Below are 72,089 nucleotides of genomic sequence, written 5' to 3'. Positions count from 1 at the left end.
CCTTTTTGCAATAATCTGCCAGTCCCCTAAGTCTTAGCTCTGCCTATTTAACAGTAGTGGTGTCTCAGAACACACACACACACACACACACACACACACACACACACACACACACACACGATCCGTGACATATTTGGCAAGAGTAGGTCCTGAAGGTTTTTAATATTTTGGTTCTTTAACCCAGTGGAATTACTGAATGATTTATTTAATTAGGGTAGGGATGGAGTGGATCCATTTGTTTGATGCTAAACAGCCTGAGCTCGCAGTTCCCAGGGGGCATATCTCTAAATGGTCTGAAATGAGATTTGCAGTGGTTTTCTTAATGCAATTCCCAACTTCTCTCCAAATGCCTTTTGACATTTGACAACATTTCATGCCTCTTCCCCTTTCGCTTTTCATCCTTGTTTTCTCTCCCTTCTCCCACGACCTCGGTAGTCTTCTGCAATCCAGATTCTCAGACTTCGGGTTTTTCTCCCTCTGCCCCTTTCCTCTCTGTCCTATAACTAGAAGCACCTTTTGGCATAGACCCGTATCCCAGTTTCCTCTTTCCCAGGTCCAGCAGCATCTCAAGGACATCTACAAGAGGGATACCTAACTTCAGGGGTCTCTGAATGATATGTGGGAAACATCGTCTAAGAAGGTAATTTTATCCTTATTCATGCAACCAGACCCACACTCATAGAACTTGTCTTTAAGGGGAGTGTCTTGCAGATGTATAAATGAGTGTTAACATCTTTAAAAGCAAAACTGAACATTTCCCTGGCATTTGTATTCCCTCCTTCCTTCCCAACCCTTTCCTTTTCATTTTCTCATTTATTATTAAAAACATTTTTAAAGGATCTCCATGCTTCATATTTATCTACTATAATTCCTCCTTCTCGGTGTTGCAGGGATAGGGAAAGAGGATTTTTTTAAAAAACACAATAAAAAGCAATTGGGAGAAACAGGGCCAGTGGTGTTGGGGTGGGTAGTGGAATTGTGATTTTTGACTCCAGTAGACAATGATGCTGGATATATGGGGTTTGATTTCTCTCTGGCTCCTCACTTGAGATTGATGAAGTTTGGCTAGAATCAGGGAGTTGAAGAGAGGTTGACAAATGGTCTTTCACTCTTCTCTGACAGGCTGTTCCTGTGGAGTGATGGAGAATAATGAGCCTTGGGAGAGCTATGGGAGCTCTCATACTCCTTCCCGAGCCAATTTTTTAGGGAGTGAGAGAAACATGGCCTGTCCAATACTTGTTGTGGGTCAGGATATTTTTGAAGCTACGGTTGTTGATTTGCATGGGAAAATTATTATGTCTTATTATTTCTTGTCCCACTTTACCATAAGGGCTCCTCAGCTTCTTACTTCAATGGGTCTTCCATGACACACACACTTTATTAACTCTAAGAGTGGAATTTATTTTAACAGATAATTAGCATAGGTCAATATATGCTTAAAATAGAGTCAAATTAAACGCACTAGCTGTTATAAAGGACAGCTGACAAAATCCACATAGAAGCATCGACTCTTAAATAATCTGAAAGTACTACTTCTAAGAGGGGCGGGCATGGGTGAAGGGAATGGTGGACATGTTTCAGAATTTCAAACGCCAACTTTAACCAATCGTTTCCTCATTTTGTTCACCTTCTTGGGGGCTTATGCTAAAGTGAAGTGAATAGCCATAAGGCTGGCTTCAGGAGAAAGGTGGTCTAAAAGAACTGGATAATTATAAGCAAAATTGGTCTCGAATGATTGAAAATTGATGAGAATGTGCTTGTCTCCTGATTTGGCATCCTGAGTTAGACTCAGGAATACTGAACATGGATCCCAAAGGCTTTGGTCTTTTTTGATATCCTATTGGATAATCATAAGCAGGCTAGAAAAATAGGAAACTAGAATTTTTTCTCTTTGAACTGACAAATCTGACCAGTGGGCTGCATTCTCTATATCTGAAAAATCTTGGTTTTGATTGAAAAAGTTAATTTTACAAAGCAATTTTCTTTTTTTAAATTAAATTTCATTTTTTTTTTGACACAGGGTCTCACTTTGTTGCCCAGGCTGGAGTGCAATGGTACAGTCTTGGCTCACTGTAGCCTTGACCTCCCCAGATTCAGGTGATCTTCCCACCTCAGCCTCCTGAGTAGCTGGGGCTATAGGTGCACGCCACTACGCACAGCTGATTTTTGTGGTTTTTACTACTCATAGGGTTTCTCTGTGTTGCCCAGTCTATTCTCAAACTCCTGATCTCAAGAGATCTGCCTGCCTTGGCCTCCTAAAGTGTCATGAACCACCATGCCCAGCCTACAAAGCAATGTTCTAGGAAAAACTACAGTTACTCTTTGATTATGTAATTGCTGGAGAAGAAAAGCATGGCATTTCTAAAATGATGAACTATATTACTTATATTTTAATATCTCATAAAGTTTGCAATAGACATTTCAAACATAAACATGTATAAAAATTTTTATAAAGTATAAAATCAAAAACATTTTACAATTATTTTATTATAAAATTATTATAGAATCAAAAACATTATAAATTTAAACAACTTTTTAAAAAATTTATTTTGGGATTGCCCATGGAGTGATGGAGAATAATGAGCCTTGGGAGAGCTATGGCAGCTCTCATACTCCTTCCTGGGCCAACTTTTTTAGGAAATGGGAGAAATATACCCTGTTCAATGTTTATTGTGGGTCAGGATATTTTTGAAGCTATAGTTGTTGATTTGCTTCAAACTTTAAAAAAATTATTATAAAATTATGGGATGTAAAAAAATTTATTATAAAACTTTGAAATTTTCAAACTTTCAGAAAAGCAGAGAGATGAGATTAATGGCACTCACAGGCAAGCATAGAACATAGATTGTAAACATTTTGCTATATTTGTGTCATGACTATTTTGTGCTTGTGTTTGAAAGTATATTAAAGAAAATGATATTTTACCCCTAAATTCTTTAGTACAGATTTCTAAAAAAATAAGAACATTTTCCTGTATAGTTACAAAATCATCTTTTCAAACAAAATAAAAAATGGCTTTTTTATATCATTTATTACCCAGTCCACATTCAGATTTCCTCAATTATTATGAAATGTCCTTTTATTTTTTGAGACAAAGTCTTGCTCTTTCACACAGCCTGAAGTGCAGTGAAACAATCATAGCTCATTGCAGCCTCAAACTCCTGGGCTCAAGTGATCTTCCTGCCTCAGCTTCCTGAGTAGCTAGGACTAGAGGTGCACACCACCATGCCCAGCTAATTTATTGTTTTTGTAGAGATGGAGGTCTTACTACGTTGCCCAGGCTGGTCTCAAACTCCTGGCCTCAAGTGATCCTTCCAGCTTGGTCTCCCTGAAATATCTTTTGTGGCTGGTTTGTTCAAATTAGTTTCTTCTAATCAAGGGATACACATTGCATTTGATTATTTAGCTCAAGACTGTTTTAACCTGGAAAATACCCATACTCTTTGTTTATGTATTTATTTAGTGAAATTGACTTGTTGAAAAACTAGTCAGTTGTCCTGTAGAATATTTCCCCTTCTGGAATTTTCTGGTTGCTTTTTATGGTGTCATTTAACTTTTCACTCTGTTTTTTCCTGGTTAACTGGAAGTTAGTTCTAAAGGCTTTTAGGCCTGCTATATCAAAATACCAAAAACTGGATGACTTATAAAGAACAGAAATTTATTCCTCACAGTCCTAGAGGCTAGCAAGTTTATAATCAAGGAGCATGTGGTTTTGATATCTGGTTAGGACCAACTTTCTGGTTCATAGATTGGCCTTCTTGCTGGGCCCTCACATAGTGGGAGAGACTAGCTAGCTCTCTGGGGCCTCTTTTATAAGGGCACTAATTCCAATCATGAAGCCTCTGTCCTTATGATCTAATGACCCCCTAAAGGCCCCACCTTTTAATACCAGCACCTTTGGGGTTAGGATGTCAACATATTAATTTGGGGAAGACATACACGTTCAGCCCATTGCAAGGTTTAGTTAGATTCAGGTTCGACTTCTTTTTTTAAAGACTATTTCATAGGCAATAATGTGTATTCACATCCCATCATTAGTGATGGTGAGATGATCGCAAGGTTAGGGTGATCACTGCCTATCTCCTCTGCTATATTCCCCCTTGGGTCAAGCCAGTAGTCTGTGACGTGAACTTTGTACCATGTGTATATTCAGTTATATTCTGTATCAATAGTTACTTGATTGTTTTAGCATTTATTAATGATCCTTGCTTGAGTTGATTATTTCATTAGGGGTTTCAAAATGGTGAATTTCTAATTCTCTAATTCTATCTACATGTTTTAGCTGGCATTTTTCTATAAGCAGACCATTTTCTTCACAACTGGGTTATTTGGCTATCCTGAAACATAATTCCTTCCGGGAAGACAGAACATATGTTTATTTCTGTCTTTTAAAAATTACTGGTGTTTGGAGTGAAGATTAGGTGAGCTAACTACCTCCACAGGTGACAAATGAATTTTGTTTTGTCTCACTTTTGCTTTTTTGAATATCACTGTGGCTGCTTGGATTTTTATATTTAATTTGAATGGATTAGGGAATAAATGAGAAGATAGGTTTTATCTGTTTCTGTAGTTTTTATGTGGCTGTGTGAACTTACTTTTAAAAATTCCCAGAAATATTTTAATTCCCCTTTAAAGATATAAACTATGTCATACTATAAAGCAAAAGAAAAAACAATCATGTGAAGAGTAAATAGTACCGTTTAAACGAATTGTGGTTAAGCTTAGTTTGTACCTAATTAGTTTTTTATTTTCTTTCTACTTTTATCTGCTTCAGAGCCTCTTCAGTGGTTTAGATCTTCTATGTGTCAAATTATTCTAATCTCTTAAAAAGTTTAAGAGCTAAAATACAACACAATGACTACAAGAATGCCTTTGTCCTTTTCTGGGTAGGTACACCTAAGGCAACTTCTTTTTCTCTTCTTTGTTCTCTTCTTCTTTCTTATTCTTAAATCATCTTCAATATTGGACAGATGACAGCACTATGCCTGCCTCAAGATGTTTCTGACTTTTTCTTTTTCTTTTTTCTTTTTTTTTTTTTTGAGATGGAGTCTTGCTCTGTCACCCAGGCTAGAGTGCAGTGGCACAATCTTGGCTCACTACAACTTCTGCCTCCTGGGTTCCAGTGATTCTCCCAACTCAGCCTCCTGAGTAGCTGGGGTTACAGGCATGCACCACCACGCCTAGCTAATTTTTTGTAATTTTACTAGAGACGGGGTTTCACCATGTCGGCCAGGCTGGTCTTGAACTCCTGACCTCAAGGGATCTGCCTGCCTTGGCCTCCCAAAGTGCTGGGATTACACGTGTGAGCCACTGCACCCGGCCGTTTCTGACTTTTTCTAAAGTCTTCTTTCTCTGGAGATGACATTATATAATAGCACTGTTCAATAGAAGTTTCTTTGATGATGGAACTGTTCTATAATCTGCATTGTCCCAGCCACTAGCCATATGTGACTACTGTAACACTTGAAATGTGGCTAGAGCAACTGAAGAACTGAATTTTGCATTTTACTTAATTTTAATTAATTAAAATAGAAATGCAAATAACCATAAGTGGTTAGTAGCTACCATACTGGACAGCAAAGATCTATAATTCAGCATTTAAAATCGATTTTGTTTTGTTTTCAAAAATGGAGTCAGACTGTTACAACCCAAAAGAACTGTAGGTTAAATTAAGGTAAATCCCCAAATACTACATACACATTTGGGAAATCCAAACCAGATTTTTTCATGTGATAACCACACCCTCTTTTGACTTTAGCCTTGGAGGTAATGGAGTATGGCAGAAAAAACCCTGTATCAGCAGCTGGAAGACTCACCTTCTTTTCCTAGCTCTGCCATATATTGACCAAAAGAGTCAAAGTCCATTCAGATGGTTGAAGGGCCTTGGAATTTTGTTTTTGGTTTTCACATACAAGTTGGAGGGCAGATGCGTTAGCCTCCTGAAATACCCAGAAACCACTTGTTTCCTCATCTAAAAATCAGGTATGACAGGATCATTTAATTATCCTGGAAATCAGATGAAGCACTGCATATGAAAGCACTTTGTAACATCGATAGCACTGGGAAATGTAAAGACCTTTTACTGAAATATAAAGGTGTATGGTCAACTGAATATATCTCAGATAGTTAGGATTTGACTGTATATATTGAATATAACCTGTAGTGGGCCCCTTGGTAAACAGCTTACAGTTTTGTTGCAAGTTTTAGCCAAGAGAAAATTTATTTGTTGACTAGTCATGCCCTTTATTGGCCACATGATGAGCAGCCAAGATATTAACACACAGTGCACCTTGCAGAATTCAAGAATGTCTCAGTGTCTTGTGAACTAGGAAGCTGAAATGCAGTGGTATGCAGAAGGCTGGCTCAGTAGGAGCCTTGGGAGTGTCCTCCAGATAGATGTTTGTGCAGGTTGTGTTTGATTCCAGTTGGCCATGAAAAGCTGGTTGCTCTAAAGAATGAGAATATACTTGGTTTTGCATTTACTAGAACTATCTGGGGAACAAATCTTGGGGTGGAAGAAAGAAGGGAGGGAGGGAAAGCTGTGCTTCAATACCTAGGGCTTCTTTCCTGGAATGGATCTGAGAATCTGGGATTGGGTGGCTAATATCTCATCTCTAGAAGGGAGAAAGAACTGGGTGGTGATGGCTTTGTATTTTCTATTGGAGTTCACTAGAGAATAGGTGAATGGAATGGGCTGCTATGATCCAGACATTAGGGAGGACAGGTTTGTGATACATTAGAAAACTTGAATGAGCCCTTCTATGATTCTCTCTTCCCTCTTTCTGCTTCCCGTTCTTAATCACCATCCGCAGGTTGTGGAATTAGCAAATCGATTATGTGAGCAATAGCAAACTTACAGGAGCCCTTGGCTCCATCTATCTCCCTGTTTGTGTCAGTTCCTTCTGGATGCTTTTAGTCTGTGGTCTTCATTCACTCTTTTTATGGGGAAGTAAAAGGAGTGGGACAGATTATGAGAACAGCTGGGTCCTCCCAGTTGCTGGGGTGGTTATTTTAAGCTTTGTTTAATGTGTCCAGAGACCCAGATGGCATTTTTAACTAAGCTGCTTTATTAAATCTTGTGATAAAGCATAGTGATGTTTATTGAAAAGGCAGACACGCATCAGCAACATTATGCGTGAAACTTGCTCTAAGAATTTTCTATAAAACATCTGTTCTCTTTGAGCCTTTTGTGAACTCTGGAAGTTTGCTAGTTTCTATACAGACTTGAGGACAAGAAGTTGGAACCCACTTTTGGAGATGTCCAAGCATAGGTATTGGAATCATTAATCCTAACCCTCTCAGTTTTAAGGCCCCGGATACCCTTCTGTTAGACAACAGTAACATGAGCAAGCACTGTAATAACCTTTAAACAAGATTATTTGGAAATAATGGACAAGAAAAATTAGTATACATTGTTTGGGGATTTTAAAATTAAAGATAAAAAGCTAGGGCTTCAATGACCTGTGCCAGCCTATAGCCTTAAGAGTCAATTTGCAAACACTCAAGATTTGGCCAATATGCCTCTACTACTTCTACTTAACACAGTCAAAGGGAAATTTTTAGATTCTTTCATCTGATTTGACTCTCTTAGTTACGAATAAGAGGACATCTAGAATATATATGTGACTTGTTAAAATGAAAATCCACCTTCTCTGAGTCTTCAAATATCTTTCATATCTTACATGTTTTAGTCACATCAACTTTTGAAGTCATGTCCGTAGTTGTATGAAAAGAAAAATTTCAGGAACATTCAACCTCAAAAGTTCTTTTTCTTAGTCTGAAGTCGTAGAAGCATTTGACTTTTACTTTCTCTTTTTAAGTTTGTACTAGTAGGTATTTTGTATAAATATAATATTTAATTATTGCCTTTGTATTCTTTTTCTCTAGTAAACATCCTGGTTTTTAGCTATCAATATGTAGTTTTACATTTAGGGATTTCTAATGGAAAGAGAAAGGAATCTGAAATCAGAGGACGAGAGTTTATTCTACTTGACCAAACACATACACAATACTGGAAGGAGAGTTTTACAACAAATATTTAATATCTATGACATGTAAAACGTTTTTTGAAATCAAGAAAATTCAAACAATTCAATACAAATATCATCAATAATAAGACATGAACAGGTGGCCAACCTTATTAATAACCAGAGAAATATAAATTAAAACAATCCATCAACTTGTAAAAAAGATGAAATTACCCAGAGTTGGTGTAGGTGATGGAAAATTGTCATGTTTGTATACTGTTCATAGAAGTTAAATTGACATAACTTTTTGGTCAGGCAATTTGGAAGTATATATCTAAATTAATAGAGTAGTTTTCTAATAACCTGGGAATCTCTTAATCTAAGAATCTTTGCTGTAGATTTTTCTAGAACAAATGTACAAACATCTGTGTACAAGGGTACTCACTGCAGCATTTTGCTAAGGAAAAACTCAGAAAAAATCTATATGTTCAACAGAGAACAGGTACATAATTTATGACACAACTGCACAATATACACCACTAAAATAAAGGATATAAATTTATATGTAGTATGAAAAAGATGTGAATGATAGCTTGTTGGTGAAAAACAGCAATGACTGGAATATTGTGTGTAACGTAATCCTGCTTTTCTGTATATAATGTAGGCATAGAAAATAGGATTGAAAGGACATACTCTAGTCAACAGTGTATATAGCTTGGGTGGAGGGGGTGTATAATGGGGAAGGAGAGTCCCTTTTCCTATCTATTCCATATACATCTCTGGATTTAAAAGATCATACATGCATATGCATTACCTTCAAAATTAAAATGATAAAGACAAAAGGAGAAGCTTTGGATTTGAATCATGATACTACTGTTTGCAACTTCTATGACCGTGGGGAAGTCGCCTAGCCTCCTGGGGTTTATTTCCTCATTTATAAAAATAGGGAAAGTAATAATACTTGTCTACATATCTTCTAGGGTTGTTGGGAGGATTGAATGTGATAATGGGTTACAGCATTATGAATTATTTATTCATATAACACAATTATTATAAAAATATTTTGCTCTGATTAAAATAAAAGAAGGACGAGATCGTGTGTGTGTTTTCAGTCCCAGTAGCTTTACTAACCAGAAAGCGCCTGCTGATGTGGTGATCACAGTTGCTTTGGTGCAGCTTCCTCTTGACTTTTGGCAATTCTCCACGCTGCTAGCTAAGGCTGAGGTGGCGACTGTGGAAGGTGTGATCTCCTCCCCCTCCCAGCACACATTTGTGTGCATACTCACGCTCATGCACACACAAACACACACATGCACACTGTATCACAGTACATGAGGTGGCAGCAGCTGCTCCGGCATAGACTTTCACACAACATAAAGGGCTTTTTTGGTGTGGTCTGTGCATTATTTCCTGTTAAGCATGAGCTGAGTCAGTGCCATGCTTTTCCATCTGAAATCTTTCTGAGGCTCAGGCTGTGTTAAGAGCAAACCCTCTCCCCTCCATGCCCACCCCATGGCCCTCTACTGAAGCCAGATCATAATCTGCTCATTTCATGAGGATTTTCAAACCGAATGGACTGGGCCATGTGAGAGATCACTGAAAGGAACAGACCAAGCAGAGGCTAAGAGACTCCACGCTAATCTGCTGAGTCATCTGAAAATGCACAGCTGTGGCAGTTCACGGTGCTTTAAAGTACTTTGGCAGGATGTTTGTTCAGGGGGCCTGTTCCTGCAGCCCTGCTGAATGTTTGGTTAGGAGGCATGATCATTTTTTGGACAGGATCTCCCAAATGTAAGGTGATAGATGCTAATGTGGAATATAATACAGAAGATACAGCTTGGATGTCATAAATAACAATAAATTGTTTAATCTTGCTGAGTTGTAAATCTATGATTGCCAGAGGTCTTTAGTTCACTGGAACACAGTATGGGGGCAGGGGCACTTAGCAAATAGGCAGTTATTATTTTCCAACCAGACAGAAACTGGTCTGATGAAATTTATCTAAAAAGGCATACACATGTATTTTAATTAATTGTGACAATTACTCAGAGAAAACACATGGCCCTAAAGAGGCTGAGGGTTTTTTTGTTCTACCTATAAATGTATATGTATATTCACCTATATTCTACCTATGTATAAGTAAGAGAATGAGTTTTTGTTTTGGGGATATATATTTATACGTATCTATACAGACAGATATACACATACTTAATTTCTGTGTACCTATTAAGGTGCGGTGACAGATGGAAAGTATTTTTAAGCATTTAGATAGCTTATTCTATAGCATATGTGTGCATATAGCCCCCCCATAAAGCTTTGTCTCTTTTCTGGATATATTTAACAAGAGGCTAGAACAGAGTCCAAAATGTCAGAAATATTTGAACATTCCATAGAAATGAAGGAGGTGTTTCCAAATGACCTATGTTTCTATGGCAATAAATAGAACTTGTGCTGCGTTGGATGGGTCAGGAGTAAGGAATATAAACAGTGTAAGTATGGCTATTCCAGGCAGAAATCTACCTTGTAAGAACAGCTTTGTGCAGTGAGCTCGACAACATTGATCAGTTAGCAGTCCGGTTCAGTACAACATTGATCAGGTAGCAAGACGGATCGGCAGTGCCAGTCGGAGACACAGATGGGGACAATCAAAGAACATGCAGGTCAGGACAAGGATGCAGACATGTACCTGTCACTACCATGGACTTCAGCAGCTTCTTAGTGAGCAGGTTTATGATCAAAGAAGAAAGACATCGTTGATATGTAAGCATGTTACAATTAATTTGCTGTTTAGATACTAGCAAACTACATCCAGTTTTTAGTTTTTAGGTTTTTTTTTCTTTTTTCTTTTTTGAAACAGGTTCTTGTTCTGTCATCCAGGCTGGAGTGCAGTCGTTATCCAAGCTCACTGCCGCCTTAAACTCCTGGGATCCGTGGATCCTCCCACCTCAGCCTCCAAAGAAGCTGGGACTACAGGTGCACACCACCATGGCCAGCTAATATTTCTTATTTTTTGTAGAGATGAGGCCTTGCTGTATTGCCCAGGCTGCTCTTGAGCTCCTGGCAGAGTAGATATTTCCATGTTTATACAGATGATGGTGTAGATATTTCCATGTTTATACAGATGAGTGTGTAGATATTTCCATGTTTTTAAAGATGGAGGTGTAGATATTTCCATGTTTATAGAGATAGCGGTGTAGATATTTCCATGTTTATAGAGACAGAGGTGTAGATATTTCCACGTTTATACAGATAGCGGTGTAGTTATTTCCATGTTTATACAGATCGCAGTGTAGATATTTCCATGTTTTTAAAGAGAGCGGTGCAGATGTTTCCATTTTTATAAGGTAGCGGTGTAGATATTTCCATGTTTATACAGATGGCGGTGTAGATATTTCCATGTTTATTGAGATAGCGGTGTAGACATTTCCATGTTTATACAGATAGTGGTGAAGATATTTCCATGTTTATAGAGATAGCGGTGTAGATATTTCCATATTCATACATATAGCAGTGTAGATATTTTCATGTTTATACAGATAGCGGTGTAGGTATTTCCATGTTTATACACATACCGATGTAGATATTTCCATGTTAATACAGATGGCTGTGTAGATATTTCCATGTTTATAGAGATGGCTGTATAGATATTTCCATGTTTATACAGATGGCAGTGTAGATATTTCCATGTTTATGCAGACGGTGGTGTTGATATTTCCGTGTTTACAGAGATAGCGGTGTAGTTATTTCCATCTTTTCACAGATTGCGGTGTAGGTATTTCCATCTTTACACAGATAGTGGTGTAGGTATTTCCCAGTTTACACAGATAGCTGTGCAGATATTTCCATGTTTACACAGATAGCATTGTAGATATTTCCATGTTTACACAGACAGCGTTGTAGATATTTCCATGTTTATACAGATAGCGGTGTAGTTATTTCCATGATTATTCAGATAGCGGTGTAGATTTTTCCATGTTTATACAGATAGCGCTGTAGATATTTCCATATTTATAGAGATAGCGGTGGAGATATTTCCATGTTTATACAGATAGTGATATAGATATTTCCATGTTTATACAGATAGCCATGTAGATATTTCCATGTGTATAGAGATGGCAGTCTTGATATTTCCATGTTTATAGAGATGGTGGTGTAGATATTTCCATGTTATACAGATGGCTGTGTAGATATTTCCATGTGTATAGATATGGCTGTCTAGATATTTCCATGTTTATTGAGATGGTGGTGTAGATATTTACATGTTTATACAGATGACTGTGTAGATATTTGCATGTTCATATGGATGTCGGTGTAGATATTTCCATGATAATAGAGATAGCGGTGTAGATATTTCCATGTTGTTAGATATAGCGGTGTAGATATTTCCATGTTTATACAAATAGCGGTGTAGATATTTCCATGTTTACCGAGATAGCGGTGTAGATATTTCCATCTTTGCACAGATTGCGTTGTAGGTATTTCCATCTTTACACAGATAGCGGTGTAGATATTTCCAAGTTTACACAGATAGCTGTGTAGACCTTTCCACGTTTGCACAGATAGCGTTGAAAATATTTCCATGTTTATGCAGATAGCGGTGTAGATATTTCCACGTTTATTCAGATAGCGGTGTAGATAATTCCACGTTTATACAGATAGCGGTGTAGATATTTCCACGATTATACAGATAGTGGTGTCGATATTTCAATCTTTATAGAGATAGCGGTGTATATATTTCCATGTTTACACAGATAGCGGTGTAGATATTTCCATGTTTACACAGATAGCGTTGTAGATATTTCCATGTTTATACAGATAGCGGTGTAGATATTTCCATGTTTATACAGACGGCGGTGTAGATTTTTCCATGTTATAGAGATAGCGATGCAGGTATTTCCATGTTTATAGTGATAGCGGTGCAGATATTTCCATGTTTATACAGGTAGCTGTGTAGATATTTCCATGTTTATATGGATAGCGGTGTTGATATTTCCATGTTTATGGGGATAGTGGTGTAGATGCTTGCATGTTTATACAGATAGCGGTGTAGGTATTTCCATTTTTATACAGTTAGCGGTGTAGATATTTCCATGTTCATAGACATGGCTGTGTAGGTATTTCCATCTTTATACAGATGGCAGTGTAGATATTTCCATGTTAATGCAGAAGGCAGTGTAGATATTTCCATGTTTATAGAGATGTTGGTGTAGATATTTTCATGTTTATAGAGATATCGGTTTAGATATTTCCATGTTTATACCGATAGCGGTGTAGACATTTCCATGTTTATAGAGATAGCGGTGTAGATATTTCCATATTTATACAGATAGCAGTGTAGATATTTCCATGTATATACAGATAGCGGTGTAGATATGTCCATGCTTCTGCAGATATCTGTGTAGATATTTCCATGTTTATAGAGATGGCGGTGTAGGTATTTCCATGTTTATAGAGATAGTGGCTTAGATATTTCCATGTTTATACAGACAGTGGTGTCCATATTGCCACGTTTATACTGATAGCGGAGTTGATATTTCTATATTTATACAGATAGTGGTTTATATATTTCCATGTTTATACCGCTCACGGTATAGATATTTCCATCTTTATACAGATGGCAGTGTATATGTTTCCATGTTTATACAGAAAGCGGTGTAGATATTTCCACTTTTATACAGATGGTGGTGTAGTTAGTTCCATGTTTATGGAGATGGCGGTGTAGATATTTTCATGTTCATAGAGATGGCGGTGTAGATATTTCCATGTTTATGGAGATTGCGGAGTAGATATTTCCATGTTTTAGAGATAGCTGTGTAGGTATTTCCATGTTTATAGAGATAGCAGTGTAGGTATTTCCATGTTTATACAGATGGCTGTGTAGATATTTCCATGTGTATACAGACGGCAGTGTATATATTTCCATGTTTATACAGATGGTGGTGTAGATATTTCCATGTTTGTAGAGATAGTGGTGTAGATATTTCCATATTTATACTGATAGCGGTTTAGATATTTCCATGTTTATACAGATCCTGTTGTACATATTTCCATGTTTATACAGATAGCGGTGTAGATATTTCCAAGTTTACACAGATAGCTGTGTAGATATTTACATGTTTACAGAGATACTGTTGTAGATTTTCCATGTTTACAAAGATAGCGGTGTAGATATAACCATGTTTATACAGATAGCCCGGTAGATATTTCCATGTTTATACAGATAGCGGTGTAGATATTTCCAAGTTTACACAAATGGCGGTTTAGATATTTGCATGTTTATAGAGATGGCGGTGTTGATATTTCCATGTTTATACAAATGGCGGTTTAGATATTTCCATGTTTATACAGATAGTGGTGTGGCTATTTCCATGTTAATACAGATAACGGTGTAGCTATTTCCATACTTATACAGATGGCGGTGTAGATATTTTCATGTTTATACAGAAGGTGGGGTAGATATTTCCATGTTTATACAGATCACTCTGTAGGTATTTCCATGTTTATACAGATGACTGTGTAGGTATTTCCATGTTTATACAGATGGCGGTGTAGATATTTCCATGTTTATGCAGATAGCGCTGTAGATATTTCCAAGTTTATACAGATAGTGGTGTAGATATTTCCAGGTTTGTACAGATAGTGGTGTAGATATTTCCATGTTTATACAGATAGCAGTGTAGATATTTCCATCTTTATACAGATGACCATGTAGATATTTCCATGTTTATACAAATGACTGTGCAGTTATTTCCACGTTTGTACAGATGGCGGTGTAGATATTTCCATGTTTATACAGATGCTGGTGTAGATATTTCCATGTTTATAGAGATGACTGTGTAGGTATTTACAGGGTTATACAGATGGCGGTGTAGGTATTTCCATCTTTATAGAGATAGCCATGTAGATATTTCCATGTTTATACATATAGAAGTGCAGAAATTTCCATGTTTATAGAGATAGCGGTGTAGATATTTCCATATTTATACAGATAGCTGGGTAGATATTTCCATGTATATACAGATAGATGTGTAGATGTTTCCATGTTTATACAGATAGCAGTGCAGTTATTTCCATGTTTATACAGATCGCGGTGTAGATATTTCCATGTTTATTCAGATAGCTGTGTAGATATTTCCATGTTTATATAAGTAGCGGTGTAGACATTTCCATGTTTATACAGATAGCGGTGTTGGTATTTCCATGTTTATTCAGATAGCGGTGTAGATATTTCCATGTTTATCCAGCTCGCGGTGTACATATTTACATCTTTATACAGATGGCAGTGCAGATGTTTCCATGTTTATACAGATGGTGCTGTAGATACTTCCATGTTTATGAAGATGTCAGTGTAGATATTTACATGTTTATAGAGATGGCGGTGTAGATGTTTCCATGTTTATAGAGATAGTGGTGTAGATAATTCCATGTTTATACAGATAACGGTGAAGGTAATTCCATGTTTATAAAGATAGCGGTGTAGTTATTTCCATGTTGGTACAGAAGCGGTGTAGATATTTACATGTGTATACAGATGGCAGTGTAGATATTTCCAAGTTTATAGGGATGGTGGTGTAGATATTTCCATGTTTACAGACGACTGTGTAGATATTTCCAGGTTTATACAGATCACTGTGTAAATATATCCATGTTTTTACTGATGGTGGTGTAGATACTTCCATGTTTATAGAGACAACGGTGTAGATATTTCCATGTTTATACAGATGGCGGTGTAGATATTTCCGTGTTTATACAGATACCGGTGTAGATATTTCCATATTTATACAGATGGCATTGTAGAGATTTCCATGTTAACCCAGATAGCAGTGTAGATTTTTCCATGTTTATACAGATGACTGTGTGCATATTTCCAAGTTTTTACAAATGGCGGTGTAGATATTTCCATGTTTATAGAGATGGCAGTGTGGATATTTCCATGATTATACAAATGGTGGTGTTGATATTTCCATGTTTATAGAGATGGCGGTGTAGATATTTCCATGTTTATACAGATGGTGTAGATATTTAGATGTTTATGCAGATGGCGGTGTAGATATTTCGAAATTTAGAGAGATAGCGGTGTAGATATTTCCATATTTATACAGAAAGCGGTGTAGATATTTCCATGTTTATACAGATGACGGTGTAGATATTTCCAGGTTTATGCAGATGGCGGTGTAGATATTTCCATGTTTATAGAGATAGCGATGTAGTTATTTCTATGTTTTTACAGATAGCGATGTAGATATTTCCATATTTATAGAGATAGTGGGGTAGTTATTTCCATATTTATACATATAGCATTGTAGATATTTCCATGTTTATGCAGATAACGGTGTAGATATTTCCATGTTTATACAGATAGTGGTGTAGATATTTCCATGTTTATAGAGATAGCGGTGTAGATATTTCCATGTTTATAGAGATAGCGGTGTAGGAAATTCCATGTTTATAGAGATAGCGTTGTAGTTATTTCCATGTTGATACAGATGGCTGTGTAGATATTTCCATGTGTATACAGATTGCAGTGTAGTTATTTCCAAGTGTACACAGATGGCAGTGTAGTTATTTCCAAGTTTATACAGATGGTGGTGTAGATATTTCCATGTTTATACAGATGACTCTGTAGATATTTCCATGTTCTTACAGATGGCGGTGTAGTTATTTCGATGTTTATAGAGACAGCGGTGTAGATATTTCCATGTTTATACAGATAGCGGTGTAGATATTTCCATATTTATACAGAAAGCGGTGTAGATATTTCCATGTTTATACAGATGACGATGTAGATATTTCCACGTTTTTCAGATGGCGGTGCAGATATTTCCATGTTTAAAGAGATAGCATTGCAGTTATTTCTATGTTTATACAGATAGCGGTGTAGATATTTCCATGTTTATACAGATAGCGGTGTTATTTCCATGTTTATACAGATAGCGGTGTAGATATTTCCATGTTTACACAGACAGGAGGGGAGATATATCCATGTTAATACAGATAGCGGTGTAGATATTTCCAGGTTTATACAGATGGCGATGTAGATATTTCCATGTTTATAGAGATAGCGGGGTAGATATTTCCATGTTAATACAGATGGCAGTGTAGATGTTTCCATGTGTATACACATGGCAGTGTAGATATTTCCATGTTTCTACAGATGGAGGTGTAGATATTTGCATGTTTATACAGATTACTGTGTAAATATTGCCATGTTTTTACATATGGCGGTGCAGATACTTCCATGTTTATACAGATGGCGGTTTGGCTATTTCCATGTTTATACAGATAACGGTGTAGCTATTTCCATATTTATAGAGATGGCTGTGTAGATATTTCCATGTTTATACAGATGGCGGTGTAGATAATTCCATGTTTATATAGATGACGGTGAAGATATTTCCATGTTTATACACATGGCGGTGTAGATATTTCCATGTTTTTACAGGTAGCGGTGTAAATATTTCCATGTTTATACAGATAGTGGTGTAGATATTTCCATGTTTTCACAGACAGCGGTGTAGATATTTCCATCTTTGCACAGATTGCGTTGTAGAAATTTTCATCTTTACACACGTAGCGGTGTAGTTATTTCCATGTTTATAGAGATTGCGGTGTAGATATTTCCACATTTACACAGATAACGGTGTAGCTATTTGCATATTTATAGAGATGCCTGTGTAGATGTTTCCATGTTTATACAGATGGCGTTGTAGACATTTCCATGTTTATACAGATAGTGGGGTAGATATTTCCATGTTTATACAGATGACTGTGTAGATATTTCCATGTTTATACACATAGCGGTGTAGGTATTTCCATGATTATACAGATAGCGGTGTAGATATTTCCATGTTTATACAGATAGCGGTGTAGATATTTCCATATTTAAAGAGATAGCGGTGGAGATATTTCCATGTTTATACAGATTGTGATATAGATATTTCCATGTTTATACAGATAGCCATGTAGATATTTCCATGTTTATAGAGATGGCAATCTTGATATTTCCATGTTTATAGAGATGGTGGTGTAGATATTTCCATGTTTATACAGATGACTGTGTAGATATTTGCATGTTTATACAGATGGCGGTGTAGATATTTCCATCTTTATAGAGATAGCGGTGTAGATAATTCCATGTTTATAGAGATAACGGTGTAGATATTTCCATGTTTATACAGATAGTGATGTAGTTATTTCCATGTTACCACATATAGCAGTGCAGATATTTCCATGTTTACACAGATAGCGTTGCAGATATTTCCATGTTTACAGATGTCTGTGTAGATTTTTCCATGTTTATGCAGACGGCGGGGTAGATATTTCCATGGTTGTGCCGATGGCGGTGTAGATATTTCCAAGTTTATAGACATGGTGGTATAGATGTTTCCATGTTTATAGAGATGGCGGTGTAGGTATTTCCATGTTTATAGAGATGGCGGTGTAGTTATTTCCATGTTTATAGTGATAGTGGTGTAGATATATCCATGTTGAAGCAGATAGCGGTGTAGATATTTCCATGTTCATGTGGATAGCGTTGTTGATATTTCCATGGTTATAGGGATAGTGGTGTAGATGTTTCCATATTTATACAGATAGCGGTTTAGGTATTTCCATATTTATACAGATGGCAGTATAGATATTTCCATGTTTATACAGATGGTGGTGTAGATACTTCCAGTTTTATAGAGATAGAGGTGTAGATATTTCCATTTTTATACAGATAGCGGTGTAGACTTTTCCATGTTTATACAGATAGCGGTGTAGATATTTCCATATTTATACAGATAGCGGTATAGTTATTTCCATGTTTATACAGATAGCGGTGTAGACATTTCCATGTTTATGCAGATAGCGGTGTAGATATTTCCATGTCTACAGAGATGGCGGTGTAGGTATTTCCATGTTTATAGATATAGTGTTGTAGATATATCCATGTTTATACTGATAGTGGTGTAGGTATTTCCATGTTTATACAGATAGCTGTGTTGGTATTTCCATGTTTCTACAGATAGCGGTGTAGATATTTCCATGTTTATACAGATAGCGCTGTACATATTTCCATATTTATACAGAAAGCGGTGTAGTTATTTCCATGTTTATACAGATCATGGTGTACATACTTCCACGTTTACACAAATAGCGTTGTAGATATTTCCATGTTTATTCAGATAGCGATGTAGATATTTCCATGTTTATACAGATCGCGGTGTAGATATTTCTCTCTACAGATGGCAGTGTAGACATTTGCATGTTTATAGAGATGGCGGTGTAGGGATTTCCATGATTATATAGATGGCGGTGTAGATATTTCCTTGTTTATGTAAATGGCGGGGAAGATATCTCCATGTTTATAGAGATGGCGGTGTATATATTTCCATGTTTATGCAGACAGCGGTGTTGGTATTTCCATGTTTATACAGATAGCGGTGTAGATATTTCCATGTTTATACACATAGCGGTTCAGATATTTCCATGTTTATACAGACAGCGGTGGAGATGTTTCCATGTTTATACAGATAGCGATGTACATATTTCCATGTTTATAGAGATAGTGGTATAGATATTTCCATATTTATAGAGATAGCGGTGTAGATATTTCCATGCTTATGCAGATAGAGGTGTACATATTTCCATATTTACACAGGTCATGGTGTAGATATTTCCATGTTTATACAGATAGCATTGCAGATATTTCCATGTTTATACAAATAGCGGTGTAGATATTTCCATGTTTATAAAGATCGTGGTGTAGGTATTTTCATCTTTCTACAGACGACAGTGTAGATATTTCCATGTTTATACAGACAGCGGTTTAGAAATTTTCATGTTTATATAGATGGCGGTGTAGATAATTCCTAGTTTATGTAGATGGCAGTGTAAATATTTCCATGTTTACAGAGATGGCGGTGTACATATTTCCATGTTTATAGAGATAGCGGTGTAGATATTTCAATGTATATAGAGATAGCGCTGTAGATATTTCAACGTTTATAGAGATAGTGGTGTAGATATTTCCATGTTTATACAGATAGAGGTGTACATATTTCCATGTTTACATAAATGGCTGTGTAGATAGTTCCATGTTTATGGAGATGGAGGTGTAGATATTTTCATGTTTATAGAGATGGCGGTGTAGATATTTCCATGTTTATAGAGAAGGTGATGTAGATATTTCCATGTTTATACAGATGACTGTGTAGCTATTTCCATGTTTATACAGATGGCGGTGTAGATATTTCCAAGTTTATACAGATGGTGTTGTAGATATTTCCATGTTTATACAGATGACTGTGTAGATATTTCCAATTTTTACAGACGGCACTGTAGATATTTCCATGTTTATACAAATAGCGGTGTAGATATTTCCATGTTTATATAGATGGCAGTGTAGATATTTCCTTGTTTATGTAGATGGCGCTGTAGATATTTCCATGTTTGTTGAGATGGCGGTGTATATATTTCCACGTTTACAGAGATAGCTGTGTAGTTGTTTCCATGTTTATACAGATGGTGGTGTAGATATTTCCATGTTAATGGAGATAGCGGTGTAGATATTTCCATATTTACACAGATGGCAGTGTGGATATTTCCATGTTTATTCAGATAGTGGTGTAGATATTTCCATGTTTATACAGATAGCAGTGTAGATATTTACATGTTTATACAGATAGCGGTGTAGGACTTTCCATGTTCATACAGATCGTGGTGTAGAAGTTTCCATGATTATACAGATAGCGCTGTATATATTTCCATGTGTATACAGATAGCGGTGTAGGTATTTCCATGTTTACAGAGATAGCGTTGTAGATATTTCCATCTTTGCACAGCTAGCGGTGTAGATATTTCCATGTTTACAGATATGGGTGTAGATATTTCCATGTTTATACAGATAATGGTGTAGATATTTCAACGTTTATACAGATCGCAGTGTAGATAACTCCATCTTTCTACAGATGGCAGTGTAGTTATTTCCATGTTTATACAGATGGCGGTGTAGATATTTCCATGTTTATATGGATGGCAGTGTAGATATTTCCTTGTTTATTTAGATGGCGTTGTAGACATATCCATGTTTGTAGAGATGGCTGTGTATATATTTCCATGTTTATAGAGACAGCGGAGTAGATATTTCCATGTCTATAGAGTTAGCGGTTTAGGTATTTCCATGTTTATAGAGATAGCTTTGTAGATATTTCCATGTTTATACAGATAGCAGTGTAGATATTTCCAAGTATATACAGATAGCGGTGTTGGTATTTCCATGTTTATACTGATAGCGGTATAAATCTTTCCATGTTTATACAGCTCGCGTTGTAGATATTTACATCTTTATACAGATGGCAGTGTAGATATTTCCATGTTTATACAGATGGCTTTGTAGATAGTCCCATGTTTATGGAGATGGCAGTGTAGATATTTTCATGTTTATAGTGATGGAGGTGCAGATATTTCCATTTTCATACAGATCGCGGTGTAGAAGTTTCCATGTTTATACAGATAGCGGTGTAGATATTTCCACGTTTATAGAGATAGCGGTGTTGTTATTTCCATGTTTAAACACATAGCGGTGTAAATATTTCCATGTTTATAGAGCTAGCCATGTAGATATTTCCACTTTTATACAGATGGTGGTGTGGATATTTCCATGTTAATACAGATGGCAGTGTATTTATTTCCATGTTTATACAGATAGTGGTGTAGTAATTTCTCTGTTGATAGAGATAGCTGTGGAAATATTTTCATGTTTATACACATAGCGGTGTAGATATTTCCATGTTTATGGGGATAGCGGTGTAGATATTTCCCTGTTTATACAGACAGCGGTGTAGATATTTACATGTTTATACAGATTGCTGTGCAGATGTTTCCACGTTTATAAAGAGGGCTGAGCAGGTATTTCCATGTTTATACAGATGGCAGTGTAGATATTTCCATGTTATGAAGATGACTGTGTAGATATTTCCATGTTTATACAGATGTTGGTGTAGATATTTCCCTGATTATAGAAATAGCGGTGTAGATATTTCCAGGTTTATAGAGATAGCGGTGTAAATATTTCCATATTTATACAGATAGCGATGTAGATATTTCCATGTTTATACAGATAGCGATGTAGATATTTGCATCTTAATACAGTGAGTGCTATACATATTTCCATGTTTATAGAGATGGCAGTGTAGATATTTCCATGTTTATACAGCTGACTGTGTAGATATTTGCATGTTTATACACATGGCACTATAGCTATATCCATGTTTATAGAGATAGCAGTGTATATATTTCCATGTTTATACAGATAGCGGTGTAGATATTTCCATGTTTATAGAGATAGCAGTGTAGATATTTCCATATTTATACAGATAGCGGTGTAGATATTTCCATGTTTATACAGATAGCAGTGTAGGTATTTCCATGTTTACAGAGATAGTGGAGTAGATATTTCCATCTTTGCACAGATTGCGGTGTAGTTATTTCCATGTTTACACAGATAGCGGTGTAGATATTTCCATGTTTATACAGATGGCAGTGTAGATATTTTCATGTTTATACAGATGGTGATGTAGGTGTTTCCATGTTTATACAGATGACTGTTTAGATATTTCCATGTTTATACAGATGGCGCTGCAGATATTTCCATGTTTATAGAGATAGCGGTGTAGATATTTCCATGTTTATAAAGATAGCGGTGTAGATATTTCCATGTATATAAAGATGACTGTGTGGATATTTCCATGTTTATACAGATGGCAGTGTAGATATTTCCATGTTTATAGAGAGAGAGCTGTAGATATTTCCATCTTTATAGAGATAGCGGTGTAGATATTTCCATGTATTTAGAGATAGCGGTGTAAATATTTCCATATTTATACAGATAGCGGTGTAGATATTTCCACGATTATACAGATAGTGGTGTAGATATTTCAATCTTTATAGAGATAGCGGTGTATATATTTCCATGTTTACACAGATAGCGTTGTAGATATTTCCATGTTTACACAGATAGCGTTGTAGATATTTCCATGTTTATACAGATAGCGGTGTAGATATTTCCATGTTTATACAGACGGCGGTGTAGATTTTTCCATGTTATAGAGATAGAGATGTAGGTATTTCCATGTTTATAGTGATAGCGGTGCAGATATTTCCATATTTATACAGGTAGCGTTGTAGATATTTCCATGTTTATATGGTTAGCGGTGTTGATATTTCCATGTTTATGGGGATAGTGGTGTAGATGCTTCCATGTTTATGCAGATAGCGGTGTAGGTATTTCCATTTTTATACAGTTAGCCGTGAAGATATTTCCATGTTCATAGACATGGCTGTGTAGATAATTCCATGTTTATACAGATGGCAGTGTAGGTATTTCCATGTTTATGCAGAAGACGGTGTAGATATTTCCATGTTTATAGAGATGTTGGTGTAGATATTTTCATGTTTATAGACATATCGGTTTAGATATTTCCGTGTTTATACCAATAGCGGTGTAGACATTTCCATGTTTATAGAGATAGCGGTGTAGCTAATTCCATATTTATACAGATAACGGTGTAGATATTTCCATGTTTATACTGATAGCGGTGTATATATGTCCATGCTTCTGCAGATATCGGTGTAGATATTTCCATGTTTATATAGATGGCGGTGTAGGTATTTCCATGTTTATAGAGATAGTGGTTTAGATATTTCCATGTATATACAGACAGCGGTGTAGATATTGCCACGTTTATACTGATAGCGGAGTTAATATTTCTATATTTATACAGATAGTGGTCTATATATTTCCATGTTTATACCGCTCACGGTGTAGATATTTCCATCTTTATACGGATGGCAGTGTAGATGTTTCCATGTTTATACAGAAAGCGGTGTAGATATTTCCACTTTTATACAGATGGTGGTGTAGTTAGTTCCATGATTATGGAGATGGTGGTGTAGACATTTTCATGTTCATAGAGATGGCGGTGTAGATATTTCCATGTTTATTGAGATTGCGGAGTAGATATTTCCATGTTTTTAGAGATAGCTGTGTAGGTTTTTCCATGTTTATAGAGATAGCAGTGTAGATATTTCCATGTTTATACAGATGGCTGTGTAGATATTTCCATGTTTATACAGATAGCGGTGTAGATATTTCCAAGTTTACACAGATAGCTGTGTAGATATTTACATGTTTACAGAGATACTGTTGTAGATTTTCCATGTTTATACAGATAGCGGTGTAGATATTTGCATGTTTATACAGATAGCGGTGTCGATATTTGCATGTTTATACAGACAGCCGTGGAGATATTTCCATCTTTATGCAGATAGCGATGTAGACATTTCCATGTTTATACAGATACCGGTGTAGATATTTCCATGGTTATAGAGATAGCGGTGTTGATATTTCCATGTTTATACAGATGGCTGTGTAGATATTTCCAAGTGTATACAGATGGCTGTGTAGATATTTTCATGTTTATACAGATGCTGATGTAGATATTTCCATGTTTATACAGATGACTGTGAGGATATTTGCATGTTTATACAGATGGCAGTGCAGATATTTCCATGTTTATAGAGATAGCGGTGTAGATGTTTCCATGTTAATACAGATAGCAGTGTAGATATTTCCATGTTTGTAGAGATAGCGGTGTAGATATTTCCAAATTTATACGGATAGTGTTGTAGATATTTCCATGTTTATACAGATGGCGGTGTAGATATTTCCAAGTTTACACAGATAGGTGTGTAGATATTTCCATGATTACACAATTAGCGTTGTAGATATATCCATGTTTATACAGATAACAGTGTAGGTATTTCCATGTTTATACAGAGAGCGGTGTAGATTTTTCCATGTATATAGAGATAGCGGTGTAAATATTTCCATATTTATATAGATAGCGGTGTAGTTATTTCCATATTTACACAGATAGCGTTGTAAATATTTCCATATTCATACAGATAGCGGTGTAGATATTTCCATGTTTATACAGATAGTGGCGGAGATGTTTCGAAGTTAATAGAGATAGCGGTGAAGATATTTCCATGTTTATACAGATAGCGGTGTAGATATTTCCATGTTTGTAGAGATAGCGGTGTAGATACTTCCATGTTTATACAGACGGAATTGAAGATATTTCCATGTGTATACAGATGGCATTGTAGATTTTTCCATGTTCATAGAGATGGTTGTGTAGATATTTCAATGTTTATACAGATGACTGTGTGTATATTTGCATGTTCATACAGATGGCAGTGTAGTTATTTCCATGTTTATAGAGATAGCGGTGTAGATATTTCCTTATTTATAGAGATAGCGGTGTAGATATTTCCATGTTTAAAGAGATAGCGGTGTAGATATTTCCATATTTATACAGATAGCTGAGAAGATATCTCCATGTTTATTCAGATAGCAGTGTAGATATTTCCATGTTTATACAGATGTCGGTGTAGATATTTCCATGTTTAGACAGATAGCGTTGTAGATATTTCCAAGTTTATGCAGATAGCAGTGTAGATATATCCATGTTTACAGAGATACCACTGTAAATATTTCCATCTTTGCACAGACAGCGGTGTAGATATATCCATCTTTACACAGAGAGCGGTGTAGATATTTCCATGTTTACGCAGATAGCGTTGTAGGTTTTTGCATGTTGATACAGTTAGTGGTGTAGATATTACCACGTTTATACAGATAGCGGTGTAGATATTTCCACATTTATACAGATAGCGGTGGAGATATTTCCACGATTTTTCACTTATTGATGTAGATATTTCCAGGTTTATGCAAATAGCGTTGTAGACATTTCCACGTTTATACAGATAGCCGTGTAGATATTTCTATGTTTATGCAGATGGTGGTGTAGATATTTCCTAGTTTATAGAGATGGCGGTTTAGATATTTCCATGTTTATAGAGCTGGCTGTGTAGATATTTCCATGTTTATAAAGTTAGCGGTGTAGATATTTCCATGTTTATACAGATAGCGGTGCAGATATTTCCATGTTTTTAAGTATAGCGGTGTTGATATTTCCATGTTTATAGTGATAGTGGTGTAGATATTTCTATGTTTATACAGATAGCGGTGTAGGTATTTCCATGTTTATGTGGATAGCGGTGTAGATATTTCCATATTTATACAGATAGAAGTGTATATATTTCCATGTTTATACAGATAGCGTTGTAGATATTTCTATGTTTACACAGATAGCGTTGTAAATATTTCCATGTTTACACAGATAGCGTTGCAGTTATTTCCATGTTTATAGTGATAGCGGTGTAGATATTTCCATGTTTTTACGGATAGTGGTGTTGATATTTCCAAGTTTATAAGGATAGCGGTGTAGATATTTCCATGTTTATACAGACAGCGGTGTAGGTATTTCCATGTTTATACAGATAGCGGTGTAGATATTTCCTTTTTTATAGAGACGGCTGTGTAGATATTTCCATGTTTATTCAAATGGCAATGTAGATATTTCCATGTTTATATAGATGTTGGTGTCGATATTTCCGTGTTTACAGAGATAGCGGTGTAGATATTTCAATCTTTGCACAGATTGCGGTGTAGATATTTCCATGTTTCCAGAGATTGCGCTGTAGATATTTCAATCTTTGCACAGATTGCGGTGTAGATATTTCCATCTTTACACATATAGCGGTGTAGATATTTCCAAGTTTACAAAGATAGCTGTGTAGATATTTCCATGTTTACAAAGATAGTGTTGTAGGTGTTTACAAAGATAGCGTTGTAGATATTTCCATGTTTACAAAGATAGTATTGTAGATATTTCCATGTTTACACAGACAGCGGTGTAGGTATTTCCATGTTTATACTGATAGCGGTGTACATATTTCCATCTTTATAAAGATATCGTTGTAGATATTTCCATGTTTATACAGATAGCGATGTAGATATTTCCATGATTCTACAGATAGAGGTGTAGATATTTCCACGTTTACAAAGATAGCGGTGTAGATATTTCCATCTTTATACAGATGGCTGTGTAGATATTTCCATGGGTATAGATATGGCTGTCTGGATATTTCCATGTTTATTGAGTTGTTGTTGTAGATATTTACATGTTTATACAGATGACTGCGTAGATATTTGCATGTTTATACAGATGGCGGGGTAGTTATTTCCATGTTTATACAGATATCCCTGTAGATATTTCCATGTTTATACAGATGGCGGTGTAGATATTTCCTAGTATATACAAATGGCGGTTTAGATATTTGCATGTTTATACAGATGGCGGTGTTGATATTTCCATGTTTATACAAATGGTGGTTTAGATATTTCCATGTTTATACAGATAGTGGTGTGGCTATTTCCATGTTTATACAGATAACGGTGTAGCTATTTCCATACTTAAACAGATGGCGGTGTAGATATTTTCATGTTTATACAGATGGTGGGGTAGATATTTCCATGTTTATACAGATGACTGTGTAGGTATTTCCATGTTCATACAGATGGCGGTGTAGATATTTCCATGTTTATGCAGATAGTGCTGTAGATATTTCCAAGTTTTTACAGATAGTGGTGTAGATATTTCCAAGTTTGTACAGATAGTGGTGTAGATATATCCATGTTTATACAGATAGCAGTGTAGATACTTCCATCTTTATACAGATGACCATGTAGATATTTCCATGTTTATACAAATGACTGTGCAGTTATTTCCACGTTTATACAGATGGCAGTGTAGATATTTCCATGTTTATACAGATGCTGGTGTAGATATTTCCATGTTTATAGAGATGAGTGTGTAGGTATTTACAGGCTTATACAGATGGCGGTGTAGATATTTCCATCTTTATAGAGATAGCCATGTAGATATTTCCATGTTTATACAGATAGCGGTGTAGAAATTTCCATGTTTATAGAGATAGCGGTGTAGATATTTCCATATTTATAAAGATAGCTGGGTAGATATTTCCATGTATATGCAGATAGCTGTGTAGATATTTCCATGTTTATACAGATAGCAATGCAGTTATTTCCATGTTTATACTGATCGCGGTGTAGTTATTTCCATGTTTATTCAGATAGCGGTGTAGATATTTCCATGTTTATATAGGTAGCGGTGTAGATATTTCCATGTTGATACAGATTGCGGTGTTGGTATTTCCATGTTTATTCAGATAGCGGTGTAGATATTTCCATGTTTATCCAGTTGGCGGTGTAGATATTTACATCTTTATACAGATGGCAGTGCAGATATTTCCATGTTTATACAGATGGTGATGTAGATACTTCTTTGTTTATGGAGATGTCAGTGTATATATTTACATGTTTATAGAGATGGCGGTGTAGATGTTTCCATGTTTATAGAGATAGTGGTGTAGATAATTCCATGTTTATAGAGATAGCGGTGTAGGTAATTCCATGTTTATAGAGATTGCGTTGTAGGTAATTCCATGTTTATAAAGATAGCGGTGTAATTATTTCCATTCTGGTACAGATGGCTGTGTAGATATTTACATGTGTATACTTGTGGCAGTGTAGGTATTTCCATGTGTACACAGATGGCAGTGTAGATATTTCCAAGTTTATACAGATGGTGGTGTACATATTTCCACGTTTACAGACGACTGTGTAGATATTTCCATGTTTATACAGATCACTGTGTAGATATTTCCACGTTTTTACTGATGGTGGTGTAGATATTTCCATGTTTATAGAGACAACTGTGTAGATATTTCCATGTTTATACAGATGGCGGTGTAGATATTTCCGTGTTTATACAGATACCGGTGTAGATATTTCCATATTTATACAGATGGCAGTGTAGAGATTTCCATCTTTACACAGATAGCAGTGTAGCTTTTTCCATGTTTATACAGATGACTGTGTACATATTTCCAAGTTTTTACAAATGGCGGTGTAGATATTTCCATGTTTATAGAGATGGCAATGTGGATATTTCCATGATTGTACAAATGGCGGTGTTGATATTTCCATGTGTATAGAGATGGCGGTGTAGATATTTCCATGTTTATACAGATGTTGTAGATATTTAGTTGTTTATGCAGATGGCGGTGTAGATATTTTGAAATTTAGAGAGATAGCGGTGTAGATATTTCCATATTTATACAGAAAGCGGTGTAGATATTTCCATGTTTATACAGATGAGGTGTAGATATTTCTAGGTTTATGCAGATGGCGGTGTAGATATTTCCATGTTTATAGTGATAGCGATGTAGTTATTTTTATGTTTTTACAGATAGCGATGTAGATATTTCCATATTTATAGAGATAGCGTCGTAGTTATTTCCATATTTATTTCATATAGCATAGTAGATATTTCCATGTTTATGCAGATAATGGTGTAGATATTTCCATGTTTACAGATAGTGGTGTAGATATTTCCATGTTTATAGAGATATCGTTGTAGATATTTCAATGTTTATAGTGATAGCGGTGTAGGTAATTCCATGTTTATAGAGATAGCGGTGTAGTTATATCCATGTTGATACAGATGGCTGTGTAGATATTTCCATGTGTATGCAGATTGCAGTGTAGTTATTTCCATGTGTACACAGATAGCTGTGTACGTATTTCCATGTTTATACAGATAGCTGTGTTGCTATTTCCATGTTTATACAGATAGCTGTGTAGATATTTCCATGTTTATACAGCTCGCGGTGTATATATTTACATCTTTATACAGATGGCAGTGTAGATGTTTCCATGTTTATGCAGATGGCGGTGTAGATAGTTCCATGTTTATGGAGATGGCAGTGTAGATATTTTCATGTTTATAGAGATGGCGGTGTAGTTATTTCGATGTTTATAGAGACAGCGTTGTAGATATTTCCATGTTTATACAGATAGCGGTGTAGATATTTCCATATTTATACAGAAAGCGGTGTAGATATTTCCATGTTTATACAGATGTCGATGTAGATATTTCCATGTTTCTCAGATGGTGGTGCAGATATTTCCATGTTTAAAGAGATAGCAGTGCAGTTAATTCTATGTTTATACAGATAGCGATGTAGATATTTCCATGTTTATACAGATAGCGGTGTTATTTCCAGGTTTATACAGATAGCGGCGTAGATATTTCCATGTTTATAGAGATAGCGGGGTAGATATTTCCATGTTAATACAGATGGCAGTGTAGATCTTTCCATGTGTATACACATGGCAGTTTAGATATTTCCATGTTTATACAGATGGAGGTGTAGATATTTCCATGTTTATACAGATGACTGTGTAAATATTTCCATGTTTTTACAGATGGCGGTGTAGGTATTTCCATGTTTATACAGATGGCGGTTTGGCTATTTCCATGTTTATGCAGATAATGGTGTAGCTATTTCCATATTTATAGAGATGGCAGTGTAGATATTTCCATGTTTATACAGATGGCGGTGTAGATAATTCCATGTTTATATAGATGACGGTGTAGATATTTCCATGTTTATACACATGACGGTGTTGATATTTCCATGTTTTTACAGATAGCTGTGTAAATATTTTCATGTTTATACAGATAGTTGTGTAGATATTTCCATGTTTACACAGACAGCGGTGTAGATATTTCCATCTTTGCACAGATTGCGGTGTAGAAATTTTCATCTTTACACACGTAGCGGTGTAGTTATTTCCATGTTTATAGAGATTGCGGTGTAGATATTTCCACATTTACACAGATAACGGTGTAGCTATTTGCAATTTTATAGAGATGCCTGTGTAGATGTTTCCATGTTTATACAGATGACGTTGTAGACATTTCCATGTTTATACAGATAGTGGGGTCGATATTTCCATGTTTATACAGATGACTGTGTAGATATTTCCATGTTTATACAGATGGCGGTGTACAAATTTCTATGATTATACAGATAGCGGTGTAGATATTTCCATGTATATACAGATAGCGCTGTAGATATTTCCATGTTTATACCGATAGCGGTGGAGATATTTACATGTTTATGCAAATGGCGGTGTAGAAGTTTCCATGTTTATACATTTAGAGGTGTAGGTATTTCCATGTTTATAGAGATAGCGGTGTAGATATTTCAATGTTTATACAGATGGCTGTGTAGTTATTTCCATGTGTATACAGATGGCACTGTAGATAATTCCATGTGTATACAGATGTCACTGTAGTTATTTCCATGTTTATACAGATTTAGGTGTGGATGTTTCCATGTTTATACACATGACTGTGTAGATATTTCCATGTTTATAGAGATGGCGGTGTAGATATTTCTGTGTTTATACACATAGCGGTGTGGATATTTCCATGATTATACAGACTCCGGTTTAGCTATTTCCGTGTTTATAGAGATAGCGGTGTAGATATTTCCATGTTCATTCTGATGGAGGTGTGGATATTTCCATGTTAATACAGATGACTGTGTACATATTTCCATGTTTTTACAGATGGCCGTGTAGATATTTCCATGTTTATGCAGACGGCAGTGTGGATATTTCCATGATTATACAGATGGCTGTGCTGATATTTCCATGTTTGTACAGCTTGCGGTGTAGATATTTCCATGTTTATACAGATTGCGCTATGGCAATTTCAAAGTTTATACAGATAACGGTGTGGCTGTTTCCATACTTATAGAGATGGCTGAGTAGATAATTCCATGTTTATACAGATGGTGGTGTAGATATTTCCATGTTTGTACAGATGGTGGGGTAGATATTTCCATGTTTATACAGATGACTGTGTAGGTATTTCCATGTTTATACAGATGGCGGTGTAGATATTTCCATGTTTATACTGATGGCTGTGTAGATATTTCCATGTTTATACAGATAGAGGTGTAGATATTTCCATGTTTATACAGATAGCGGTGGAAATATTTCCATGTTTATACAGATGGCGGTATAGATATTTCCATGTTTATACAGATAGCAGTATAGGTATTTCCATGTTTACAGAGATAGCGGTGTAGATAATTCCATGTTTATACAGATGGCTGTTTAGATATTTCCATGTGTATACAGATGGCAGTGTAGGTATTTCCATGTTTATACAGATGGAAGTGTGGAGGTTTCCATGTTTATACACATGAATGTGTAGATATTTCCATGTGTATACAGATGGCAGTGTAGATATTTCCATGTTTAAACAGATGGAAGTGCGGAGGTTTCCATGTTTACAAACATGACTGTGTAGATATTTCCATTTTTATACAGATGGCAGTGTAGATATTTCCTTGTTTATACAGATTGCGGTGTGGCTACTTCCATGATTATACAGATAGCGGTGTAGCTATTTCCATGTTTATAGAGATAGCAGTGTAGATATTTCCATGTTCATATTGATGGATGTGTAGATATTTCCATGTTTATACAGATGACTGCGTACATATTTCCATGTTTTTACAGATGGCGGTGTAGATATTTCCATGTTTATACAGACAGCAGTGTGGATATTTCCATGATTATAGAGGTGGTGATGTTGATGTAAACATGTATATAAAGATGGCGGTGTAGATATTTCCATGTTTATAGAGATGGTGGTGTAGATATTTTGGTGTTTATGCAGATGGCGGTGTAGATATTTCCAAATTTATAGAGATAGCGGTGTAGATATTTCCATGTTTATACAGAAATCTGTGTAAATATTTCCATGTTTATACAGATGACTGTGTAGATATTTCCACGTTTATACAGATGGCGGTGTAGATATTTCCATGTTTATAGAGATAGCGGTGTAGTTATTTCTATGTTTATACAGATAGCGATGTAGATATTTCCATGCTTATAGAGATACCGGTGTAGTTATTTCCACATTTATACATATAGCGGTGTAGATATTTCCATGTTTATAAACATTGCGGTGTAGATATTTCCATGTTTATACAGATAGCAGTGTAGATATTTCCATGTTTATACAGATGGCTGTATAGATGTTTCCATGTGTATACACATGGCAGTGTAGATATTTCCATGTTTATACAGGTGCAAGTGTAGATATTTCCATGTTTATTCCGATGACTGTGTAGATATTTCCATGTTTTTACAGATGGTGGTGTAGATATTTCCATGTTCATACAGATAGCGGTGTGTCTATTTCCATGTTTATACAGATAGCGGTGTAGCTATTTCCATGTTTAAAGAGATGGCTGTGTATATATTTCCATGTTTATACAGATGGCATTGTAGATATTTCCATGTTTATACTGATGGTGAGGTAGATATTTCCATCTTAATACAGATGACTGTGTACTTATTTCCATGTTTAAACAGATGGCGGTGTAGATATTTCCATGTTTATAGAGATAGCCGTGTAGATATTTCCATGTTTATACAGATACCGGTGTAGACATTTCCATGTTTATAGAGACAGCCGTGTAGATATTTCCATATTTATAAAGATATCGCTGTAGATATTTCCATGTTTATACAGATTGCCGTGCAGATATTTCCATGTTTATACAGATAGTGGTGTAGATATTTCCATGTTTATACAGATAGCGGTGTAGATATTTCCATGTTTACACAGGTCGCGGTGTAGATATATCCATGTTTACACAGATCGCGGTGTAGATATTTCCATCTTTCTACAGATGGCAGTGTAGATATTTCTAGGTTCATACAGATGGCGGTGAAGTTATTTCAATGTTTATACAGATGGCGGTGTAGTTATTTCCTTGTTTATGTAGATGGCGGTGTAGATATTTCCATGAATATACAGTTAGCGGTGTAGATATTTTCCTATTTATACAGATGGTGATGTAGATATTTCCATGTATATAAAGATAGCGGTGAAGATAGTTCCATTTTTATACAGATAGCGGTGGAGAGGTTTCCATGTTTATACAGATTGCGATGTAGATATTTCCGCGTTTATATAGATAGTGGTGTAGATACTTGCATGTTTATACAGATAGCATTGCAGGTATTTCCATGTTTATTTAGATAGCAGTGTAGATATTTCCAAGTTTATACAGACAGTGGTGTAGATATTTCCAGGTTTATACAGATAGCTGTGTAGGTATTTCCATCTTTATACAGATGACGGTGTAGATATTTCCATGTTTATACAAATGACTTTGTAGATATTTCCACGTTTACACGGATGGCGGTGTAGATATTTCCATGTTTATACAGATAGCAGTGTAGTTCTTTCTATGTTTATACAGATAGCGGTGTAGATATCTCCATGGTTGTAGAGATAGTGGTGTAGTTATTTCCATATTTATACATATAGAGGTGTAGATATTTCCATGATTATACAGACAGCGGTGTAGATATTTCCATGTTTATACAGATTTCGGTGTGGCTATTTCCATTTTTATACAGATAGCGGTTTAGCTATTTCCATGTTTATAGAGATGGCTGTGTAGATATTTCCATGTTTATACATATGGCAGTGTAGATATCTCCATTATTATACAAATGCTGGTGTAGGTATTTCCATGTTTATAGAGATGACTGTGTAGGTATTTCCAGGTTTATACAGATGGCGGTGTAGATATTTCCATGTTTACATAGATGGCAATGTAGATATTTCCTTGTTTATAGAGATAGCCTGTGAGGTATTTCCATGTTTATACAGATAGCTGTGTACGTATTTCCATGTTTATACAGATAGCGGTGTTGCTATTTCCATGTTTACACAGATAGCTGTGTAAATATTTCCATGTTTATACAGATGGCGGTGTAGATATTTCCATGTTTATGGAGATGGCAGTGTAGATATCTTCATGTTTATAGAGATGGCGGTGTAGTTATTTCCATGTTTGTAGAGATAGCGGTGTTGGTATTTCCATGTTTATAGAGATACCAGTGTAGATATTACCATGTTTATTGAGATAACGGTGCAGGTATTTCCATGTTTATAGAGATAGTGGTGTAGATATTTCCATGTTTGTTCACATGGCTGTGTAGATATTTCCATGTGTATACAGATGGCAGTGTAGGTATTTCCAAGTTTATACAGACGGTAGTGTAGATTCTTCCATGTTTATACAGATGACTTTGCAGATATTTCCATGCTTTTACAGATGGCGGTGTAGATATTTCCATGTTTATAGAGATAGCGTTGTAGATATTTCCAAGTTTATATAGACGGCGATATAGATATTTTCTTGTTTATGTAGATGGTGTTGTGGATATTTCCATGTTTACAGGGATGGCGGTGTATATATTTCCATTTTTATAGAGCAAGCGGTGTAGATATTTCCATGTTTATAGAGATAGCGGTGTAGATATTTCCATGTTTATACAGCTCGCAGTGTAGATATTTACATCTTTATACAGTTGGCAGTGTAGATATTTCCATGTGTATACAGATGGCGGTGTAGATAGTTCCATGTTTATGGAGATGGCAGTGTAGATATTTACATGTTTATAGAGATGGTGGTGTAGATATTTCCATGTTTATAGAGATAGCCGTGTAGATATTTCCATGTTTATACAGATAGCGATGTAGATATTTCCATATTTATACAGATAGCGCTGTAGATATTTCCATTTTTATACTGATGGCGGTGTAGATATTTCCATGTTTTTACAGATAACGGTGGAGATATTTCCATGTTTATACAGACAGCAGTGGAGATATTTCCATGTTTATACACATAGCGGTGTACATATTTCCATGTTTATAGAGACAGCGGTGTAGGTATTTCCATGTTTATGCCGATAGCGGTGCAGATATTTCCATGTTTATACAGATGCCTATGCAGAGATTTCCATATATATACAGAGGGCTGTGTAGATATTTCTATGTTTATACAGATGGCAGTGTAGATATTTCCATTTTCCTACACATGACTGTGTAGGTATTTCCATGTTTATACAGATGGCTTTGTAGATATTTCCATGTTTATAGAGATAGCGGTGTAAATATTTCCATGTTTATAGAGATGGCAGTGTAGTTGTTTCCATGTGTATACACATGGCAGTGTAGATATTTCCATGTTTATACAGATGGAGTTGTAGATATTTCCATTTTTATACAGATGACTGTGCAGATATATCCATGTTTTTCCATATGGCGGTTTAGATATTTCCATGTTTATACAGATAGCGATGTGGCTATTTCCATGTTTATACAGATAGCGGTGTGGCTATTTCCATGTTTATACAGATAGCGATGTGGCTATTTCCATGTTTATACATATAACTGTGTAGCTATTTCCATATTCATGGAGATGGCTGTGTAGATGTTTCCATGTTTATACAGATGGCGGTGTAGGTATTTCCATGTTTATACCGATGGTGGGGTAGATATTTCCATGTTTATACAGATGACTGTGTAGGTATTTCCATGTTTATGCAGATGGCAGTGTAGATATTTCCATGTTTATACAGATAGCGGTGTAGGTATTTCCAGGTTTTACACATATCGGTGTAGGTATTTCCATGTTTATAGAGATAGCCGTGTAGATATTTCCATGTTTATACAGATGGCGGTGTAGATATTTCCATGTGTATACAGATGGCAGTGTAGATATTTCCATGTTTGTACAGATGGAGGTGAAGATGTTTCGATGTTTATACACATGACTGTGTAGATACTTCCATGTTTATATAGATGGCGGTGTAGATATTACCTTGTTTATGTATATGGCAGTGTAGATATTTCCATGTTTATAGCGATGGCGGTGTAGATATTTCCACGTTTATAGAGATTGCGGTGTAGATATTTCCATGTTTTTAGAGATAGCGGTGTATATATTTCCATGTTTATAGAGATAGCGGAGTAGATATTTCCATGTTTATATAGATAGCGGTGTAGATATTTCCATGTTTGGAGAGATAGCGGTGTAGACATTTCCATGTTTATACAGATGGCTGTGTAGATGTTTCCATGTGTATACACATGGCAGTGTACATATTTCCATGTTTATACAGGTGGAGGTGTAGATATTTCCATGTTTATACAGATGACTGTGTAGAAATATCCATGTTTTTACAGATGGTGCTGTAGATATTTCCATGTTTATACAGATAGTGGTGTGGCTATTTCCATGTTTATGCAGATAGCGGTGTAGCTATTTCCGTGTTTATAGAGATGGCTGTGTAAATATTTGCATGTTTATACACATGGCAGGGTAGATATTTCCATGTTTATACTGATGGTGGGGTAGATATTTCCATGTTAATAAAGATGACTGTGTACTTTTTCTATGTTTATTCAGATGGCGGTGTAGATATTTCCATGTTTATAGAGATAGCCGTGTAGATATTTCCATGTTTATACAGATAGCGGTGTAGATATTTCCATATTTATACAGATAGCGCTGTAGATATTTCCATGTTTATACAGAAGGCGGTGTAGATATTTCCATGTTTATACAGATGGCGGTGTAGATATTTCCCTGTTTATACAGATAGCGATGTAGATATTTCCATGTTTATAGAGATAGCGGTGTAGATATATCCATGTTCATAGAGATAGCAGTGAGGATATTTCCATGTTTATACAAATGGCAGTGTAGATATTTCCATTTTTATAGAGATAGCGGTTAAGGTATTTCATATTTATACAGATAGCGGTGTAGATATTTCCATGTTTATACAGATTGCGGTGTAGATATTTCCATGTTTATTCAGATGACTGTGTAGATATTTCCATGTTTTTACAGATGGCAGTGTAGATATTTCAATGTTTATAGAGATGGCGCTGTAGATATTTCCGTGTTTATACAGATAACGGCGGAGATACTTCCATGTTTATACACACAGCGGTGTATATATTTCCATGTTTACAGAGACAGCGGTGTAGGTATTTCCATGTTTATACAGATAGCGGTGTAGATATTTCCATTTTGCTACACATGACTGTGTAGGTATTTCCTTGTTTATACAGATGGCTTTGTAGATATTTCCATGTTTATAGAGATAGCGATGCAGATATTTCCATGTTTATACCTGTAGCGATGTATATATTTCCATGTTTATACAGATCGTGGTGTAGATATTTCCATGTTTATGTAGATACCGGTGTAGATATTTCCATGTTTATACAGACCACAGTGTAGATATTTCCATGTTTATAGAGATAGCAGTATAGATATTTCCATGTTTGTACACATGGCGGTTTTGATGTTTCCATCTATACACAGATTGCCGTGTAGGTATTTTCATGTGTATACAGATGGCATTGTAGATATTTCCATGTATATACAGACGGTGGTGTAGATATTTCCATGTTTACACAGATGACTGTATAGGTATTTCCATGTTTATACAGATGGCGGTGTAGATATTTCCACGTTTATAGAGATAGCGGTGTAGATATTTCCATGTTTATACAGATAAGGGTGTAGAAGTTTCCATGTTTATACAGATAGCGGTGTAAATATTTCCATGTTTATACAGATCACGGTGTAGATATTTCCATGTTTACAGAGGTAGCGGTGTAGATATTTCAATGTTTAGACAGATAGAGGTTTAGATATTTCCATGTTTATACAGATAGCAGTGCAGGTATTTCCTTGTTTATACAGATGGCAGTGTAGATATTTCCATGTTTATACAGATGGCGGTGTAGATACTTCCATGTTTATGGAGATGGCAGTGTAGATATTTTCATGTTTATAGAGATTGCGGTGTAGATATTTCCATGTTTATAGAGATAGCAGTGTAGATGTTTACATGTTCATACAGATGGCTGTGTAGATATTTCCAGGTGTATACAGATGGCATTGTAGATATTTCCATGTTTATACAGTTGACTGTATAGGTATTTCCATGTTTTTACAGATGGCAGTGCAGATATTTCCATATTTATAGAGATAGCGGAGTAGATATTTCCATGTTTGTACAGATGGCGGTGTTGATATTTCTATTTATACACAGATGGCCGTGTAGATATTTCCATGTTTATACAGATGGCGGCGTAGATATTTCCATGGGCATGCAGATGGCGGTGTAGATATTTCCATGTTTATACAGATAGCGGTGTAGATATTTCCATGTTTTCACAGATGGTGGTGTAGTTATTTCCGTGTTTATACACATGGCGGAGTAGATACTTCCATCTATATGGAGATGGCAGTGTAGATATTTTCATGTTTATAGAGATGGCGGTGTAGATATTTCCATATTTATAGAGATAGCCGTGTAGATATTTCCATCTTTTTACAGATGGCAGTGTAGGTATTTCCATGTTTATACAGATGGCGGTGTAGATATTTCCATATTTATACAGATGTCTGTGTAGATATTTCCATGTGTATACAGATGGTATTGTAGGTATTTACATGTTTATACAGATGTTGGTGTAGATATTTCCATGTTTATTCAGATGACTGTGTAGATATTTCCATGTTTTTACAGATGGCAGTGAAGATATTTCAATGTTTATAGAGTTGGCGCTGTAGATATTTCCATGTTTATACAGATCGCGGTGTAGATATTTCCATGTTTATACAGATTACGGTGTAGATATTTCCATGTTTTTACAGATATTGTTGTAGGTATTTCCATGTTTACACAGATTGCGGTGTATATATTTCCATGTTTATTCAGATGACTGTGTAGATATTTCCATGTTTTTACAGATGGCAGTGTAGATATTTCAATGTTTATAGAGATGGCGCTGTAGATATTTCCATGTTTATACAGATATCGGTGGAGATATTTCCATGTTTATACAGACAGCAGTGGAGATATTTCCATGTTTATACACATAGCGGTGTACATATTTCCATGTTTATAGAGACAGCGGTGTAGGTGTTTCCATGTTTATACAGATAGCGGTGTAGATATTTCCATGTTTATACAGCCCGCAGTGTAGATATTTCCATGGTTATAGAGATAGCAGTGTAGATATTTCCAAGTTTGTACATATGGCGGTGTTGGTGTTTCCAACTATACACAGATTGCCGTGTAGGTATTTCCATGTGTATACAGATGGCATTGTAGGTATTTCCATGTTTATACAGATGGTGGTGTAGATATTTCCATGTATACACAGATGACTGTATAGGTATTTCCATGTTTATACAGATGGCGGTGTTGATATTTCCATGTTTATAGAGATAGCGGGGTAGTTATTTCCATATTTATACAGATAACGGTGTAGAAATTTCCATGTTTATACAGATAGCGGTGTAAATATTTCCATGTTTATACAGATCACGGTGTACATATTTCCTTGTTTATACAAATAGCGGTGTTGATATTTCCATGTTTATAGAGATAGCAGTGTAGGTATTTCCATGTTTATAGACATAGCGGTGTAGATATTTCCATGTTTATATAGATGGCGTTGTAGATATTTCCATGTTTATACCGATAGCGGTGTTGGTATTTCCACGTTTACACAGATAGCGATGTAGATATTTCCATGTTTTTACAGCTCGCGGTGCAGATATTTATATCTTTATACAGATGGCATTGTAGATATTTCCTTATTCACACTGATGGCGGGGTAGATGTTTCCATGTTTATACAGATGGCGGAGTATTTAGTTCCATGTTTATGGAGATGGCAGTGTAGATATTTTCATGTTTATAGAGATGGCGGTGTAGATATTTCCATGTTTACAGAGATAGCAGTGTAGATGTTTACATGTTTATACAGATGACTGTGTAGATGTTTACATGTGTATACAGATGGCATTGTAGATATTTCCATGTTTATACAGATGATTGTATAGGTATTTCCATGTTTTTACAGACGGCAGTGCAGATATTTCCATATTTATAGAGATAGCGGAGTAGATATTTCAATGTTTGTACAGATGGCGGTGCTGATATTTCTATCTATACACAGATGGCCGTGTAGATATATCCATGTTTATACAGATGGCGGCGTAGATATTTCCATGGGCATGCAGATGGCGGTGTAGATATTTCCATGTTTATACAGATAGCGGTGTAGGTATTCCCATGTTTTCACAGATGGTGGTGTAGATATTTCCGTGTTTATACACATGGCGGAGTAGATACTTCCATCTTTATGGAGTTGGCAGTGTAGATATTTTCATGTTTATAGAGATGGCGGTGAAGACATTTCCATATTTATTGAGATAGCGGTGTAGATATTTCCATTTTTCTACAGATGGCAGTGTAGGTATTTCCATGTTTATACAGATGGCGGTGTAGATATTTCCATATTTATACAGATGTCTGTGTAGATATTTCCATGTGTATACAGATGGTATTGTAGGTATTTCCATATTTATATAGATGGTGGTGTAGATATTTCCATGTTTATTCAGATGACTGTGTAGATATTTCCATGTTTTTACAGATGGCAGTGTAGATATTTCAATGTTTACAGAGATGTCACTGTAGATATTTCCATGATTATACAGATCGCGGTGTAGATATTTCCATGTTTATACAGATTACGGTGCAGATATTTCCATGTTTTTACAGATATTGGTGTAGATATTTCCATGTTTCCACAGATTGCGGTGTATATATTTCCAAGTTTATTCAGATGACTGTGTAGATATTTCCATGATTATACAGATGGCAGTGTAGATATTTCCTTATTCACACAGATGGCGGTGTAGAATTTTCCATGTATATACAGATGGCGTTGTAGTTCCATGTTTATGGAGATTACAGTGTAGATATTTTCATGTTTATAGAGATGGCGGAGTAGATATTTCCATGTTTATATAGATAGCAGTGTAGATATTTACATGTGTATACAGATGGCTGTGTAGATATTTCCTTGTTTATTCAGATGACTGTGTAGATATTTCCATGTTTTTACAGATGGCAGTCTAGATATTTCAATGTTTATAGAGATGGCGCTGTAGATATTTCCATGTTTATACAGATGGCAGTGCAGATATTTCCATGTCTATACAGATGGCTGTGTAGATATTTCCATGTGTATACAGATGTCATTGTAGATATTTCCATGTTTATAGAGATGACTGTATAGTTATTTCCATGTTTTTACAGATGGCAGTGTAGATATTTCAATGTTTATAGAGATGGCGCTGTAGTTATTTCCATGTTTATACAGATAACGTTGGATATTTTTCCATGTTTATACAGACAGCAGTGGAGATATTTCCATGTTTATACACATAGCGGTGTACATATTTCCATGTTTATAGAGACAGCGGTGTAGGTATTTCCATGTTTATACAGATAGCGGTGGATATATTTCCAAGTTTATACAGATGCCTATGCAGATATCTCCATATTTATACAGAGGGCTTTGTAGGTATTTCTATGTTTATACAGATGGCAGTGTAGATATTTCCATGTTCCTACACATGACTGTGTAGGTATTTCCATGTTTATACAGATGGCTGTGTAGATATCTTCATGTTTTTACAGATGGCGGTGTAGATATTTCCATGTTTATACAGATAGCTGTGTCGCTATTTCTATGTTTATACAGATAGCAGTGCAGCTATTTCCATGTTTATAGAGATATCTGTGTATATATTTCCATGTTTATACAGATAGCGGTGTAGATACTTCCATGTTTACACAGATGGCGGTGTAGATATTTCCATGTTTATACAGATTGTGGTGTATATATTTCCATGTTTATACAGAAAGCGGTGTAGATATTTCCATGTTTATACAGATAGTGGTGTAGATATTTCCATGTTTACAGAGATAGAGGTGTAGATATTTCCATATTTGCACAGATTGCGGTGTAGATATTTCCATCCTCACACAGATTGCTGTGTACATATTTCCATGTTTACACAGACAGCTGTGTAGATATTTCCATGTTTCTACAGATAGTGTTGAAGATTTTCCATGTTTATAGTGATTGCGGTGTAGATCTTTCCACGTTTATAAAGATAGCGGTGTAGATATTTCCATGTTTATACAGATAGCGGTGGAGATATTTCCATGTTTATAGAGATAGCACTGTAGATATTTGCATGTTTATACTGATAGCGGTGTAGATATTTCCATGTTTATACAGAGAGCGGTGTAGATATTTCCATGTTTATACAGATAGCGGTGTAGATATTTCCATGTTTATAGAGACAGCGGTGGAGATATTTCCATGTTTATACAGATGGCGGTGGAGATATTTCCATGTTTATAGAGATGGTGGTGTAGATATTTCCAAGTTTATGCAGAGAGCGGTGTAGATATTTCCATGTTTATAGAAATTGCGGTGTAGATATTTCTATGTTTATACAGATAGCGGTGGAGATATTTCCATGTTTATACACATAGTGCTATAGATTTGTGCATGTTTATGCAGATAGCGGAGTAGATATTTCCATGTTTATACAGATAGCGGTGTAGATATTTCCATGTTGATACAGATAACGGGGTAGATATTTCCATGTTTATAAAGATAGAGGTGTAGATATTTCCATGTTTATACAGATAGTCGTGTAGATATTTCCATGTTTATGCAATTGACTGTGTAGTTATTTCCATGTTTATACAGATGGCGGTGTAGATATTTCCATGTCTCTAGAGATAGCGAAGTAGATATTTCCACGTTTATACAGCTAGTGGTGTAGATATTTCCATGTTTATAGAGATAGCGTTGTAGACATTTCCATATTTTTACAGATAGCATTGTAGATACTTCCATGTTTATACAGATTGCGGTGTAGATATTTCCATGTTTATACAGATTGCGGTGTGGGTATTTCCATGTTTATGGAAATAGCGGTGTAGATATTTCCATGTTTATACAGATGGCTGTGTAGATATTTCCATGTGTATACAGAAGAAGGTGTAGATATTTCCATGTTTATACACATGGAGATGTAGATATTTCCATGTTTTTACAGATGACTGTGTAGATATTTAAATGTTTTTACAGACGGCGGTGTAGATATTTCCATGTTTATACAGATAGCGGTGTGGCTATTTCCAGGTTTATACAGATAGCTCTGTAGATATTTCCATGTTTATACAGATGGCTGTGTAGACATTTCCATGTTTATACTGATGGCTGTGTAGATATTTCCATGTTTATACAGATGGCATTGTAGATATTTCCATGTGTATACAGATAGTGGTGTAGATTTTTCCATGTTTATACAGATGACTCTGTAGGTACTTCCATGTTTATACAGTTGGCGGTGTAGATATTTCCAAGTTTATAGAGATAGCCATGTAGATATTTCCAGGTTTATACAGATAGCAGTGCAGATATTTCCATGTTTATACAGATAGCGGTGTAGATATTTCCATGTTTATGCAGATAGCAGTGCAGATATTTCCGTGTTTATACAGATAGCGTTGTAGATATTTGCATGTTTACAGAGATAGCTGTGGAGATATTTCCATAATTGCACATATTGCGGGGTAGATATTTCCCTCTTTACACAGATAGCGGTGTACATATTTCCATGGTTACACAGATAGCTGTGAAGGTATTCCCATGTTTACACAGATAGTTTTGTAGATATTTCCATGTTTATACAGATAGCGACGTAGATATTTCCATGTTTATACAGATAGCGGTGTAGATATTTCCATGTTTATACAGACAGCGGTGGGTATATTTCCATGTTTATACACAAGTGTGTGTAGATATTTCCAAGTTTATAAAGATAGCGGTGTAGATATTTCCATGTTTACACAGATATTGTTGTAGATATTTCCATGTTTATACAGATAGCGTTGTAGATATTTCAATATTTATAGAGATAGCGGTGTAGATATTTCCATGTTTATACAGATAGCGGTGTAGATATTTCAATGTTTATACAGATAACGGTGTTGGTATTTCCATGTTTATACAGATAGCGTTGTAGATATTTCCATCTTTATACAAATGGCAGTGTAGATATTTCCATGTTTATACAGATAGTGGTGTCAATATTTCCATTTTTATACAGATGGCGGTGTAGATAGTTCCATGTTTCTGGAGATGGCGGTGTAGATATTTTCATGTTTATAGACATGTCGGTGTAGATATTTCCATGTTTATACAGATAGCGGTGTAGAAATTTCAATGTTTATAAAGATAGCGTTGGAGATATTTCCATGTTTATACAGATAGCGGTGGGTATATTTCCATGTTTATACACAAGGCGGTGTTGATATTTCCAAGTTTATAAAGATAGCGGTGTAGATATTTCCATGTTTACAGATATCGGTGTACATATTTCCATGTTTGTACAGATGGCTGTGTAGATATTTGCATGTATATAGAGATGGCAGTGTAGATATTTCCATGTTTATACAGATGGAGTTGTAGATATTTCCAAGTTTATACAGATGACTGTGTAAGTATCTTCATGTTTTTACAGATGGCGGTGTAGATATTTCCATGTTTATACAGATAGCGGTCTCGCTATTTCTATGTTTATACATTTAGCAGTGTAGCTATTTCCATGTTTATAGAGATAGCTGTGTAGATATTTCCATGTTTATACAGATAGCGGTGTAGATATTTCTATGTTTATACAGATAGCAATGTAGATATTTGAATGTTTATACAGATAGCGGTCTAGATATTTCCATGTTTATACAGATAATGGTGTAGATGTTTCCATGTTTGTACAGATAGCGGTGTAGATAATTCCATGCTTATACAGATAGCGGTGGAGATATTTTCAAGTTTATACAGATAGCGGTGGACATATTTTCATGTTTATAGAGATGGCAGTGTAGATATTTCCAGGTTTATACAGATAGCGGTGTCGATATTTCCGTGTTTATACAGATAGCGGTGCAGGTATTTCCATGTTTGTAGAGACAGCGGTATAGATATTTCCATGTTTTTAAAGATGGGGGTGAAGATATTTCCATGTTTATACTGATGCCTGTGTAGATATTTCCATGTTTTTTACAGATGACGGTGTAAATATTTCCATGTTACGCAGATAGCGGTGTGGATATTTCCATGTTTATACACATAGCGATGTAGATATTTCCATGTTTATACAGATGGCTGTGTAGTTATTTCCATGTTTATACAGATTGCAGTGTAGATATTTCCATGTTTATACAGATAGTGGGGTAGATATTTCCATGTTTATACAGATGAATGTGTAGTTATTTCTATGTTTATACAAATGGCGGTGTAGATATTTCCATGTTTAGAGAGATATCCATGAAGATATTTCCATGTTTATACAGACAGCGGTGTAGACATTTCCATGTTTATAGAGATAGCAGTGTAGATATTTCCATAGATATACAGATAGCGGTGTAGATATTTCCATGTTTATTCAGATAGCGGTGAAGATGTTTCCATGTTTGTACAGATAGCGGTGCATATATATCCACGTTTATACAGATCGTGGTGTATATATTTCCATGTTTATACAAATAGCGGTGTAGATATTTCCATGTTTATACAGATAGCGGTATAGATATTTCCATATTTACAGAGATAGAGGTGTAGATATTTCCATATTTGCACAGATTGCGGAGTACATATTTCCACGTTTATACAGATAGCGGTTTAGATATTTTCATGTTTATACAGATAGCGGTGTAGATATTTCCATGTTTATACAGATAGCGGTGTAGATATTTCCATGTTTATACAGATAGCGGTCTAGATAATTCCATGTTTATACAGATAGTGGTGGAGATATTTTCAGGTTTATACAGATAGCGTTGGACATATTTTCATGTTTATAGAGATGGCAGTGCAGATATTTCCAAGTTTATACAGATAGCGGTGTAGATACTTCCATGTCAGTAGAGATAGCGGTGGAGATATTTTAAAGTTTATACAGATAGAGGTGGACATATTTTCATGTTTATAGAGATGGCAGTGTAGATATTTCCATGTTTGTACAGATGGCGGTGTTGATGTTTCCATCCCTACACAGATTGCTGTGTAGGTATTTCCATGTGTATACAGATGGCATTGTAGATATTTCCATGTTTATACAGATGGCGGTGCAGATATTTCCATGGATATGTAGATGGCGGTGCAGATATTTCCATGTTTATACAGATAGCGGTGTAGTTATTTCCATGTTTATACAGTTAGCGGTGTAGATATTCCCATGTATATACAGATGGCTGTGTAGATATTTCCCTGTTTATACAGATGGCTGTGTAGATATTTGCATGTTTATGCAGATGACTTTGTAGGTATTTCCATGTTTACACAGATGGCGGTGTAGGTACTTCCATGTTTATAGAGATAGCTGTGTAGATATTTCCATGTTTATACACATAGCGGTGTAGATATTTCCATGTTTATACAGACAGCAGTGGAGATATTTCCATGTTTATATACATAGCTGTGTACATATTTCCATGTTTATAGAGACAGCGGTGTAGGTATTTCCATGTTTATACAGATAGCGGTGCAGATATTTCCATGTTCATACAGATGCCTATGCAGATATTTCCATATTTATACAGAGGGCTCTGTAGATATTTCCATGTTTATACAGATGGCAGTGTAGATATTTCCATGTTCCTACACATGACTGTGTAGGTATTTCCATGTTTATACAGATGGCTTTGTAGATATTTCCATGTTTATAGAGATAGCGGTGCAGATATTTCCATGTTTATACAGATAGCGGTGTAAATATTTCCATGTTTATACAGATCATGGTGTAGATATTTCCATGTGTATACAGATACCGGTGTATATATTTCCATGTTTATACAGACCGCAGTGTAGATATTTCCATGTTTATAGAGATAGCGGTGTAGATATTTCCATGTTTGTACAGGTGGTGGTGTAGATATTTCCATGTTTATACAGATGACTGTATAGGTATTTCCATGTTTTTACAGATGGCATTGTAGATATTTCCATGTTTATAGAGATAGCAGTGTAGATATTTCCATGTTTATACAGATGGCGGTGTAGATATTTCCATATTTATACAGATAGCAGTGTAAATATTTCCATGTTTATACAGATCACGGTGTAAATATTTCCATGTTTCTACAGACCGCGGTGTAGATATTTCCATGTTTATACAGATACCGGTGCAGATATTTCCATGTTTGTACAGATGGCGGTGTTGATATTTCCATCTATACACAGATGACCGTGTAGATATTTCCATGTTTATACAGATAGCGGTGAAGTTATTTCCATGTATATACACATGGCTGTGTAGATATTTCCATGTTTATACACATGGCGGTGTAGATATTTCCATGTTCATAGAGATAGCGGTGTTGATTTTTCCATGTTTATAGAGATAGCGGTGGGGATATTTCAATGTTTATACAGATAGGGGTGTAGATATTTCCATGTTTATAGAGATGGCAGTGTAGATATTTCCATGTTTATACAGATCATGGTGTAGATGTTTCGATGTTTATACAGATCATGGTGGACATATTTCCATGTTTATACAGATCGCGGTGTTGATATTACCATGTTTATAGGGATAGCGGTGCAAATATTTCCACATTTATACAGATAGCTGTGTGGTTATTAGCATGTTTATACAGATAGCGGTGTAGATATTTCCATCTATAAACAGATGTCTGTGTATATATTTCCATGTTTAAACAGATGGCGGTGTAGATATTTCCTTGTATATACAAATAGCGGTGTAGTTATTTCCATGTTTATACAGATAGCGGTGAAGATATTTCCATGTATATACAGATGGCTGTGTAGATATTTACATGTTTATACAGATGGCTGTGTAGATATTTCCATGTTTATACAGATGACTTTGTAGGTATTTCCATGTTTATACAGATTGCGGTGTAGGTATTTCCATGTTTACAGAGATAGCTGTGTAGATATTTCCATGTTTATACAGATAGCGGTGTAGATATTTCCATGTTTATACAGATCGCGGTGTAGACATTTCCATGTTTATACAGATCGCGGTGTAGATATTTCCTTGTTTATACATATCGTAGTGTAGATATTTCCATGTTTATACAGATAGCGGTGTAGATATTTCCATGTTTATACAGATAGCGCTGTAAATATTTCCATGTTTATACAGATGGCGTTGTAGATATTTCCATGTTTATAGAGATCGCGGTGTACATATTTCCATGTTTATAGAGATAGCGTTGTAGATATATCCATGTTCATAGAGATAGCAGTGAGGATATTTCCATGTTTATGGAGATAGCAGTGTAGATATTTCCATTGTTATAGAGATAGCGGTTTAGTTATTTCATATTTATACAGATAGCGGTGTAGATATTTCCATGTTTATACAGATTGCGGTGTAGATATTTCCATGTTTATACACATGACTGTGTTGGTATTTCCATGTTTATACAGATGGCTTTGAAGATATTACCATGTTTATAGAGATAGCGGTGCAGATATTTCCATGTTTACAGATAGCGGTGTAAATATTTCCATGTTTATAGAGATAGCGCTGTAGATATTTCCATGTTTGTACAGATGGCGGTGTTGATGTTTCCATCTATACACAGATTGCCGTGTAGGTATTTCCATGTGTATACAGATGGCATTGTAGATATTTCCATGTTTATACAGATGGTGGTGTAGATATTTCCATGTTTATAGAGATAACTGTATAGGTATTTCCATGTTTTTACAGATGGCATTGTAGGCATTTCAATGTTTATAGAGATGGCGCTGTAGATATTTCCATGTTTATACAGATAACGGTGGAGATATTTCCATGTTTATACAGACCACTTTGTAGATATTTCCATGTTTATAGAGACAGCAGTGTAGATATTTCCTTGTTTGTACAGATGGCGATGTTTATGTTTCCATCTATACACAGATTGCCGTGTAGGTATTTCCATGTGTATACACATGGCATTGTATATATTTCCATGTTTACACAGATGACTGTATAGGTATTTCCATGTTTATACAGATGGGGGTGTAGATATTTCCATGTTTATAGAGATAGCGGTGTAGATATTTCCATATTTATACAGATAACAATGTAGAAATTTCCATGTTTATACAGATAGCGGTGTAAATATTTCCATGTTTATACAGATCACGGTGTAGATATTTAAATGTTTATAGATATAGCGGTGTAGATATTTCCATGTTTATACAGATAGCGGTGTAGATATTACATGTTTATACAGAAAGCGGTGCAGATATTTACATGTTTGTACAGATGGCGGTGTTGATATTTCCATCTATACACAGATGACCGTGTAGATATTTCCATGTTTATACAGATGGCGGCGCAGATATTTCTATGGATATGTAGATGGCGGTGTAGATATTTCCATGTATATAGAGATAGCGGTGTAGTTATTTCCATGTTTATAGAGAGCGGTGTAGATACTTCCATGTATGTACACATGGCTGTGTAGATATTTCCATGTTTATACAGATGGCGGTGTAGATATTTCCATGTTTATACAGATAACTTTGTAAGTATTTCCGTGTTTATACAGATGGCGGTGTAGATATTTCGATGTTTATAGAGATAGCAGTGAAGATATTTCCATGTTTATACAGATAGCGGTGTAGTTATTTCCATGTTTATACAGATAACTTTGTAAGTATTTCCATGTTTACACAGATGGAGGTGTAGATATTTCGATGTATTTAGAGATAGCAGTGGAGATATTTCCATGTTTATACAGATCGCGGTGTAGATATTTCCATGTTTATACTGATCGCGGTGTAGATATTTCCATGTTTATAGAGACGGCGGTGTAGGTATTTCCATGTTCATAGAGATAGCAGTGTTGACTTTTCCATGTTTATAGAGATAGCGGTGGGGATATTTCCATGTTTATACAGATAGGGGTGTAGATATTTCCATGTTTATAGAGATGGCGGTGTAGATATTTCCATGTTTCTACAGATCATGGTGTAGATGTTTCCATGTTTATACAGATCATGGTGGAGATATTTCCATGTTTATACAGATCGCGGTGTTGATATTACCATGTTTATAGGGATAGCGGTGCAAATATTTCCACATTTATACAGATAGCCGTGCAGTTATTAGCATGTTTATACAGATAGCGGTGTAGATATTTCCATCTATAAACAGATGTCTGTGTATATATTTCCATGTTTAAACAGATGGCGGTGTAGATATTTCCTTGTATATACAAATAGTGGTGTAGTTATTTCCATGTTTATACAGATAGCGGTGAAGATATTTCCATGTATATACAGATGGCTGTGTAGATATTTACATGTTTATACAGATGGCTGTGTAGATATTTCCATGTTTATACAGATGACTTTGTAGGTATTTCCATGTTTATACAGATTGCGGTGTAGATATTTCCATGTTTATAGAGATAGCTGTGTAGATATTTCCATGTTTATTCAGATAGCGGTGTAGATATTTCCATGTTTATACAGATCGCGGTGTAGACATTTCCATGTTTATACAGATCGCGGTGTAGATATTTCCTTGTTTATACATATCGCAGTGTAGATATTTCCATGTTTATACAGATAGCGGTGTAGATATTTCCATGTTTATACAGATAGCGCTGTAGATATTTCCATGTTTATACAGATGGCGTTGTAGATATTTCCATGTTTATAGAGATACCGCTGGAGATATTTCCATGTTTATACAGATAGCGACGTAGATATTTCCATGTTTATACAGATAGCGGTGTAGATATTTCCATGTTTATACAGACAGCGGTGGGTATATTTCTATGTTTATACACAAGTGTGTGTAGATATTTCCAAGTTTATAAAGATATCGGTGTAGATATTTCCATGTTTACACAGATATTGTTGTAGATATTTCCATGTTTATACAGATAGCGTTGTAGATATTTCATTATTTATAGAGATAGCGGTGTAGATATTTCCATGTTTATACAGATAGCGGTGTAGATTTTTCAATGTTTATACAGATAACGGTGTTGGTATTTCCATGTTTATACAGATAGCGTTGTAGATATTTCCATCTTTATACACATGGCAGTGTAGATATTTCCATGTTTATACAGATAGTGGTGTCAATATTTCTATGTTTATACAGATGGCGGTGTAGATAGTTCCATGTTTCTGGAGATGGCGGTGTAGATATTTTTATGTTTATAGACATGTCGGTGTAGATATTTCCGTGTTTATACAGATAGCGGTGTAGAAATTTCAATGTTTATAAAGATAGCGTTGGAGATATTTCCATGTTTATACAGAGAGTGGTGGGTATATTTCCGTGTTTATACACAAGGCGGTGTTGATATTTCCAAGTTTATAAAGATAGTGTTGTAGATATTTCCATGTTTACAGATATCGGTGTACATATTTCCATGTTTGTACAGATGGCTGTGTATATATTTCCATGTATATAGAGATGGCAGTGTAGATATTTCCATGTTTATACAGATGGAGTTGTAGATATTTCCAAGTTTATACAGATGACTGTAAATATCTTCATGTTTTTACAGATGGCGGTGTAGATATTTCCATGTTTATACAGATAGCGGTCTCGCTATTTCTATGTTTATACAGATAGCAGTGTAGCTATTTCCATGTTTATAGAGATAGCTGTGTAGATATTTCCATGTTTATACAGATAGCGGTGTAGATATTTACATGTTTATACAGATGGCAGTGTAGATATTTCCATGTTTATACAGATAGTGTTGTAGATGTTTCCATGTTTATACAGATGACTGTGTAGGTATTTCCAAGTTTATACAGATGGCGTTGTAGATATTTCTATGTTTATAGAGATAGCCATGTAGATATTTCCATGTTTTTTAAGATAGCGGTGTAGGCATTTCCATGTTTATAGAGATAGCGTTGTAGTTATTTCAATATTTATAGAGATAGCAGAGTAGATATTTCCAAGTTTATACAGATAGCGGGGTAGATATTTCCATGTATTTACAGATAGCGGTGTAGACATTTCCATGTTTTTACAGATCGTGGTGTATATATTTCCATATTTATACAGATAGCGGTGTAGATATTTCCATGTTTATGCACATAACGGTGTAGTTATTTCCATGTTTACAGAGATAGCGGTGTAGATATTTTGATATTTGCACAGATTGCGGTGTACATGTTTTCATCTTTCACAGAAAGCGGTATACATATTTCCATGTTAACACAGAGAGCTGTGTAGCTATTTCCATGTTTACACAGATATTGTTGTAGATATTTCCATGTTTATACACATAGCGGTGTAGATATTTCCATGTTTATAAAGATAGCGGTGTAGATTTTCCATGCTTGTACAGATAGCGGTGTAGGTATTTCCATGTGTTTAGAGATGGCTGTGTAGATATTTCCATGTTAATACAGATGGCAGTGTAGATATTTCCATGTTTATACAGATAGTGGTGTAGATATCTCCATGTTTATGCAGGTAGAGGTGTAGATATTTCCATGTTTATGAAGATCTCGGTGCAGATATTTCTATCTTTCTACAGATGAGAGTGTAGATGTTTCTGTGTTTATAGAGATGGCGGTGTAGATATTTCATGTTTATACAGATGGCGGTGAAGTTATTTCCATGTTTATGCTGATGGTGGTGTAGATATTTCCATGTTTATAGAGATGGCGTTTAAGATATTTCTAAGTTTATAGAGATAGCGATGTAGATAATTCCATGTTTATGCATATAGCGGTGTAGCTATTTACATGTTTATACAGAGAGCAGTGTAGATATTTCCATGTTTATACAGATAGCGGTGTAGATATTTCCACGTTTACAGAGATAGCGGTGTAGATATTTCCATATTTGTGCATATTGCGGTGAAGATATTTCCATCTTTACACAGATAGCGGTGTACATATTTCCATGTTTACACAGATAACTCTGAAGATATTCCCATGTTTACACAGATAGTGTTGTAGATATTTCCACGTTTATACAGGTAGCGGTGTAGATATTTCCATGTTTATACAGATAGCGGTGTAGATATTTCCATGTTTATAGAGATAGCAATGGAGATATTTCCATGTTTATACAGACAGCGGTGGGTATATTTCCATGTTTATACACAAGTGTGTGTAGATATTTCCAAGTTTATAAAGATAGCAGTGTAGATATTTCCATGTTTATACAGATAGCGGTGTTCATATTTCCATGTTTATACAGATGGCTGTGTAGATATTTCCATGTGTATACAGATGGCAGTGTAGATATTTCCATGTTTATACAGATGGAGGTGTAGATATTTCCAAGTTTATACAGATGACTGTGTAGATATCTTCATGTTGTTACAGATGGCGGTGTAGATATTTCCATGTTTATACACATAGCGGTGTCGCTATTTCTATGTTTATACAGATAGCAGTGTAGCTATTTCCATGTTTATAGAGATAGCCGTGTAGATATTTCCATGTTTATACAGATAGCGGTGTAGGTATTTCCAAGTTTATACAGATGGCAGTGTAGATATTTCCATGTTTATACAGACAGTGTTATAGGTGTTTCCATGTTTATACAGATGACTGTGTAGGTATTTCCATGTTTATACAGATGGCGGTGTAGATATTTCCATGTTTATAGAGATAGCCATGTAGATATTTCCATGTTTATAGAGATAGCATTGGAGATATTTCCATGTTTATACAGATAGCGGTGGGTATATTTCCATGTTTATACACAAGGCGGTGTAGATATTTCCAAGTTTATAAGGATAGCGGTGTAGATATTTCCATGTTTATACAGATAGCGGTGTACATATTTCCATGTTTATACAGATGGCTTTGTAGATATTTCCATGTGTATACAGATGTCAGTGTAGATATTTCCATGTTTATACAGATGGAGGTGTAGATATTTACAAGTTTATACAGATGGCTGTGTAGATATCTTCATGTTTTTACAGATGGCGGTGTAGATATTTCCATGTTTATACAGATAGCGGTGTCGCTATTTCTATGTTTATACAGATAGCAGTGCAGCTATTTCCATGTTTATAGAGATATCTGTGTATATATTTCCATGTTTATACAGATAGCGGTGTAGATACTTCCATGTTTATACAGATGGCGGTGTAGATATTTCCATGTTTATACAGATTGTGGTGTATATATTTCCATGTTTATACAGAAAGCGGTGTAGATATTTCCATGTTTATACAGATAGTGGTGTAGATATTTCCATGTTTACAGAGATGGAGGTGTAGATATTTCCATATTTGCACAGATTGCGGTGTAGATATTTCCATCCTCACACAGATTGCTGTGTACATATTTCCATGTTTACACAGACAGCTGTGTAGATATTTCCATGTTTCTACATATAGTGTTGAAGATTTTCCATGTTTATAGTGATTGCGGTGTAGATCTTTCCATGTTTATAAAGATAGCGGTGTAGATATTTCCATGTTTATACAGATAGCGGTGGAGATATTTCCATGTTTATAGAGATAGCACTGTAGATATTTGCATGTTTATACAGATAGCGGTGTAGATATTTCCATGTTTATACAGATAGCGGTGTAGATATTTCCATGTTTATACAGATAGCGGTGTAGATATTTCCATGTTTATACAGAGAGCGGTGGAGATATTTCCATGTTTATACAGATGGCGGTGGAGATATTTCCATGTTTATAGAGATGGTGGTGTAGATATTTCCAAGTTTATGCAGATAGCGGTGTAGATATTTCCATGTTTATAGAAATTGCGGTGTAGATATTTCTATGTTTATACAGATAGCGGTGGAGATATTTCCATGTTTATACACATAGCGCTATAGATTTGTGCATGTTTATGCAGATAGCGGAGTAGATATTTCCATGTTTATACAGATAGCGGTGTAGATATTTCCATGTTGATACAGATAACGGGGTAGATATTTCCATGTTTATAAAGATAGAGGTGTAGATATTTCCATGTTTATACAGATAGCGGTGTAGATATATCCATGTTTATGCAATTGACTGTGTAGTTATTTCCATGTTTATACAGATGGCGGTGTAGATATTTCCATGTCTCTAGAGATAGCGATGTAGATATTTCCACGTTTATACAGCTAGTGGTGTAGATATTTCCATGTTTATAGAGATAGCGTTGTAGATATTTCCATATTTTTACAGATAGCAGTGTAGATACTTCCATGTTTATACAGATTGCGGTGTAGATATTTCCATGTTTATACAGATTGCGGTGTGGGTATTTCCATGTTTATGGAGATAGCGGTGTAGATATTTCCATGTTTATACAGATGGCTGTGTAGATATTTCCATGTGTATACAGAAGACGGTGTAGATATTTCCATGTTTATACACATGGAGATGTAGATATTTCCATGTTTTTACAGATGACTGTGTAGATATTTAAATGTTTTTACAGACGGCGGTGTAGATATTTCCATGTTTATAGAGATAGCGGTGTTGCTATTTCCAGGTTTATACAGATAGCTCTGTAGATATTTCCATGTTTATACAGATGGCAGTGTAGACATTTCCATGTTTACACAGATGGCTGTGTAGATATTTCCATGTTTATACAGATGGCATTGTAGATATTTCCATGTGTATACAGATAGTGGTGTAGATTTTTCCATGTTTATACAGATGACTCTGTAGGTACTTCCATGTTTATACAGTTGGCGGTGTAGATATTTCCAAGTTTATAGAGATAGCCATGTAGATATTTCCAGGTTTATACAGATAGCAGTGCAGATATTTCCATGTTTATACAGATAGCGGTGTAGATATTTCCATGTTTATGCAGATAGCAGTGCAGATATTTCCGTGTTTATACAGATAGCGGTGTAGATATTTGCATGTTTACAGAGATAGCTGTGGAGATATTTCCATAATTGCACATATTGCGGGGTAGATATTTCCCTCTTTACACAGATAGCGGTGTACATATTTCCATGTTTACACAGATAGCTGTGAAGGTATTCCCATGTATACACAGATAGTTTTGTAGATATTTCCATGTTTATACAGGTAGCGATGTAGATATTTCCATGTTTACAAAGATAACGGTGTAGATATTTCCATGTTTATAGAGATACCGCTGGAGATATTTCCATGTTTATACAGATAGCGACGTAGATATTTCCATGTTTATACAGATAGCGGTGTAGATATTTCCATGTTTATACAGACAGCGGTGGGTATATTTCCATGTTTATACACAAGTGTGTGTAGATATTTCTAAGTTTATAAAGATAGCAGTGTAGATATTTCCATGTTTACACAGATATTGTTGTAGATATTTCCATGTTTATACAGATAGCGTTGTAGATATTTCAATATTTATAGAGATAGCGGGATAGATATTTCCATGTTTATACAGATAGCGGTGTAGATATTTCAATGTTTATACAGATAACGGTGTTGGTATTTCCATGTTTATACAGATAGCGTTGTAGATATTTCCATCTTTATACACATGGCAGTGTAGATATTTCCATGTTTATACAGATAGTGGTGTCAATATTTCCATGTTTATACAGATGGCGGTGTAGATAGTTCCATGTTTCTGGAGATGGCGGTGTGGATATTTTCATGTTTATAGACATGTCGGTGTAGATATTTCCATGTTTATACAGATAGCGGTGTAGAAATTTCAATGTTTATAAAGATAGCGTTGGAGATATTTCCATGTTTATACAGATAGCGGTGGGTATATTTCCATCTTTATACACAAGGCGGTGTTGATATTTCCAAGTTTATAAAGATAGCGGTGTAGATATTTCCATGTTTACAGATATCGGTGTACATATTTCCATGTTTGTACAGATGGCTGTGTAGATATTTCCATGTATATAGAGATGGCAGTGTAGATATTTCCATGTTTATACAGATGGAGTTGTAGATATTTCCAAGTTTATACAGATGACTGTGTAAATATCTTCATGTTTTTAAAGATGGCGGTGTAGATATTTCCATGTTTATACAGATAGCGGTCTCGCTATTTCTATGTTTATACAGATAGCAGTGTAGCTATTTCCATGTTTATAGAGATAGCTGTGTAGATATTTCCATGTTTATACAGATAGCGGTGTAGATATTTCTATGTTTATACAGATAGCAATGTAGATATTTGAATGTTTATACAGATAGCGGTCTAGATATTTCCATGTTTATACAGATAATGGTGTAGATGTTTCCATGTTTGTACAGATAGCGGTGTAGATAATTCCATGCTTATACAGATAGCGGTGGAGATATTTTCAAGTTTATACAGATAGCGGTGGACATATTTTCATGTTTATAGAGATGGCAGTGTAGATATTTCCAGGTTTATACAGATAGCGGTGTCGATATTTCCGTGTTTATACAGATAGCGGTGCAGGTATTTCCATGTTTGTAGAGACAGCGGTATAGATATTTCCATGTTTTTAAAGATGGGGGTGAAGATATTTCCATGTTTATACTGATGCCTGTGTAGATATTTCCATGTTTTTTACAGATGACGGTGTAAATATTTCCATGTTACGCAGATAGCGGTGTGGATATTTCCATGTTTATACACATAGCGATGTAGATATTTCCATGTTTATACAGATGGCTGTGTAGTTATTTCCATGTTTATACAGACTGCAGTGTAGATATTTCCATGTTTATACAGATAGTGGGGTAGATATTTCCATGTTTATACAGATGAATGTGTAGGTATTTCCATGTTTATACAAATGGCGGTGTAGATATTTCCATGTTTAGAGAGATATCCATGAAGATATTTCCATGTTTATACAGACAGCGGTGTAGACATTTCCATGTTTATAGAGATAGCAGTGTAGATATTTCCATAGATATACAGATAGCGGTGTAGATATTTCCATGTTTATTCAGATAGCGGTGAAGATGTTTCCATGTTTGTACAGATAGCGGTGCATATATATCCACGTTTATACAGATCGTGGTGTATATATTTCCATGTTTATACAAATAGCGGTGTAGATATTTCCATGTTTATACAGATAGCGGTATAGATATTTCCATATTTACAGAGATAGAGGTGTAGATATTTCCATATTTGCACAGATTGCAGAGTACATATTTCCACGTTTATACAGATAGCGGTTTAGATATTTTCATGTTTATACAGATAGCGGTGTAGATATTTCCATGTTTATACAGATAGCGGTGTAGATATTTCCATGTTTATACAGATAGCGGTCTAGATAATTCCATGTTTATACAGATAGCGGTGGAGATATTTTCAGGTTTATACAGATAGCGTTGGACATATTTTCATGTTTATAGAGATGGCAGTGCAGATATTTCCAAGTTTATACAGATAGCGGTGTAGATACTTCCATTTTAATAGAGATAGCGGTGGAGATATTTTAGAGTTTATACAGATAGAGGTGGACATATTTTCATGTTTGTAGAGATGGCAGTGTAGATATTTCCATGTTTGTACAGATGGCGGTGTTGATGTTTCCATCCCTACACAGATTGCTGTGTAGGCATTTCCATGTGTATACAGATGGCATTGTAGATATTTCCATGTTTATACAGATGGCGGTGCAGATATTTCCATGGATATGTAGATGGCGGTGCAGATATTTCCATGTTTATACAGATAGCGGTGTAGTTATTTCCATGTTTATACAGTTAGCGGTGTAGATATTTCCATGTATATACAGATGGCTGTGTAGATATTTCCCTGTTTATACAGATGGCTGTGTAGATATTTGCATGTTTATGCAGATGACTTTGTAGGTATTTCCATGTTTACACAGATGGCGGTGTAGGTATTTCCATGTTTATAGAGATAGCTGTGTAGATATTTCCATGTTTATACACATAGCGGTGTAGATATTTCCATGTTTATACAGACAGCAGTGGAGATATTTCCATGTTTATATACATAGCTGTGTACATATTTCCATGTTTATAGAGACAGCGGTGTAGGTATTTCCATGTTTATACAGATAGCGGTGCAGATATTTCCATGTTCATACAGATGCCTATGCAGATATTTCCATATTTATACAGAGGGCTCTGTAGATATTTCCATGTTTATACAGATGGCAGTGTAGATATTTCCATGTTCCTACACATGACTGTGTAGGTATTTCCATGTTTATACAGACGGCTTTGTAGATATTTCCATGTTTATAGAGATAGCGGTGCAGATATTTCCATGTTTATACAGATAGCGGTGTAAATATTTCCATGTTTATACAGATCGTGGTGTAGATATTTCCATGTGTATACAGATACCGGTGTATATATTTCCATGTTTATACAGACCGCAGTGTAGATATTTCCATGTTTATAGAGATAGCGCTGTAGATATTTCCATGTTTGTACAGGTGGTGGTGTAGATATTTCCATGTTTATACAGATGACTGTATAGGTATTTCCATGTTTTTACAGATGGCATTGTAGATATTTCCATGTTTATAGAGATAGCAGTATAGATATATCCATGTTTATACAGATGGCGGTGTAAATATTTCCATGTTTATATAGATCGTGGTGTAGATATTTCCATGTTTATACAGATACCGGTGTAGATATTTACATATTTATACAGACCGCAGTGTAGGTATTTCCATGTTTATAGAGATAGCGCTGTAGATATTTCCATGTTTGTACAGATGGCGGTGTTGATGTTTCCATCTATACACAGATTACCGTGTAGGTATTTCCATGTGTATACAGATGGCATTGTAGATATTTCCATGTTTATACAGATGGTGGTGTAGATATTTCCATGTTTATTCAGATGAATGTGTAGATATTTCCATGTTTTTACAGATGGCAGTGTAGATATTTCAATGTTTATAGAGATGGCGCTGTAGATATTTCCATGTTTATACAGATAACAGTGGAGATATTTCCATGTTTATACAGACCACTTTGTAGATATTTCCATGTTTATAGAGACAGCAGTGTAGATATTTCCTTGTTTGTACAGATGGCGGTGTTTATGTTTCCATCTATACACAGATTGCCGTGTAGGTATTTCCATGTGTATACACATGGCATTGTATATATTTCCATGTTTACACAGATGGCTGTATAGGTATTTCCATGTTTATACAGATGGGGGTGTAGATATTTCCATGTTTATAGAGATAGCGGTGTAGATATTTCCATATTTATACAGATAACAATGTAGAAATTTCCATGTTTATACAGATAGCGGTGTAAATATTTCCATGTTTATACAGATCACGGTGTAGATATTTAAATGTTTATAGATATAGCGGTGTAGATATTTCCATGTTTATACAGATAGCGGTGTAGATATTACATGTTTATACAGACCGCGGTGCAGATATTTACATGTTTGTACAGATGGCGGTGTTGATATTTCCATCTATACACAGATGACCGTGTAGATATTTCCATGTTTATACAGATGGCGGCGCAGATATTTCTATGGATATGTAGATGGCGGTGTAGTTATTTCCATGTTTATAGAGAGCGGTGTAGATACTTCCATGTATGTACACATGGCTGTGTAGATATTTCCATGTTTATACAGATGGCGGTGTAGATATTTCCATGTTTATACAGATAACTTTGTAAGTATTTCCGTGTTTATACAGATGGCGGTGTAGATATTTCGATGTTTATAGAGATAGCAGTGAAGATATTTCCATGTTTATACAGATAGCGGTGTAGTTATTTCCATGTTTATACAGATAACTTTGTAAGTATTTCCATGTTTACACAGATGGAGGTGTAGATATTTCGATGTATTTAGAGATAGCAGTGGAGATATTTCCATGTTTATACAGATCGTGGTGTAGATATTTCCATGTTTATACTGATCGCGGTGTAGATATTTCCATGTTTATAGAGACGGCGGTGTAGGTATTTCCATGTTCATAGAGATAGCGGTGTTGACTTTTCCATGTTTATAGAGATAGCGGTGGGGATATTTCCATGTTTATACAGATAGGGGTGTAGATATTTCCATGTTTATAGAGATGGCGGTGTAGATATTTCCATGTTTCTACAGATCATGGTGTAGATGTTTCCATATTTATACAGATCATGGTGGAGATAATTCCATGTTTATACAGATCACGGTGTTGATATTACCATGTTTATAGGGATATCGGTGCAAATATTTCCACATTTATACAGATAGCGGTGTAGTTATTAGCATGTTTATACAGATAGCGGTGTAGATATTTCCATCTATAAACAGATGTCTGTGTATATATTTCCATGTTTAAACAGATGGCGGTGTAGATATTTCCTTGTATATACAAATAGCGGTGCAGTTATTTCCATGTTTATACAGATAGCGGTGAAGATATTTCCATGTATATACAGATGGCTGTGTAGATATTTACATGTTTATACAGATGGCTGTGTAGATATTTCCATGTTTATACAGATGACTTTGTAGGTATTTCCATGTTTATACAGATTGCGGTGTAGATATTTCCATGTTTATAGAGAGAGCTGTGTAGATATTTCCATGTTTATACAGATAGCGGTGTAGATATTTCCATGTTTATACAGATCGCGGTGTAGACATTTCCATGTTTATACAGATCGCGGTGTAGATATTTCCTTGTTTATACATATCGCAGTGTAGATATTTCCATGTTTATACAGATAGCGGTGTAGATATTTCCATGTTTATACAGATAGCGCTGTAGATATTTCCATGTTTATACAGATGGCGTTGTAGATATTTCCATGTTTATAGAGATCGCGGTGTACATATTTCCATGTTTATAGAGATAGCGTTGTAGATATATCCATGTTCATAGAGATAGCAGTGAGGATATTTCCATGTTTATGGAGATAGCAGTGTAGATATTTCCATTGTTATAGAGATAGTGGTTTAGTTATTTCATATTTATACAGATAGCGGTGTAGATATTTCCATGTTTATACAGATTGCGGTGTAGATATTTCCTTGTTTATACACATGACTGTGTAGGTATTTCCATGTTTATACAGATGGCTTTGTAGATATTTCCATGTTTATAGAGATAGCGGTGCAGATATTTCCATGTTTATACAGATAACGGTGTAGATATTTAAATGTTTATACTGATAGCGGTGGAGATATTTCCATGTTTATACAGATGGCTGTGTAGATATTTCCATGTTTATTCAGATGGCTGAATAGACATTTCCACGTTTATGCAGATGACTTTCTAGGTATTTCCATGTTTATACAGATGGCGGTGTATGTATTTCCATGTTTATAGAGATAGATGTGTAGATATTTCCATATTTATACAGATAGCGTTGTAGGTATTTCCATGTTTATGCAGATCGCAGTGTAGATATTTCCATGTTTATACAGACGGCAGTGGAGATATTTCCATGTTTATACACATAGCGGTGTACATATTTCCATGTTTATAGAGACAGCGGTGTAGGTATTTCCATGTTTAAACAGATAGCAGTGCAGATATTTCCATGTTTATACAGACCGCAGTGTTGATATTTCCATGTTTATAGTGATAGCGGTTTAGATATTTCCATGTTTGTACAGATGGCGGAGTTGATGTTTCCATCTATACACAGATTACCGTGTAGTTATTTCCATGTGTATACAGATGGCATTGTAGATATTTCCATGTTTATACAGAAGGTGGTGTAGATATTTCCATGTTTCTTCAGATGACTGTATAGGTATTTCCATGTTTTTACAGATGGCATTGTAGATATTTCCATGTTTATAGAGATAGCAGTGTAGATATTTCCATGTTTATACAGATGGTGGTGTATATATTTCCATGTTTATAGAGATAGCGGTGTAGATATTTCCATATTTATACAGATAACGGTGTAGATATTTCCATGTTTATAGAGATAGTGGTGTAAGTATTTCCATGTGTATATTGATAGCGGTGTAGATATTTCCATGTTCATACAGACCGCGGTGTAAATATTTCCATGTCTATACAGATAGCATTGCAGGTATTTCCATGTTTGTACAGATGGTGGTGTTGATATTTCCATCTATACACAGATGTCCATGTAGATATTTCCATGTTTATACAGATGGCGGCGCAGATATTTCTAGGGATTTGTAGATAGCGGTGTAAATATTTCCAAGTTTATACAGATAGCGGTGTAGTTTTTTCCATGTTTATATAGATAGCGGTGTAGATATTTCCATGTATATACACATGGCTGTGTAGATATTTCCATGTTTATTCAGATGGCGGTGTAGATATTTAAATGTTTATAGATATAGCGGTGTAGATATTTCCATGTTTATACAGATAGCGGTGTAGATATTACATGTTTATACAGACCGCGGTGCAGATATTTACATGTTTGTACAGATGGCGGTGTTGATATTTCCATCTATACACAGATGACCGTGTAGATATTTCCATGTTTATACAGATGGCGGCGCAGATATTTCTATGGATATGTAGATGGCGGTGTAGTTATTTCCATGTTTATAGAGAGCGGTGTAGATACTTCCATGTATGTACACATGGCTGTGTAGATATTTCCATGTTTATACAGATGGCGGTGTAGATATTTCCATGTTTATACAGATAACTTTGTAAGTATTTCCGTGTTTATACAGATGGCGGTGTAGATATTTCGATGTTTATAGAGATAGCAGTGAAGATATTTCCATGTTTATACAGATAGCGGTGTAGTTATTTCCATGTTTATACAGATAACTTTGTAAGTATTTCCATGTTTACACAGATGGAGGTGTAGATATTTCGATGTATTTAGAGATAGCAGTGGAGATATTTCCATGTTTATACAGATCGTGGTGTAGATATTTCCATGTTTATACTGATCGCGGTGTAGATATTTCCATGTTTATAGAGACGGCGGTGTAGGTATTTCCATGTTCATAGAGATAGCGGTGTTGACTTTTCCATGTTTATAGAGATAGCGGTGGGGATATTTCCATGTTTATACAGATAGGGGTGTAGATATTTCCATGTTTATAGAGATGGCGGTGTAGATATTTCCATGTTTCTACAGATCATGGTGTAGATGTTTCCATATTTATACAGATCATGGTGGAGATAATTCCATGTTTATACAGATCACGGTGTTGATATTACCATGTTTATAGGGATATCGGTGCAAATATTTCCACATTTATACAGATAGCGGTGTAGTTATTAGCATGTTTATACAGATAGCGGTGTAGATATTTCCATCTATAAACAGATGTCTGTGTATATATTTCCATGTTTAAACAGATGGCGGTGTAGATATTTCCTTGTATATACAAATAGCGGTGCAGTTATTTCCATGTTTATACAGATAGCGGTGAAGATATTTCCATGTATATACAGATGGCTGTGTAGATATTTACATGTTTATACAGATGGCTGTGTAGATATTTCCATGTTTATACAGATGACTTTGTAGGTATTTCCATGTTTATACAGATTGCGGTGTAGATATTTCCATGTTTATAGAGAGAGCTGTGTAGATATTTCCATGTTTATACAGATAGCGGTGTAGATATTTCCATGATTATACAGATCGCGGTGTAGACATTTCCATGTTTATACAGATCGCGGTGTAGATATTTCCTTGTTTATACATATCGCAGTGTAGATATTTCCATGTTTATACAGATAGCGGTGTAGATATTTCCATGTTTATACAGATAGCGCTGTAGATATTTCCATGTTTATACAGATGGCGTTGTAGATATTTCCATGTTTATAGAGATCGCGGTGTACATATTTCCATGTTTATAGAGATAGCGTTGTAGATATATCCATGTTCATAGAGATAGCAGTGAGGATATTTCCATGTTTATGGAGATAGCAGTGTAGATATTTCCATTGTTATAGAGATAGCGGTTTAGTTATTTCATATTTATACAGATAGCGGTGTAGATATTTCCATGTTTATACAGATTGCGGTGTAGATATTTCCTTGTTTATACACATGACTGTGTAGGTATTTCCATGTTTATACAGATGGCTTTGTAGATATTTCCATGTTTATAGAGATAGCGGTGCAGATATTTCCATGTTTATACAGATAACGGTGTAGATATTTAAATGTTTATACTGATAGCGGTGGAGATATTTCCATGTTTATACAGATGGCTGTGTAGATATTTCCATGTTTATTCAGATGGCTGAATAGACATTTCCACGTTTATGCAGATGACTTTCTAGGTATTTCCATGTTTATACAGATGGCGGTGTATGTATTTCCATGTTTATAGAGATAGATGTGTAGATATTTCCATATTTATACAGATAGCGTTGTAGGTATTTCCATGTTTATGCAGATCGCAGTGTAGATATTTCCATGTTTATACAGACGGCAGTGGAGATATTTCCATGTTTATACACATAGCGGTGTACATATTTCCATGTTTATAGAGACAGCGGTGTAGGTATTTCCATGTTTAAACAGATAGCAGTGCAGATATTTCCATGTTTATACAGACCGCAGTGTTGATATTTCCATGTTTATAGTGATAGCGGTTTAGATATTTCCATGTTTGTACAGATGGCGGAGTTGATGTTTCCATCTATACACAGATTACCGTGTAGTTATTTCCATGTGTATACAGATGGCATTGTAGATATTTCCATGTTTATACAGAAGGTGGTGTAGATATTTCCATGTTTCTTCAGATGACTGTATAGGTATTTCCATGTTTTTACAGATGGCATTGTAGATATTTCCATGTTTATAGAGATAGCAGTGTAGATATTTCCATGTTTATACAGATGGTGGTGTATATATTTCCATGTTTATAGAGATAGCGGTGTAGATATTTCCATATTTATACAGATAACGGTGTAGATATTTCCATGTTTATAGAGATAGTGGTGTAAGTATTTCCATGTGTATATTGATAGCGGTGTAGATATTTCCATGTTCATACAGACCGCGGTGTAAATATTTCCATGTCTATACAGATAGCATTGCAGGTATTTCCATGTTTGTACAGATGGTGGTGTTGATATTTCCATCTATACACAGATGTCCATGTAGATATTTCCATGTTTATACAGATGGCGGCGCAGATATTTCTAGGGATTTGTAGATAGCGGTGTAAATATTTCCAAGTTTATACAGATAGCGGTGTAGTTTTTTCCATGTTTATATAGATAGCGGTGTAGATATTTCCATGTATATACACATGGCTGTGTAGATATTTCCATGTTTATTCAGATGGCGGTGTAGATATTTCCATGTTTATACAGATAACTTTGTAAGTATTTCCATGTTTATACAGATGGCGGTGTAGATATTTCTATGTTTATAGAGATAGCATTGGAAATATTTCCATGTTTATACAGATAGCGGTGTAGATATTTCCATGTTTATACTGATCGCGGTGTAGATATTTACATGTTTATAGAGATGGCGGTGTAGATGTTTCCATGTTCATAGAGATAGCGGTGTTGATTTTTACATGTTTATAGAGATAGCGCTGTGGACATTTCCATGTTTATACAGATAGGGGTGTAGATATTTCCATGTTTATACAGATGGGTGTGTAGATATTTTCATGTTTATACAGATGACTTTGTAGGTATTTCCATGTTTATACAGATGGCGGTGTAGATATTTCCATGTTTATAGAGATAGCTGTGTAGATATTTCCTTGTTTATACAGATAGCGCTGTAGATATTTCAACGTTTATACAGATGGCGGTGTAGATATTTCCATGTTTACAGAGATATCGGTGTAGATATTTCCATGTTTATAGATATAGCGATGTAGATATATCCATTTTCATAGAGATAGCAGTTAGGATATTTCCATGTATATACAGATAGCAGTGTAGATATTTCCATTTTTATAGAGATAGCGGTTTAGATATTTCATATTTATACAGATAGCGGTGTAGATATTTCCATGTTTATACAGATTGCGGTGTAGATATTTCCATGTTTATTCAGATGACTGTGAAGATATTTTCATGTTTTTACAGATGGCAGAGTAAATATTTCAATGTTTATAGAGATGGCGCTGTAGATATTTCCATGTTTATACAGATATCGGTGGAGATATTTCTATGTTTATACACATAGCGGTGTACATATTTCCATGTTTATAGAGACAGCGGTGTAGGTATTTCCATGTTTATACAGATAGTGGTGTAGATATTTCCATGTTTGTACAGATACCGGTGTAGATATTTCCATGTTTATACAGACCGCAGTGTAGATATTTCCATGCTTATAGAGATATCATTGTAGATATTTCCATGTTTGTACAGATGGCGGTGTTGATGTTTCCATCTCTACACTGATTGCTGTGTAGGTATTTCCATGTGTATACAGATGGCATTGTAGATATTTCCATGTTTATACAGAAGGTGGTGTAGATATTTCCATGTTTCTACAGATGACTGTATAGGTATTTCCATGTTTTTACAGATGGCATTGTAGATATTTCCATGTTTATAGAGAAAGCAGTGTAGATATTTCCATGTTTATACAGATGGTGGTGTATATATTTCCATGTTTATAGAGATAGCGGTGTAGATATTTCCATATTTATACAGATAACGGTGTAGATATTTCCATGTTTATAGAGATAGTGGTGTAAGTATTTCCATGTTTATATTGATAGCGGTGTAGATATTTCCATGTTCATACAGACCGCGGTGTAAATATTTCCATGTCTATACAGATAGCATTGCAGGTATTTCCATGTTTGTACAGATGGTGGTGTTGATATTTCCATCTATACACAGATGTCCATGTAGATATTTCCATGTTTATACAGATGGCGGCGCAGATATTTCTATGGATTTGTAGATAGCGGTGTAAATATTTCCAAGTTTATACAGATAGCGGTGTAGTTTTTTCCATGTTTATATAGATAGCGGTGTAGATATTTCCATGTATATACACATGGCTGTGTAGATATTTCCATGTTTATTCAGATGGCGGTGTAGATATTTCCATGTTTATACAGATAACTTTGTAAGTATTTCCATGTTTATACAGATGGCGGTGTAGATATTTCTATGTTTATAGAGATAGCATTGGAAATATTTCCATGTTTATACAGATAGCGGTGTAGATATTTCCATGTTTATACTGATCGCAGTGTAGATATTTACATGTTTATAGAGATGGCGGTGTAGATGTTTCCATGTTCATAGAGATAGCGGTGTTGATTTTTACATGTTTATAGAGATAGCGCTGTGGACATTTCCATGTTTATACAGATAGGGGTGTAGATATTTCCATGTTTATACAGATGGGTGTGTAGATATTTTCATGTTTATACAGATGACTTTGTAGGTATTTCCATGTTTATACAGATGGCGGTGTAGATATTTCCATGTTTATAGAGATAGCTGTGTAGATATTTCCTTGTTTATACAGATAGCGCTGTAGATATTTCAACGTTTATACAGATGGCGGTGTAGATATTTCCATGTTTACAGAGATATCGGTGTAGATATTTCCATGTTTATAGATATAGCGATGTAGATATATCCATTTTCATAGAGATAGCAGTTAGGATATTTCCATGTATATACAGATAGCAGTGTAGATATTTCCATTTTTATAGAGATAGCGGTTTAGATATTTCATATTTATACAGATAGCGGTGTAGATATTTCCATGTTTATACAGATTGCGGTGTAGATATTTCCATGTTTATTCAGATGACTGTGAAGATATTTTCATGTTTTTACAGATGGCAGAGTAAATATTTCAATGTTTATAGAGATGGCGCTGTAGATATTTCCATGTTTATACAGATATCGGTGGAGATATTTCTATGTTTATACACATAGCGGTGTACATATTTCCATGTTTATAGAGACAGCGGTGTAGGTATTTCCATGTTTATACAGATAGTGGTGTAGATATTTCCATGTTTGTACAGATACCGGTGTAGATATTTCCATGTTTATACAGACCGCAGTGTAGATATTTCCATGCTTATAGAGATATCATTGTAGATATTTCCATGTTTGTACAGATGGCGGTGTTGATGTTTCCATCTCTACACTGATTGCTGTGTAGGTATTTCCATGTGTATACAGATGGCATTGTAGATATTTCCATGTTTATACAGAAGGTGGTGTAGATATTTCCATGTTTCTACAGATGACTGTATAGGTATTTCCATGTTTTTACAGATGGCATTGTAGATATTTCCATGTTTATAGAGAAAGCAGTGTAGATATTTCCATGTTTATACAGATGGTGGTGTATATATTTCCATGTTTATAGAGATAGCGGTGTAGATATTTCCATATTTATACAGATAACGGTGTAGATATTTCCATGTTTATAGAGATAGTGGTGTAAGTATTTCCATGTTTATATTGATAGCGGTGTAGATATTTCCATGTTCATACAGACCGCGGTGTAAATATTTCCATGTCTATACAGATAGCATTGCAGGTATTTCCATGTTTGTACAGATGGTGGTGTTGATATTTCCATCTATACACAGATGTCCATGTAGATATTTCCATGTTTATACAGATGGCGGCGCAGATATTTCTATGGATTTGTAGATAGCGGTGTAAATATTTCCAAGTTTATACAGATAGCGGTGTAGTTTTTTCCATGTTTATATAGATAGCGGTGTAGATATTTCCATGTATATACACATGGCTGTGTAGATATTTCCATGTTTATTCAGATGGCGGTGTAGATATTTCCATGTTTATACAGATAACTTTGTAAGTATTTCCATGTTTATACAGATGGCGGTGTAGATATTTCTATGTTTATAGAGATAGCATTGGAAATATTTCCATGTTTATACAGATAGCGGTGTAGATATTTCCATGTTTATACTGATCGCAGTGTAGATATTTACATGTTTATAGAGATGGCGGTGTAGATGTTTCCATGTTCATAGAGATAGCGGTGTTGATTTTTACATGTTTATAGAGATAGCGCTGTGGATATTTCCATGTTTATACAGATAGGGGTGTAGATATTTCCATGTTTATACAGATGGGTGTGTAGATATTTTCATGTTTATACAGATGACTTTGTAGGTATTTCCATGTTTATACAGATGGCGGTGTAGATATTTCCATGTTTATAGAGATAGCTGTGTAGATATTTCCTTGTTTATACAGATAGCGCTGTAGATATTTCAACGTTTATACAGATGGCGGTGTAGATATTTCCATGTTTACAGAGATATCGGTGTAGATATTTCCATGTTTATAGATATAGCGATGTAGATATATCCATTTTCATAGAGATAGCAGTTAGGATATTTCCATGTATATACAGATAGCAGTGTAGATATTTCCATTTTTATAGAGATAGCGGTTTAGATATTTCATATTTATACAGATAGCGGTGTAGATATTTCCATGTTTATACAGATTGCGGTGTAGATATTTCCATGTTTATTCAGATGACTGTGAAGATATTTTCATGTTTTTACAGATGGCAGAGTAAATATTTCAATGTTTATAGAGATGGCGCTGTAGATTTTCCATGTTTATACAGATATCGGTGGAGATATTTCTATGTTTATACACATAGCGGTGTACATATTTCCATGTTTATAGAGACAGCGGTGTAGGTATTTCCATGTTTATACAGATAGTGGTGTAGATATTTCCATGTTTGTACAGATACCGGTGTAGATATTTCCATGTTTATACAGACCGCAGTGTAGATATTTCCATGCTTATAGAGATATCATTGTAGATATTTCCATGTTTGTACAGATGGCGGTGTTGATGTTTCCATCTCTACACTGATTGCTGTGTAGGTATTTCCATGTGTATACAGATGGCATTGTAGATATTTCCATGTTTATACAGATGGCGGTGTAGATATTTCCATGTTTATAATGATGACTGTACAGTTATTTCCATGTTTATACAGATGGCGGTGTAGATATTTCCAAGTTTATAGAGATAACGGTGTAGATATTTCCATATTTATACAGAAAACGGTGTAGAAGTTTCCATGTTTATACAGATGGCGGAGTAAATATTTCCATGTTTATACAGATCACGTTGTAGATATTTCCATGTTTATAGGGTTAGCGGTGTAGATATTTCCATGTTTATACACACCGCGGTGTTGATATTTCCATGTTTATACAGATAGCGGTGCAGATATTTCCATGTTTGTACACATGGCAGTGTAGATATTTCGATGTTTATAGAGATAGCAGTGGAGATATTTCCATGTTTATATAGAGAGCGGTGTATATATTTCCAAGTTTATACAGATCGTGGTGCAGATATTTCCATGTTTATACAGATACCGGTGTAGTTATTTCCATGTTTATACAGACCGCAGTGTAGATATTTCCATGTTTATAGAGATAGCAGTGTAGATATTTCCATGTTTGTACATATGGCGGTGTTAATGTTTCCATCTATACACAGATTGCCGTGTAGGTATTTCCATGTGTATACAGATGGCATTGTAGATATTTCCATGTTTACACAGATGGTGGTGTAGATATTTCCATGTTTACACAGATGATTGTATAGTTATTTCCATGTTTATACAGATGGCGGTGTAGATATTTCCATGTTTATA

The sequence above is a fragment of the Pan troglodytes genome, chromosome 13, assembly GCF_028858775.2.
Source record: "Pan troglodytes isolate AG18354 chromosome 13, NHGRI_mPanTro3-v2.0_pri, whole genome shotgun sequence".
NCBI lineage: Eukaryota > Metazoa > Chordata > Mammalia > Primates > Hominidae > Pan > Pan troglodytes.
The sequence above is the reverse complement of the archived record's forward strand: the minus strand, read 5'-3'. Positions refer to the sequence as shown.